At 52.6% G+C, this 68417-nt stretch overlaps 4 protein-coding genes across 4 annotated transcripts; 1 reads left to right on the plus strand and 3 right to left on the minus strand.

Annotated features, from left to right (window-relative positions):
• The first annotated feature begins 1418 nt into the window (after positions 1–1418).
• LOC148593531 (E3 ubiquitin-protein ligase RNF123-like) lies at positions 1419–46300 on the plus strand. The gene is given in 38 exon segments (XM_088530706.1): positions 1419–1611; positions 2332–2416; positions 4476–4555; positions 5372–5469; positions 6611–6665; positions 6979–7064; positions 7504–7590; positions 8057–8124; positions 8964–9115; positions 9625–9731; positions 9872–9976; positions 10113–10238; positions 11395–11487; positions 11686–11759; positions 12224–12341; positions 12819–12918; positions 13384–13445; positions 14257–14328; positions 14607–14727; positions 15590–15691; positions 16478–16584; positions 17064–17262; positions 17725–17870; positions 18067–18150; positions 18870–18977; positions 21370–21547; positions 22992–23066; positions 24944–25031; positions 25271–25358; positions 25496–25580; positions 31784–31923; positions 32117–32305; positions 34147–34222; positions 34427–34511; positions 45476–45618; positions 45717–45811; positions 45973–46058; positions 46190–46300. Coding segments are annotated over 38 exon segments (3945 nt in total). The 5' UTR covers positions 1419–1529; the 3' UTR covers positions 46290–46300.
• On the minus strand, positions 42767–44278 carry LOC148593532 (amphoterin-induced protein 3-like). Its single transcript, XM_088530709.1, has one exon. It carries the CDS (start codon positions 44276–44278, stop codon positions 42767–42769), a length of 1512 nt encoding a protein of 503 aa, XP_088386835.1.
• A 521-nt stretch (positions 46301–46821) lies between the features above and the next one.
• Positions 46822–48690, minus strand: LOC148593533 (mannose-1-phosphate guanylyltransferase catalytic subunit beta-like). Its single transcript, XM_088530707.1, has 7 exons — positions 48443–48690; positions 48318–48366; positions 47924–48225; positions 47769–47847; positions 47565–47692; positions 47148–47330; positions 46822–47004 (listed from the first exon to the last, which is right to left on the minus strand). Exons 1-7 carry the CDS (start codon positions 48650–48652, stop codon positions 46873–46875), a joined length of 1083 nt encoding a protein of 360 aa, XP_088386833.1. The 5' UTR covers positions 48653–48690; the 3' UTR covers positions 46822–46872.
• A 2656-nt stretch (positions 48691–51346) lies between these two features.
• On the minus strand, positions 51347–58645 carry LOC148593534 (inositol hexakisphosphate kinase 1-like). The gene is made up of 5 exons (XM_088530708.1): positions 58408–58645; positions 56265–56475; positions 55314–55498; positions 52732–52907; positions 51347–51859 (listed from the first exon to the last, which is right to left on the minus strand). The coding sequence occupies exons 1-5, from the start codon at positions 58628–58630 to the stop codon at positions 51350–51352; spliced, it is 1305 nt and encodes a 434-aa protein (XP_088386834.1). The 5' UTR covers positions 58631–58645; the 3' UTR covers positions 51347–51349.
• Positions 58646–68417: the final 9772 nt, after the last annotated feature.

Consider the following 68417-nt stretch of genomic DNA (forward strand, 5'->3'; position numbering starts at 1 on the left):
GTAGGCGTCTGCTCCGGTGGGAAAAATCCCCGGCCAGGACAGCGGATCTCGTGTCCAGCCGAGTGCTGGCCGTGTTTGTGCTGCGCTCCCAAGCTGGCCTTTGAGGCTGTTGTGGCATTGTGGATACAGGGAAAAGCAAGGAGCACCCAGAGGCGGCCCTGACCTGCCAGTTCTGATACAAAGTGGTGCCTTTTGGGGTAAAAGTGTTTTTTTCTAAAAGTGCTTTCAACTCAGGTTGTGTATGCGATGTATATGTGGGGATGGGATGCGTGTTTGCATTGTGCGCCTACAGTAGGTATTTTGCTGACTGCTCTGCTTTGGTAGTAAATGATGTGACTCTGTTTAGTTGTTTCTTTGCTGTTTTAAATACCCGACGCGAATCGTCCAGGGATGTTGGTCCGGGCTGCTTTTTGCAGCCGTTTGGCTTGGCAGGGCCATGCCAGGGCAGTAAGACACTGTTCATGGGTAGCTCTGGAGGAAAGAGGCTTTAAGAAATCCTGTCTGAAGTCTAGCCGAAGCTTAAGCAGCCTCTCAGAGGGCTGCCTGGGGCACTTGCAACCCTTGGCAAGTTCCCCGGCTTTTCGTGGGTTCACCTTGGTTTCTCTTCTCGTGCAAAGCCAACAGCAAGCGTTTAATTCCTGCAGTTGTTGCTTTTATTGCCTCTTTCTTTTTGGCCCCAAAGCAGTTTGTTGGACAGGTGTCTCCTGAAGGACACACTCCTAGTGCTGGCTGGCCAGCTGGATAACCAGGAAGCAGAGGGGTATAAGCTGGTATTCTGGAGCTGGACAGAACTGGCAACTTGCATTTATTCTGCATTTATTCATCTTTGCTTCGGTCCTGTTTTGCCCTGGCGTGTGGCAGATTGGCTCGGATACCCAATCTTGACTCTTTAGTGCTAGATTCTCACCTCTAAACGCTTCTTTGTACATCTGCCTACATGTCATCTTTCCCCAATAAAGCTGACATTTGATCTCAAGGTCTTTTGCTTTGTAGTCAGTTACGTTCTTTCTTTTTTAGCCTGGTTTAGCTCAGTTTCTTCCTTTCTTTGCTGAATAATAATCTGTTAAAACAAACCAGGTGCATATCCTTGTCTTGAAGAATACAACGTGGGAGAGAAAAGTGGAAGTGCCTCATGAGGCACATGTGAAAATGCAGCGTGGCTGCTGGTTTCAGCTGTCTTTGGCGCCGGTGATTGCCGTGCTAGCTCAGTGCCGCTAGCCCCAACTCACTGCAGAGGTTGCCTGGGTTGGTGCTGTCCCTGCTTTTGGTTTGATTTGTCTGCTGCGAGAAGGTTTGGAGCTGTTGGAGCGGTGGATTGAGAGCAGTCGCTTTGGTCAAGCTCTGGGGCTCTTGTGTGGTGTTCTCGTTAGCACACGGACTCTCATGCGTGTTTGCTCTATCCCTGTTGTTCAGTCCAGGTACATCCTGCTCCAAGAAGAGGGAAGCGTAAAGGCAGGATCGTCCCCAGGAAACGTTGCTCCAGGTGCCTGTCTGTCTTATGTCCACTCGGGAATTGGTGTCCGTGAAGAATGACGTCAAGAGGGGCTGGCACTGCCTTCTCAAGGAAGAACTACAGGCTGAGCACGGAGCCGGAGAAGTCCAAGGTCACAGGTACGTGGCTATGCAGGCCGTGTAGAAGCAGGACTGTTGTGGGTGAGGGGTAAACCCACCCCCTGCCTCATTTTGGGTCAACTGCCTTCTGGCTGTGGTGAGATTGGAGTTGGATGAACGCCTGAAGTGGGATTAGCTGCTGGGAGAGCATCCCTGTAGTGCTGAGGACTCCAGCAGAAGTCCGTGATGCTCTTTCCTCAGCACACAGCTCTGCCTCTGCAGGCCACAGAGGTCGTGCCCACTGTTTCTGCCCATCTGATGCAGGTAGATCTCCTTCCAGCAGGGACAGCTTCCCTAGTTCTCAGCTCAGTCCATACTTGGGAAATGGCAACATCTGCTAGGCAGTCCCTTTTCCCTTGCACTGAGCAGTCTGGCAGTAGTGTGCTTTAGAGACTGTGAATCTGGTGTTTGGGGGCTCTGTTGCATCCAGTAATTAAGCTGCATTAATACGAAACTAGGGGTTGTTTTGCACAACAAAAGCTAAAATGAGGCCTGCCTCATCAGAGTGAGCTGTGGGCTAGATTAGATAAGACCTTCATCTCAGTAGCTATACTACAGTTTATAGTACAGTATAGCTGCATCTTTTCACTACAGTGATCTGCAAACTTGAACATCATTTCTCCATTATCAGTTTCTTCCTTGTTCCTAAAATTAATGTTTCTGAGTTTACCTTCCAACTCCCAAAGCTTATTTTGTGTCTGTTGTTTATTTTTCTGCAAGGGATTGTGAACAGCAGGCTGCTGAATGATTATCTGCATCGTGTCTTCACCAGTGCTGATGGGGTCCAGCCTGCAGCTGCTTACAGGTAGTGGACTTCATTCATTAGATGGCAAGTGATGCTGTGTCAGTCGCCAGCTATGCAATACTGTGGTGAAAGGAGAGCTCTCTCAGTGCCACACAATGAGTTTGCTTCAAAGAACAGCAGTGCCCTGTTGCAGAAATGGCTCCTAGGTCCTACTGTTCAAAGGCTTTTTCAAATTGCAGGCGTTTCCAGGAAGGATTCTTCAAAAATTTATTTGTAAAAACTCACGTATTTAATCACTTGGCAGTGTTTTTGGAATAAGGAGGCAAGCAGCCATTGACGTTATTGGTCCTGTGTCCCCCTCTGCTTATAAAGGTAAATAGAAGTGCAAAACGCACAGGTTTCAGATGCAGTAGTGAAAAATAATCTGACAGTGCCCTGCAAGGCTGTTACTGATGCACTGCATATCATACATTTCTCAAGCCATGTACCTGTGGGTACTGTTTTTACTAGGAGTCACCAAAGGAAAAGCAATTCAAAGCTTCCGTTTAGTGTCTTCTTCTATTTGATTTCAATTCTCCTTCACCTCATAGCCCAGAAACTTACAGCTTTGCCTGAGAAAAACTTCCCTTGTGTTTAGCTGTTTCTCCAGAGACAAGTCGGACAGGTTGAGCACAAGTATGAGCGTTGTAGGAACAAGACCAGCGTGTAGCTCCTCCTGACCGAGCGCGCTGCAGCGCGCCTGGGTCACATTCCACCTAAGCTATACTTAGCTGCTGCCAGCTCGAATGTGCGCTTGGAGCTGCTAAAAATAGCTCTTGGTCCTTTGGAAAGCGAAGGGTTTTTTAGCGGGGGGAGAAGCAAAGTGGGTCATATTACTTTACCACAAGCTCTCCTGCCAGCGTGCCTTGTAATATTCCATTTGTCCAGTTTGAGTTTTCAATACTTCTATTTTTTTTTTTGGCCAGGATTAATGACTTGAAAGCACAGAGCTGGTATTTTGTTGGACTGGTCTCTCTCTCTCTCTCTCTCTCTTTTTTTTTTTTTTTTTCTTTTCCACCTTTCTGTCTTCCTTCTTGGACTCAGCTATTTGGTAGAAGGCCCAGTAGCAGCTGAGCAGGTCTTGCACATAAAATTTCCAATATAGGAGCAAGTTTTATGGCTTGGTGTCTTGTCTTTGGAGGCCGAAGTTCCATACAGGGGAGCTTGTTGCAGATGTGTTTAGCTGTTTTGGCTGTGTCTAGCTGTCTTATGCTACTTCGAAAACTTCTCCGTGCTGGTTAAGTTGAAGCCAGCACCTCTCTCACCAACCAAAATTGCTTGATTCCACCTCTGTGCATCTTCACACCCAGCAGGCTTTCCAAAGGTCTCTTGCCATAGTGTATTAGGGACACTGTAGGCCTGGAGAAGAGGGAAAGTTGCTCCACCGATGACTTCAGAAACAGGAAGCAGATACAGGCGTAAGTAATGACTCTCACAGTAAAGGGAAATCCTGCAGTATAGTCTGTGATGTGGCCTGGATGCTTAAGTGACTTGAAAAGTGGGTGAACATGAGGTGGCCGAGTTTGCTGCTATTATGAAATGCAAATGAATGAAAGAAGAGGCCTCTTCCGTGCAAAAAGCATGAAGAGAAAATGGTTTTGGCTGTAGTTGGAGAGGATGTTAAGTTAAATCAATCTTTGAATGACCTACTACAGCTTCTGGTATGATCTTCTCTCTTGTTTCATAATATGAGGAACTTTAGGAGAAGAAATAAACCTGACCTGCTGTGATTGTACAGCGCTGACTGTGCTGAACTCCTGCTCTGTAGTTGCTGATACGACAGGCTTGTTAGTTTTCTTACTGCCACAAAATATTCCTGATCAGCCTGAAAGCTTTAACATCCTTTGTTAACCAGTTTGCTTGCTCACAGTTTTCTTTTTTTTTTCTTTTTTTTTTGTCCTTGGTTCATCTGTTGCCTCAATGTGCTGAGATTAATGACAGGAAATGTGGAAAAACAGAACTTTCTGGTTCACATCCAGCAGTGCAGGACAGTGCTGACTCAAATGAACGATCTGAAATCCTTAAAAACTTGGTGAACAGAGAGTTTTCAGAAAAGCTCCTCTGTTTGTTTATTCCCTAGAAAGCATCTGACGTTCCAGAACCTGCAGGAACACCTTGACCGATTGCTAGCAGAGGAAAATGGCTTTGAAGACGGTCGAGGTAGGAGATACTGAGTGTTTGTCCAGGTTTGCTTCTTCCTGTAGCGCCCTGCGGGAAGAACAAGTTGTTTTGTGAAGGGCAACCTGACTGAGCACTGCCCTTCTGTGCTTTCATTATCATCTCTTTAAATCCTGCCTGCTCATCGGCCATCCCGGAAGTAGGTCTGCTTGTAGCTGGAAGAGGCATATTTCCAGGCAAGCTGTTGACTGGTTGCTTTCAAAACAGTTTGGGGCAAATACTGGAGATATTGTACTGATAATGATGGGCTAAACCATGCCTGTAACCAGTTGTGGAGTACTGTTCCCACTGGGAAAGGCAGAGGCTTGTTGAAGATTCCTGTGAGCTGCTTCCCCCATGGGTGTTTCTTTTGGTTCTCCTGCTGCTCACGTCTGTTCCTCTGAATTAGAATGTGGCAGGATACAATCTGGCTCTTCTAAAAAGAAGACTTTCTTTTTCTTGCTGCCTGTAATCAGAGTCTAGCTTGTTATATGATACATTGGCCAAATGTTTGGCTCAAAGATTAGTTTGGCCTTTGAAATTTTCAGCACGACAATTTTCAGGTGACGTGGAAAACTGAACATATGACCTGACTGCTGTGTAGCTAAGACCTCATGTGTTGTTGTGAAAACCTCCTTACGAATCTCTCTATTGTCTCCTTTCCTGAGGCTCCTGTGCTCTGTCAGCAATATTTAGTCATCTTCCACTGTAGCAGAATTCAGGTGATGATGCTGTAGTCCAGCTGGTGGCACTCATCAGGTGTACTGCTAAATCCCGCACAACTTTCCCTAACAGGTTTTCCTGCAACTCTCCTTTCAGATCAGGCAGCCGAGGGCCGGCTCGGTCCCTCTCCTGTGGTGCTGGACCACACAAGCGGTTTTGAGGGGCTCCTGCTGGTTGATGATGACTTACTTGGGGTGAGTGTGATGTTCATGCAGTAGGAAACAGTCATGTGGGACTAAAAGCACTTTGGGCTTCTCAGTTTGGTCTTCATACCGGATGAGGAGGACACGGGGACAAGCCTAGCAGTGCCCCTTAGTCTTAAACTCTGAGTGGAGTGTGAGAAAGGGGAAGTGTTCACCAGGCCTGCAGCTCGCTGAGGAGCCTGGCTGAGCCAGGGAAGGGAAAGCAGCCAGCTTCCCTGTGCCTCCCTCCAGCAGACTGCCGATTCCTGCCTGCCTTCCAGTTCTCTTTAAGAGTGGTGAAGGGCTGAGGATGAGGCCCCCCTGCTGCTGTTTCAACATGTTCCTTTCTCCTTCATTTCTGTTGAGTTCCCTGCTTGCTCCTTAGCTTTTGTTCCTCCTGCAGAGAATCAGGAGAGCACAGGCATCCTCTCCTACTTCAGCAGTTTCTGCATTCCTTTTGCCCTTCCGTGAGCACATGCTGTGCTTTAATCCATGTGTCCTCCTCTCCTCGGCAAAGGAGAGTGCTCTCATCCCCTCTTCCATTTGACCACACGCTCTTGCTTCTTGGCTGTACCTGGAACCTACTCCCATGTCAGGTCTGACTGGCTTGCTTGTGAATTCACTATTGCTACCTTCATCTCTTTCTCATGGTCTGTCCCAAGCTTGAGAGAGTCAGTAGTTAAAGGTATATCTGTGCAGCATATTAAATACCTGCTTATCCTGAGCTGTCATCTGGACATGCTGTATCTATAATTTTGTTTTAGCTTGTCTGGGGGATTCAGCTGTCTTTCCTAAATAGCAGTTACTTTCATACACTGTCACGATTCACGGGGAACCTGAGTGTTACCACGTGGCCCTTGTACTGCTGGTGTGCTGCAGTGCTTCGCTGGGATTCACCAAGCATGGATGAGCTGTTGGGAGCACCACGGATGGTTCCCCATCCCAGGCCAACAGGGCCTGTTGGCTCTGCCTGCAGCTGCTGGGTGGGGAAGGTGTCACACCTCTTCCCTGTGCTGTGCTCTGTGAATAGTTCTTCATTCTGTCATGTTTTTTGCGACCTAGGCTGGAGGGAACGGGTGGTAGGCCTGGGCAAAGATGCTTTTTTTTTTTTTTTTTTTGTCTGCTTTTAAAACCTGCTTATTTCTTGGTGCAGGTGATTGGCCACAGTAACTTCGGCTCCATCAGGGCCACAACGTGCGTATATAAAGGTAAGCGGATAAGCAGGTGATGCTTTGAGGAAGAGTGTGTGGTGAATTACACATCTAGAGAGCTCAGGAAATCCTAAATATGCTACAGTTCCAGATCTGGATCCCTTTTTCCCCCTAATTCATCCACTGCCTTTTCCAGGAAGTTGGAAAAGCAGACGATTTCCAAATGACAATTGCAAGGACAGAGGAATTCCCCAAACTCTTTTGTGTGTCACAGTCTTTTCTGGGGAGGTGGCACTGTTAGATGCTGCCTCTTTTAGCAGCAGGCCGTGTGGCATGGCTTCAGCGTGTGGCACCTCTCTTCCATTTGCAGGGAAATGGATCTACGAGGTGCTCATCTCCTCCCAGGGACTCATGCAGATTGGCTGGTGTACGCTCAGCTGCAGATTTAATCAGGAGGTACTGGCTGGCACCTTCTCGGAGAGCATGTGGGTCTGAGGTGCTGGCAGCTTGTCTAAGGGCAGCCCGCAGCAGCCAGCGCTCAGAGCTTTTCCTCTAGGAGAGGCTGGCCAAGCTCAGCTCTTCCCAGGCACCGAGTGGGATGTTTGATTTATTTATTCATAGTGATTAAGGCGTGGAAGTGCCAAGATTCTTCCGGCCCAGTAATAAATGGAAAATACTGTATTTCTCTGAAGCAAAAGTCATCGCCTGTTGGTTTCATTCCTAGAACAAGGGCTTTCTTTGCCCAGTCAGAGCACTAATATTGTTGGTTGCTCTCCCCTGTGTGATGGTCCCCCTGTGAAGCTGCTTTTTCTGTGGAGCTGCAGTGAGACAGATATTGTGTTTGTGGCTCTATGCTTGGTCAAGTCTGAGTCTCCTCTTTTGTCCTTCGATGCAGGAAGGAGTTGGAGATACACCAGATTCCTACGCTTACGATGGAAACAGGGTGCGCAAGTGGAACGTGACTACTACCAACTACGGCAAAGTGAGTAGACATCCAGGGAAGAGAAGGATGGCTATGTAGTGAAGAGAAGAAAGCAGGTAGCTCCTTTCACTGGCTGGATTCTGCTGGACACTGTGAAATGCCCTTGAGCTGTTGAGTCTGCTCCGATCAGGTGCTGGACAAGTTCTGTGGGTGCTTTGTTTGGCAGCCCCAGCAGACTGAATCCCAGCACAGAGCTGCTGGTCACCTCTGGAAGGCTTAGAGTCTTCGTAGCGCATCAGAGGCAACGCGGTGTTGAGGCAAATGCCAGTTTCGTTCTGGTGCTGAGGGAGAGAATATTCTGCTAGTGATTTATGTGCAGCTCTCAGAAGTGTTAGAAAATGCTACGTGAGCTACTGTGAGAAGGAACTGTCCCTTCTTCGACCCTAAATCACAAAAGGTTGGCTGTGTTGCAGCCATTGGGAATAATCTGGATAACATGTAACTCTTTTTTCTCTTTTTTCTGCAGTCTTGGGCAGCAGGTGATATTGTCAGCTGTCTGATAGACCTTGATGAGGGCACCATTGCCTTCTGCTTGTAAGTAACTTCACCTAGTTCCCTACTGTGCCGATGGCTGCATGTAATATAAAGATTTCCCCACTGCTCAGCAGGTTGCTGGGCCTTATTTCTGTCCTGCTCCTGCTCTGTTCAGGAGCAATGTAAAAGGGCTACTGAGTCTCCTAAGTTGAGGGAAGAGTAGTTGGTAGAAAGATACTCAAGCTGCTAAGTTTGTGTCGTTTCCTAGGATTTTGGAGGGGAGGGCTTCTCCCATAATTATAACACCACAGTTATCCAGGCTGCACAGATTGCTTCTGTGGCCAGTGTAAGCTTTGGCTGTCCTCGACCCACTGGGAGTTGTGGAAAGGCTGAAAAATCTCCAGCTTTACCTCCAGTGCACAGTGAGCAGTGGCCAGCCCAATAAGAATTGTTGCTGGCCCCTAAACCGCATCCTGAAATAAGTCATCCTGAATTAAAAACTGTCAGGTGCTTATAGCATCTTTCAGAGAAGAGTAGATTGAGAACAATATCCTATTTCCACTGACCCCAAACAAACAGACTAACCCAGAAATGTCACTCGTCTTTAATAAACACCCTACTGAGATATCTCAGATATCTCTTAAGGATCTGGGTTGCCCTTGGAACTGAATGGGGCTTTGCATATTGTGTAGCCTCCAGAGTCTTCCTGTGCCACCTTATGAAAATGTGCCCAGTGAAGCTGGGGTGTTTGCTTGTGGGCCAGGTCTAGGGTGAGGAGGGGCAGGACTGACTGAGATGTCTGTGCTGGTGGGAGGGGAATGGAAAAATACCTGGGTTACCCAAGTGAGCTCAAAACCCTCCCAGTGTGACTGAAATCTCATGGGCTTATCTTCTTTCAGGAACGGCATATCTCTGGGAACCGCTTTCGATAACATCACCAGGGGTGCTGGAATGGCTTATTTCCCTGCCATCAGCCTCTCGTTCAAAGAGTCTGTTGCTTTTAACTTCGGCAGCCGCCCGCTCCGATATCCTTTGGCTGCAGATTGAGGAGGTTTGAAGGGGAAAGAGATGGTCTTGAGACCATCCTGGGAAGTTGTAGAATATCCATACCTGAGGGAATCCACTCCTGCTCTTGGCCCTTTGGCTCAAAGTGGCATCAAGGAGAGAAGAATCAGGCATCTCAGCTGGAGCAGAACCACTGGGCACACAAGCAGCATTGACAGCTTCTGCCCTGAGATTTGCTTTCTGGTCTGAACCGACATCTAATACTGTAGAGGGGGGCTGCCTGTCAGAGCAGTCCTGAATGTGCCTGTTAATTAGCTGTAGTGGAAGCTTCTCCACTTTTTCTGATGAGAGCACAAGTGTGGTCTGAAATATTTGCTGCTTGCGATATTGAAGAAGTGGGGGAAAGAACTCGTGGCTTTTCAGCCGTTGGGAAATACATTGTGGTGTGAACTGTAACAGAGGCACACACAGAGATACGCTCTTTTTCTTGCGTGCTCAGAGGAAGGATGAAAGTATCAGATTGCATTTTACCTTAACGCTTGCCTACCTATCCAGTGGAAGGCTACCGCCCCTTGCAAGATCCTCCTGTTGCAGACCTCCTGAAGGCTCGCAAGCTCTTGGGCTACCTGAAGAATGTGATCCATATCGGGATAGATGTGACTGTAAGCTAGTGTTACTGCACAGCTCCGTTGTGCACTGTGCTAGGAAATGTGGTTCTGCAGTTCTTGGTCTGTTAGTTGTTGATTTTGGGGTCCAGCAGGCTGGATCTAAGTTGTGGGTTTCCCTGGGTCTGTCCTTGCAGGAGGGGAAGCTGGTGGAGAAGGACACGTCCGTGTGGCAGCTGCAGGGAGAACCCACGGTGCTGATTACGTTAGCCCACATCTTCAATTACTTTGCCCCTCTTATGGTGAGTTTTGTCTGCCCATTGCAAGCTCCTGAAGGTACCTGCTACTGTGCTTGTAAGGGGAGGCAAATTCAGCCCTAGTCTTCACTAGGAAATGATTGTGCCTTGGAGTACTGTTGATTTTGCTCTCTATTTGTAGTGCAAGGTGTACCTGGTCGAAGATGTGCTCATGACCTTCCTGTTGAGTATCCTGGAGCGAGGAGGAGCAGTGGAGGCCCATCCCCTTATCCAGCAATTGCTGGATCTCATGTGGCTTCTCATGGAGGTGAGTCATTAGGGTACTGGTTCCTCTCCAGGGATCACAAGGAGAGCATGAAAAGTGCTGAGAACAGGAACCTTCTCTGTTAAATGCTAGTAGCCATCAGCTTCTCTCCTGTCCTGGTGACAACCATCATCTCACCTGGGATATCTGGCTGCTGCTGCAGCCCCAAGGAATGAGGATTGAATACAGAGTAATCAATAATGGCGATACCAGGAATTATATTAGCAAGGCATTTCTAAGCTTCTCTTACTGCTAAAGGAACTAGTGCTATTGAGTAAGTTCCTGCTCTATGATGGTTAATGAGTTGTTCCCTTGATATGTGCTGCAAGAGATCGACCTGGTGTGGAAAAGGCATCACAATCCCCCACTTACAGTGCTGCTGGGAAGCAAAAAAGGCCTTCCTGCACCTTTTCCTGTCCAGCTTGAATGATGGCTCACTGCTTCCCTGAATGCCTGTTTGAGCTGGTGTTTGCTAGCCACTGGGGAGCTGCTGCTGCTCATATGCTGGGGCTTTTCCCCAGAGCCTGTCACTGCCAGGATCTTGGTGGCCGGGCTCTGTCCTTTGGGGCGCGAGTTCTTGCTAGATCTGCCTTTGGTAACAGTTAATAGAAGTGAGCATTGGCCTTTCCAGCCATGAAAGTTTCACTGAAAAATTTCACACCTACTCTCCTAGAAGCGAAGCCAAAAGGCCCTGGCAGAGGTGCCACATTACCTGGAGAGTCAACTCTTCTCTTGCTGGTTGGCTCTGAGTTGGAAGAGCTGCCTTTTGGGGTCTCTGACCATTGCCTCATTTACACAGGAGTAACTTGTCTTTTCTTTCTGGGTTAGCTCTGCCAATGCTATGTGCTGGGTAAATTTGGGGGATGTGGAGATGGGGCTGCTTCAACCCAGTTGAATTAAACGTGGGACTTTGACATATGGTGGAAGTCCACAGGGTTGGTTTTACTAGTGCAGAAGTTTGTTTCCCTGTAGGAGAGCAATAGCACAAACTTCTGCTCAGGCAAAAGTCTCTCCCATGGATTCCAGCGGACAAACACTGTTGGTTTGGAGCACTTGCCTTTTCAGTTCAGAAGTGGGTGCTGCATCCTTTCAATGCTGCAGGCAAGGCCTGTTCCTCACTCCTTGCTATTGCTGTTCGATGTGTTTCTTTTTTTCTCAGGAGTATGAAGTGCATGAGTGCCTCAAGCAGTTACTGATGTCCCTGCTACGGGCTTACAGGTTCTCCCCCATCATCCCAGACCTGGGATTACAAGTGAGTTGCATTTCCAAATCTCCAGGAATCTGTCACTAGCCAGAATTCTGTTTGTGCTGTCTCCTTGTCCAAAAGTAGCTTATGTTTTGAACCATCTACAGCCATTTCATCCAGCAATGTCAGTTCTGTCATGTTGTATTAGAGGGCTGAGTCCTCGTTTGTATACGGAATCAGTTTTGCTTCTCTTGTTTCCCTTAGATTCACTACCTCCGTCTCACTATTGCAGTCCTGAAGCATGAGAAATCCAGGAAATACCTACTCAGCAATGTTCTGTATCCTTTGCATCTCCTCTGCTCTCGATTCTCCCTGCCCACAGTAGTGCAGCCCAGGAGACTGAGGGATCTGCAGGGCCTGAGGGGCAGAAGCACCCTGTCTTTGAGAGGTCACCTCTCAGGTCTCCTCTGTTTGCCTGACACCGTTCTTTGCAAAATGCTGCTTTGAGGACAGAGAACTGGTACCTTATAGGTCACATCCTCCTAAGAGGAAGGACTTCATTTCTACCTGACTGACCACCTAATGACCTTAGAGCAAAACCACTTTCAGAGCAGTTCAGCCGTTACGGAATCATTCAGGCAGCTACATGGGGCTGTCAGTTGTGACAGCTACATGGGGCTTCTCCCAGGACTTTGCAGAGCTTTGAGTGGTTGTTTGGAAAGGGGTCTCGCATTACAGTTGTGAAAATGCACTGTGCACATTCTGCCATGTAGCTTCTGTGCTTACTTTAACTTTGCCACAGCTTTGATGTACTCCGTTCGGTTGTGTTCTTCTACATCAAGAGCCCTCTACGTGTGGAGGAGGCTGGTTTGCAGGAGCTCATTCCCACCACGTGGTGGCCAAATCGGTTCACCAAAGAGGTGAGTAAGAGCAAATCTCACAGTAGGGAGACTAAAGAAATTTCATGGCTTGCTATGGCCACAGAAGCATCTATCCAATTGCTTTCTTGCTGAAGAAATTGGATGCCCCATGTTTTTCCAACTATGGGAGCATTGGTTGACCCTGAAGAGTTCTTTTTGGGCTGCCTCTTCTTCCTTGTCCTGTTGTCTTTATTTTTCCCTTAGAGGGGAGGTTTAGAATTTGTTGCTCAGGATAGGGGAGGGAGGGACAGTTCTCTCTGGCAGCAGATTTGGAAGTGAACCTCACTGTCTCAGAAGCTACAGCTTGACTTTTTACATACTGAAAAGCTGCCTGTTCCTTGGTCATCCAATGGCCTGGGCAGCTGTTTAGATTTGCTGCCCACCTGCATGTAGTTTAATTGAATTTCTGTTCCCCCTGAAGTGAGGACATTCCCTATGCAGTGATCTCTTGCTAATCAGTGTCTGTCCCCCAACCAGGGCAAGGAGAGTAAGGAAGTGAAGGAGGAGAGCTCCGAAGAGAGGCTGAGGCGGCGGGCGTATGAAAGAGGCTGCCAGCGGCTCAAGAAACGCATCGAAGGTCTATGGGGAGGGAGGGAAATTTGCTAAGATTTGCCATTTGCTAAGATCCCATAGCTTTTGTGTGGCAAAAGGGAGCAGTCCAGGAGCTGTTTTAAAATCCCCTCCGTGACCTGAAGTCCAGACACATTCTTGTCACAACAGGCTGCGCTGCAGAAGCAGGAGCCCAGCCATGTCCCTGCAGTCCTGGGACTTGCTGCACCCATCTGTAGCATCCTGCTATGGTACACGAGCAAAATCAAAGCTCTCTTTTAGAGATGTTGCTTGTCAGCTATGGATGGATTTACTGCTAAGTGGAGGAATTCTCACAGTGATGGGACTAACATTTGGTTGGCCCCGCTTCTTCCTGGGCTGCCTGCTCTGAGGAAGCTGCGTTTCTCATGGGGACAGGATGCTCGGGGTCAATGTGGGTCGATGATCTCTGGTGCTTTTTGTCCGATGGCTGACTGGTGTGTCCCGATTTTAGTGGTGGAAGGTCTCCAGGTTCAGATTCTGAAGTTGCTGCTCAACAATAAAGACAGAGGAGGGGTAAGTGATCAGTAGATATTTTGGTACTGTATCTCCACATCACAGGGCTTGTAAAGGGTTTTGTGCTACCCATTAAAGCTTACATGAGCACCAGCTCTGGGAGCAGGAGCCATGCTGCCTGTTGTGTGTGACACATGTCACAGTCTCTGTACAGAAGTGCAGCTGCAGAGACCTTTGGTCCTCGGGATCAGTTCACAAATTGATCAATTCAGGCAGATTGCATTGCAGAGACTGGACTCTGTGTGAAGGGAGGTCAGAAGCTTTGCCAGGGCTTGCTGGTAATATGAATCTCATCTAGGCCAGTACTGGGTCTCTACTGAACTGAGCAATTGCAGTCTGACTACACCTCATCCTACCCTGACATTTAATACAAATCACAAAGAAATGTCCGTTCTGTAGGTGTGGGCCTCTACTGAGGCACTGGAGGACGCATCCAGCTGGGCACAACCAAAGATTTACTGACCATAACCAGTAGGTCCTAGCAGGGACTTCAGAAAACCCAGCATTTGATTGCATAACAAAAGCCACTGAGGCATTCTTGGGCTTCCCAGGAATGGTGGAGACTGGGATAGTTACCTTCTCCTGCTGAATACAGCTCCTTTCTCAGGAAGTTCAGGCTGTGTAAGAGCTTGTGCTTCACTGTAGACACAGGGATTGTTGGGAGGCCCACTGGGTTCCTCTGCCTTAAGTGCCTAAACCCCGAATGAATGCCCAGAGTGAACGTCTTACGAGGCAAACATGTTGCAGATCCTGGGCAGATGGGTAAATATCACATTCCTTGCGAGCTCATCTAATGGTTTTGTGTTCCCAGGGGGAAGCCTCCAGATACATCTTCCTAAACAAATTCCGCAAGTTTCTTCAGGAAAATGCTAGCAACAGAGGGGTAAGTCAGAGGGCCAGCCCCTCCCGCAAACCTCACCCTAAATCTTCTCTGCATCTTTGGGCTGGGAGCTCCTATGCACTTGGTTGGGCTGTTTCCGCTGGATCAGGTCTGGAGATGGCTGGAAGTGCAGAGGAGGGAGAAGATCTGAGGCTAGAATCCAGGAAACTTCTCCAAGACCTTTGCTGTGGTTTATGGGAAGGTCATTGGGAGCAGTTTTGTGACCCGCAGATTTAGAGGAAAGGAACGGAACATCCGTCTAAAATCTCTCTTTGCCCTAGAACTTGACCGTGCTGTGCCCTCCGGAGTACATGGTGTGCTTCCTGCACCGGCTCATCGCCGCCCTGCGCTTCTTCTGGGATGGACACAAGGCGAAGAGCCCTGCCGCCCTGAGCAGCGAAGGTGAGGCCTGGAAAAGGTTTGAGGATACTTCTGTGGGTGGCATGGGGGTTTGCCTCTTGGAAGACCTTTCTGGGGTGCTGGAATTCTTGGGTTCTGTATGGATCCTGTGGCCTTCTGTAACCCTGTGCCGTTGGTTGCCCTGCGGAATCCCAGTGTGCAGATGTATTCCAGATAAGGTCCAGATCTGTTCCACTTAGTTCCTCTGAGGCTTGCAAAGGAATGCATGTACTATTTGCCAGTTTCTTCTGAATGCTCCGAAGCAGAATTCAATATTATTGCTGTGTGTGAGAACAGCTCAGTGATCCCATAGTCAAAAGTTTAGGAGGAGATAATTTGTCTGTTTCTGTGGTTCCTGGCCTGTGGGATTAAGGGGAAGCCATGTCAGCACCAGCTGTTTTCCCATCCTCAATCCCAGCCTTGCCTGTCCTGCTACCATCTGCATGATATTCCCTTTTCTTACTTTAGGCTTAGCCTTTCCTCGATGCGCTGCCTATTCTGGGCCCCCAAAAGTGCCTTAAGATACCCATGGGAGTAAGTGGCTGAGCCTGGGACAGCTGGAACAGCGAGGTGGAGAGCTACCGAGTTTTCTAATGATCTGATTTTCCTCGGTGTCTGTGGCTGGGAAGGAGGAAGTGACCAGAGGGAGGCTGCTTTTGGCCATCAGTTGCTTCTGTTTCTGTGTGGCTCTAATGCTTGGCTTCGCTGCAGAAATCACTTCTGCATTTGATAGCTTGTGCTTTTCCAACAGCAAAAGCTGTTGTGCAGCATGGCTCCAGGCTGGACCCCAGGCTCTGTTGCTGGTGTGTGTATGTGGGTCTTGTGGCTGGGAGTCACAGAACAAACTCTTCCCTCTCTGCTTTAGAGGCATACGTCCCTCCTCAGCTCTTCTATAATGGGAAGGTGGATTATTTCGACCTGCAGCGACTTGGAGGTCTGCTGTCTCATCTCAAGAAGACTCTGAAAGGTGAGCACTCTCCAAGAGTCCAGTACGTGTACTCTAAATCCTGTTTGGGACATGCTGGGGAGGGAGTGGTGGGGAATTCTGCTAAATTGTACTAAAGAACCCCTTGTCTGACTTAGTTCTTCTATGGTTTCTGGCTAATGTGACACTTTCAGCTCAGATACCTCTTCTCCTTCCCCAGTGAGCTTCCAAGATTAGAACCATCTTCCCTCTCTCAAGTTGAGCTCTGACTGTCCAAAGTTGGCTGCTTAACTCAAGAACCAAGTAATATCCTCTTGTCTCTTGCCAAGTTCTTCCTGGCCAGCTTTGGAGATAGGCCTATGGAGTAGAGGACACCTTGGTCAGGCCAGTGGTTCCTGCTGAGAGTCTTTGAGGGGATCTGCAGTCCTAGTGGCTTGGAAACGTGGTGGAACATTGTTCAAAAACTGGAGTCCTAAAAAATGGCCTTAGCTACTGAGGTCCCTTCCCCATATACTAGTGTGGTTTGGTCTTGATAGTTGTCTCCTAGTTTGTGTGGTTATTCCTGCTTGTTGGTAGTAGGAGCAGGAACCAAAATGGGTCTGAGATGAGCAGCACCCACTGCTGCTTGGTCTCTACTGTGTGAACAAGGACATGCCTGCTCCGTGTAAAAAAGTTATGGGGAAAGGGAGCCCATTCTGGCACAGCATCTAACTTGGTTGGCTACTTCTCTACTGCAAAGAAGCAGGAAAGAGGACAAGCCTAGGGCTGCTTTTGGTGACACCAGAAGTGGCTCCTGCACTCATGACTGCTCTGATATGCTCTGTACAGATGACCTGGCTGCAAAGGCCAATGTCGTGATTGACCCTGCAGAGCTGCAGGCAGTTACTATGGATGATCTTGATGAAGACGAGGAATCAGCAATGTCAGCAGCCCAGGTGAGCTGTGTGATGTGATTCACGAGCAGGGTTAAACCCCTTGTGCCAGCAAGCTTGGCCTCCGGCAAGAAAATCTTTGCTCTATGAAGGTAGTGTCTGTCTGTCTCACGACTGTAACCAGTGCATGGGACCAAATCTGAGCAACAGTTTTGTTTGCTGTGCACCATCACAGCCCACTGATATGAATATGCTTCTTCCCCATGCAAGACGGTTCTTGGTGCTTGCATTTGTAGACGTGCAAGGCAACCGTAGGCACAACAACTTCCTGGTGTGCTGATCTGCTGCTTGTTCCTGATGTGCACTTAGAGGAAGGGGCCCAGATTTGTTAACCTTGCACTGCTGGCCCATCTGTGTTGGAGCAGAGTATCAGCTCCCTGTCCAGTGGTCACTGAGCGCCTGTGTTGAAATCCTTGTAGGGACAAGCGGGGAGTAGTGGGCAGCCCAGAACTGGAACTGTTTCTCCTCTAATTTCCTCCCAGTCTCAGCGTCCTTCTGCTGCGCTGGCCATCGGTGGGGCTCTGGCGAGACCCGGCTGGCTCAGCTCCCCCACACTGGGCCGTGCCAACCGTTTCCTCAGCACCGCAGCCGTCAGCCTGATGAACCCGCGGCGGCCGCTCGGCGCCCTCGAGAAGATCAAAGTGCGCACGCTGAGCGTGGAGCAGCGCACGGAGGAGGACAGTGAGTAACCCGCTGCGTGCTGGGCCGGGCCAGCTGAGAGAATGGTCTCTTCCCGTTTCCAGCGTGCTCAAGAGACTAGCAGATGATTCACTGCCTTCCCAGTGCAAGCTGGGACACACAAGTCCATTGCTGGTCACTCTGCTCTCCTGTATGTGATGCTGATGGTGCTGCAGCTCCCTGTGTGCTGGGAGATGTGGCCTTGGTTTCTGCAAGCAGTGCAGCCAAGTGGAGCTTTCATGGCCTGGGTTTATCCAGACAGATTTCGCAAATTGATGTGTGCCAGGAAGTGGTGGGAAGGGTGTGTTTGTGTGACTGATGGGTTGTGTGGGTTGGAAGGGAGCACTGTACTACAGGAAAGTACAGCAGGACTTTGGCCACAGGCTTCAGATAGGTGCAGGCAGAAGCTGAGGTGCCAAAATACCCTGCTGAGTACTTCTCTCCTGTCTTGGGGATGGATTGCAGTTGAAGGCAGCCATGGAAATGAGGGTCTCTTACTGGGCAGACCCCCAGAGGAGCCGGAGCAGCCCATCACAGAGAACTCCCTCCTGGAAGTCTTGGATGGGATAGTGATGATGTACAACCTCAGTGTCCACCAGCAGCTTGGGAAGGTAAGCAGCACACCCTGTGCTGGTATCCCTCTTCCCAGCCTTTGCTTCTGCGCTGAATCTCTGTTCTCTGCTCGCTGAGCTGGTGTGCAGGCCCTTTCCTTCTCCTCCCAGCCCCTTGGGGGAGCAGGCTGCTCACTTGCTTATCTAAGGGATGGGGGGAAAAGGCTTGTGTTGCTGGAGTCTGCCTGTTTTTCAGATGGTTGGTGTGTCAGATGATGTGAATGAATACGCTATGGCATTGAAAGACACAGAGGAAAAAATAAGCCGCTGCCCAAAGAGGGTGAGTATCTTTGGTCTCCCAGCTCCCTCTGGTAGCATCTCAGTACATGAACAAAGAGCATGAAGAAGAGTAGCTGACTTCTATCCCTGGGTAGAGTAATCCAGGTCCATAACTGTCAGCCGTGTTTCACGGTGTCCCAACCCATTGTACCTCTGCCTTGAGGAACTGAGGGAATGAAGGTGGCAACTGCTCTGGCTTGTCACAGACAGGCTGAGGCAGCTTCCAAATCTCTGCACACTCTCTGCAGGCATCTTCTTGGGGGTCCGAGGACACATCAAGAATGTGGTATAGGATTTAGAAAGGCTTCCTATGCAGAAGAGACCCTTTGAATCACAGCCATACCACTTCCAAGGTGTCTTCCTTGGATCTGCTATGCAGAATGAAAGACTCAGAAAAAAAACAAGTAGGAAATAGACTCCGAGGTTGTGTTCAGGACTCTTCCATCCAGTTCCAGCTCAATCTTTCTGATGAAACCTATAAAAAACAACTCTGACAGCAGTTGACCCTGAAATTGCTAGTCACATCTGACCCGCAGCAGGCCCTGTGGGCTGTGGTCATAGCACTGATTTCCACTCCTCTCTAGAGTAGCCACTCACCCTTTTGTCTCTTCCAGCATTCCCTAGGCAGCCCCAAAGTGGTGTTTGCTTCTGCATTATTTGTCCAGAATAATGTAGATGGGAGAATGGTGTCTACCCTCACCTCTCTGCACCTTTTTACAGAGGAGAGACATCCACGAAGAACTGCTGAAGAGCCAGAAGGTGTTCTCTGAGAAGCTCAATCACCTAAGTCGTCGCCTTGCCTGGATCAATGTCACCATCTATTCAAAGGTGGGCAGGAGCTTTGTGTGAGCACCTGGGGAGGGACCTGAGCAAACGCATCTCTGCATCCGTGCTGCTCAGCTCATGTGCCACGAGTGCCGTTGTCCCTGATGTTGGATTAAGGCTGATGCTCTCTGGGCTCGTGCGTGTTGCCAGGAGAGTTCTTCCCAGGCATGGGTCCCCTCTTGTCCCACGCTTGGTCTGTTGGTACTCATTACAGCTCAGCCCAGTGTGGTCTGTGCATGGTGCTGTAGGTTCTGCACTGGGAAATCAGGCCTCTGCCTCACAGACAGAAGGGTGAGGGTCAGAGATCTAGTTCCTGGGGAGTGAATAGAGGATAGAGGCTCCTGTGACCATTTCACCGAGCTCTGCTCTGCTTAAGAGAGCATTCTTACTACCACTGCCCTTCTGAAATCTGCAGGATCCTTGCCAACATGATGTCTCAAGTTTTTTTGTTGTTGCTCAGATGTTCTGCCCTTATTCACTTGGGTTCCCATGCACTTGGGAAAGCACATTCTTCATTTAGTAAGACTGCGACTGTTTGCACAGCTCATCCTTTCTTCCCTGCATGTGCCATCTCCTTCCAGGATAAACTCTCTGGTCTGTTTTTGCGAGCAGTTTGTGCTCTTATGCTGTGGAGATCTCAGCTTCCCCACCTCCCTCGTGTTGCTTGTCCTGTCTGCATTTGTAGGCTTTTTGTGCTGGGGGAGGGAACATGTTTCCCTTAACTTGCAGTGGAAGGAGGCTCTACATATGTCCCAGGACCTGAAGAGGCAGAGGAAGAGATGCAGGGTCAGATAACAGTGCTTGATACGACTCACAAGCTGTTTTCTCACCCCTTTCCACCTTCACTTGCAGAGCAGGATTGCGAGGCACAGCGCAGCTCCACAAAAGCTCTCCAGCTACATTAGCACAACCTGTGCTTGCCAGCAAATAGACCTTCTTCTTGGCCTGCTTTGCAAAGACTGAGGGGTGTTAATACGTGTGCATTGCAGTTAACACTGTGATGGCCCATGCAGAAACCCAGCTCATGTCTCTGGCTGATATATAATCAGTATATTATTAATATATATATAAAATACTGCCTAGGGAAGACCTGCAGACTCCGGCATCCTGGTGACTTGTGTGCAATGGAAGGATACATCTGGATGAGTGTAGCAGGCGTTCGTTGCTCATGAGGAGGAGAAGACAGGTTCTGCTCTGTCTGTAGGTGAAGCCAAGGGCTCTACCAAGGTGTCAGAACCTGGGAAAGGCTGCTCCTTCCTCTGGGGAATTAGTCACTAATTTATTATGAGCTGAGAGATTCAGCTCACAATAGGTTAGGCAAAAGGGTGAGATACAGCTTAGAAAAATCTTAGTTTTAACACAGCTTTAAAGCTGTGTTCAAAAACTCCGTGGGAAGATGATTTCTGCCCAGGGTTTTGGTGCCAAGGTAGAAGCTTACTTGGTTACGACACAGTATTGGTCTGTCATACTGTGGATGTAAGCATTACTTTGTGTTCTCTTGGTGTAGGCTTTAATCTAGCTTGGCAATAATTGGCGTGACTTTCTGAGGTTATCAAGTCTTAATAAAGCCAATTTCTGCTTTTTCTAACATTGCTTGCACATTGTTTTCTTTATCCTGGAAGGAGCTGTTGAGCAGAGATGTGCATCAGTGTTGAGATACATGTGTTTTAGTCCTGTAGCCGATTTACACATTTTGGTCTAACTTACAGGACAAACCCATGTAAACCTCCCAGAGAAGGCAGTGCCATGGTGCAGAAGCACCACCAAGCAAACACAACCAGGTATCTGCACCTCTGATTTTCCTTCAATTGGAATCTTCCTCCCATTTTTATGCACAGAATCACAGAATGCTTAGGGTTGGAAAGGACCTCTAGAGATCATCTAGTCCAACCCCCCTGCTCACACTGCTCATGCTACTTCTTGGCATTACAGGTTACAAAATAACTTTTTTCTCTTTCTTAGTACTCATTTTTACAGGATCAAAATTACATAAATGCCCTTAAATTTCCTGCATCTAAATTAGGAACTCCAAGCTTTTGCTATAGAAATGAAAGAGGTCACCTCAGGATGGTGAAACCAGTTGAGTGCTTGGTGCAGAATCCCAAAAGTTGTGGTCACCTAATGCAAAGATCTGAGTTTGTATGAGCTTTCGGTCTGTTCTGGTTTGTTCATTCTTACAAAGGGTTAGGGTTTTTTCCCCAACAGCTTTATCCTGGGTTTTCTCATGCCTGTCTCCCTTTGGCCAATATAACACAGGCGATCAGGCCTGCTGTGGTGAGCGTAGTCCTTAGAGCGTTTCAAGCGTCAAGATAGACAAAACCACAGCTGACTCTTGCATTTTTCCCAAGAGAAGCTGGACAAAACTGACTGGGGATCATGTGTTCTCCTTGGCCAGGAGAAGATGCAGGACATATACTGGCTGCTGCGTGTGTGCATCCGCACCATCGAGCACGGCGACAGGACGGGCTCGCTTTTTGCTTTTATGCCCGAGTTCTACCTCAGCGTGGCTATGAACAGCTACAGTGCACTCAAGAACTACTTCAGCCCGGTCAACAGCATGGAGGAACTTCCAGGTAAGGGGCTAGGGGGGCTGTTCTGATCCCGACTAACAAAGGCTCAGTAAAGCCACAGTGTGCAGGTGACGTAGGATTGTTGCACACTGTCCCTTCTGAGTGCTTTCCTGCTGTGTTGTGCTTGGGGTGTTGTCTGTGTGTGGTGGGGCAGGCACAGGGTGCTGTCCCTCGAGCATAGGTAGCCGCTTGGGCAGGGAGCCCCATGCCTTGCCCAGAGTTGTCACTGTGTTTACTGCAGGGAGTGTCACACTAGCGGCTGTGAATTTTGTTTCTAAGGAGGCATCAGAAATGGGTGGGATGTGGCAGGGTGTAGTTGCCCACTGGCACCGACTACCAACCTCTGACTGTGGGAGATGTGTTGTAAGCATGGGGAGTGGGACTGCTTTCACATCCCGCCCTGCAATTTGGGTTACTATGGAGGCAACCTATGGAACTGTCCTACAGAGACAACCACCTCCTTGATGCCATCAGCCTGCATTTAGCTGTGTTTCCTCAGTGCAGGTCCTGTGCTTTTGCTGGCAGGAGAAAGCTGAGCTTTTCTAGCAAGTTCCCATCTCTAGCTGTAGAACAGACAGGTGATTCTCAGCACGCTGTCTCAGTGTACATGAGCCTGTCCCCAGTCCCGTGATCCTGGCGTGGAGGGCTTCCTGCTCTGCTACTTTGTGCTCCCAAAATTGAAGGATCCAAGGTCTAGCTGAGCAGCCCTGGCTTGCTTGCCCATGCTGACCACTGTGAAGAGAAGTGTGGGCAGTTGGAGGGTAGGCTCGAAGGCTTGTTGCAAGTCATGCTGCCCTTATTGCAGCTAGCTGATAAAAAAGCTTTTCTGTCTTTCCTCATGGTGCCCGCTTCATGGTCTTGTTACCTGTGGTCTGCAGCTTGCAAGGCAGCTAAAATGTAGCTGTGAGAGCAGTCCTGTGAGACTTGATCCTCCTCACCCCAGGGTCTTGTTTGACTGAGCAGTCTCAGCAACCTCTTAGCAAATTGTTCTGTCTTCCAGAGCCTGCGAAAGTAAGACGGATTTTTGTTCCCACCAACTAGGCATAGCTGATGTTCTCACAGCCACTGAGTGAGGATGGTGCTTGCTGTTCAGGGAACAGCAAGAAGTAAGCTGTAGCAGATTTCCTCAGGGCCTGCAAACCTGACAGTGGCTCTTTGGGTAGGCCTAGGGTGGTGTGTGTGTTGCTCAGCCCTTTCTGTGCTAGGCCAACATTTCTCCCCTACTCTCTGACTCTTTTAGACTCCTCAGGCTGTGGCAGGAGGCTTGGTGGAAGATAAATATGTTTTCCCAGCTCTGTTGCGACTACTAGGCACTCAACTGACCTGCAAATTTACATGTAACACAGAGTAAATCTCACAGCCTTTCCTGAGTCTGGAAGACAACTGGGGACATGGGGCTGCCCGTCGGGCTGTGCTGTGACCCTCTGCTCCCTCCTTCTCTTTGCAGGCTACGAAGAGACCCTGATGCGCCTTGCTGCCATCCTGGCCAAGCACTTTGCCGACTCAAGGATCGTGGGCACGGGTGAAGCTGCTCTCCTCTGCTCTGGGGTGAAGTGCTGCAGATCTGGCTGATGCCACTGTTGGTGGCTCACCAGACGTCTGTTGGGATCTATGTGCCAAATCCATTGAGTGCTCTGTGCCTCCCTGTGCAGACAGAGGCTGGGCACTGCCCTTGCCTGGTGTGTCCTGCTTATTCCGGGATTAGATACATGACCTAGGCCCCCAGTTTGAGAACAGGACGTGTGTCCAGCTGCTTGGATGTCAAGACTAGCGCTACTCCTCCACTGCCTGGACATGGGCATGCTCTCCTTATTAGCTGGGAGGGAGAGCTCCTGCTTTGCCTGAGCTGGGACAGGAGCAGGCAAACAGACACAAGCACAGATGGGCTGTGCACAGAGATCCAAAGAGCGCCACAACCTTTTGGTAACAAAAGGAGAGCTCTACAAAAATGCCAGTCACTGATCTTGACCAAATTTGTGGGAAAACCACTGTTTCAGGAGACAAGTTTTAGTGTTTCCTTCCTTGATCTGCTTAGTATGTGTAACCAATTGTATGTGGGTAGATCCTCAAGGCTGAATGATCCAACATATTTAGTTCCAGCTGCCTGGGAACCTGTTTTGTTCATATAGCCCTAGGTTGTCTTATTGCTCTGACTTAGCCATTCATAAAGGCACATGTATCCTCCCTCCTCAGGAGGTCATAAAAATCCCTATCTCCAGTCAAGTCATCTAGATTTAGAAATAACCCTGCCCTTCTACCAGAATTGTCTTTCCCTTCATTCTTTAGCACACACAGTCTTTCTGAGGGGGTCAAGCTAAGACTCCAGGCATGCATTCCCACCACAAAACCCAGAGCTGCTTTCAGTCACCCTTGAGAAACCTGCTCCTTCAGACTCTCCCAGCTCATGACTGGGATTTCTTGCAGCACAAAAGGTGCAGGTAACTCAAAGCATAAGTCAGGCAGGAATCAAAGAACGATACAGGCTGGAAGGGACCTTAGGAGGTCTCTGCTCAAACCAGGGGAACTATGGGGACGGACTAGTTGCTTAGTGCTTTATCCAGTCTGTTCTTGAAAATCTCCAAGGATGGAGACTGCACAGCCTTCAAGGAAAACCTGTTTCAATGCTGGACTGATCTCATGAAGGAAAAGGTTTTCCATAAACCCAGTGTGAACCTCTCTTTGTTTCAATTTGTGCCTGTTGTGTCTTGTCCACTTGCCATGTACCACTGTAAAGAGTCTGACTGAAAGATTTCTGTTCCCCCAAAGATGTCTATTCTCCAGGCTAAACAAGCTCTGCTCCTTTTGCTTCTCCTTGCAGAGCAAGTGCTCCAGCCTCTGACCATCTAGGCAGCCCTCTGCTGAACTCGCTCTAGTTTCTGCCTTTCCTCACAAGGGAACACAGTGTGTGCATGTGGTCTAATGAGTGCTGAGTAGAGAGGAATAATTACTTCCCTAGATCTACGGCCACACTCCTCCTCATGCAGGCCAGGATGCCACTGGCCACCTTTGCTGCCAGGTGGCTCGTGATCAGCTTGCTGTCTACCTCAAGTCTCAGGTCATTTGCAGCAGAGCTGCTCCCCAGCCAATTGGGCCCAACTTTTATCACAGGGAGTTCCCACTTCCCAGACACAGGACCCAGCCTTTGCTCTGGTCTTTCATGAGGTTCCTGAGGGCCCGTTTCTCCAACCTGTATAGGTCCCTCTGGCCTGTCCCTCAAGTGCATCATCTAGTCCCAACAATTTGGTGTCTTCTGCAGAACAAGTCCAGAGAGGGTTGACTGTAAATAAGGGTCATCTTTCTCCCTGAGGCCAGTCTCTCCCAACCTCTGGTGCTGGGGTGCTCCTAGGCATGTAGCATCTCCTTGGTTGCCTAGCCTAGCCCCTTCTCCTTTCTCCATAGACATCCGAGACTCCCTGATGCAGGCGCTGGCCAGCTATGTGTGCTACCCCCACTCCCTGCGAGCTGTTGAGAGGATCCCAGAGGAGCAGTAAGTACTGCCCTGTCTCACCCTCGGGGGCTGCGGCAGGGCTGGGGTGGTGGGCAAGGCTGGCTGGGGGAGCAGGCAAGCTACCAAGAAGCCCAGGGGAGCTGCAGCAGGGTACTTGGGGAACCTCCGTTCATCCCCGTGCCAGCAGTTGTGCCGTGATTTGGCTCCATGGGTCCTTCTGTGCATGCTGTTTAATCCTCTGGCCTCTTTATGTCTGACCTGCATCTTCTGTCTGGCAGGCGAATCTCCATGATGAGGAACCTCCTGGCTCCCTACGAGCAGCGGCCTTGGGCGCAGACCAACTGGATCCTCGTGAGGCTGTGGCGGGTAAGGAACATACATCCCTGCTCCTCTCACTGCCACCCTATATGCAGGGTGGGACATGGAGTGTTTCACTTTCCAGTAGTAGCAAAGCCCTGTGCTGTTTTCCATCCTCTGAGGTCCCTCCTCATCTCTCTTTTCAGGGCTGTGGCTTCGGGTACAGATACACACGGCTCCCACACCTGCTGAAAACCAAGCCTGAGGATGCCAGCCTCCCTAGCCTGCAGAGTGAGTGGCCCACCTCAGGTTTGAAGGGTGGTGAGGGAGGACCGGTCTCTTCCCCTGTAGGCGTCTCTCGGGTTGTGAGGTGGCTGCTGAAGTAGGTGGGAACCCACCCCAAATTTCCAGGCCTGATTCTTCCTTTCCCGGACTTCTCCAATCCCACTATTTGGGCTGGTGAACTCTCTGGCAAGCAGGATTAGAGCTGGATTAGAGCTAATGCTAGGAGGGGTTCTGCCCTTCAGGGGAGAGGTGAAGCACCCAGGGCTGCATCTTTACCAAAGATTTACCCCAAAATCCCGACATGACTGAAGGCTTTCTGATTTCTACCATGACAAGCTGATACGGGGAGAGTTGGCAAGGGTGCCAAGATACCATGTGAGAGGGAGTGAGGCAGGGCACTGGCCAGGTTTGTGAGCAGGGCATGTTTAAGTTGTGCACTTGTCTCAGAGCCTGCAGAGCCTTTGGCATGGCAGTTCTGCTGTCAGCGCCGTTGCCAAATGAGGGCTTCCTCGGCTCTACTGCAGCCAAGAAAGAGGTAGCGAGAGGAAAGTCCATCTCTCAAACACAAGAGCAGGTCTCCAACTTCCCTCTTGCGATGCGTTGACCTGGTTGGAGACATTCCAGCGGAAGGGGGAAATGATTTTGGGTTAGACCTTATTTAGTGGGCACTGCTCCTGGAGATCAGTGTGAGGACCAGGGGTACAGGATGTTGCAATCTGGCATGGGCAGAGGACCTGTGGAGATGTTTCCTAAGCCCCTTCCTGCAGGGAAAGATGCCTTATCTCTGTTTTAATGGCACTCTTCTCTTTTTCTCTCCTCCCCCTGGGTGCCCAGGAGATCTCTCTCTTGCTAGTTTCCAGAGTAAGTTTGTTGTGTGACCCTCTCTTGTCTGGTGATGTAGCTTTAGAGAGCTCCCTCCCTCCCTTGTTGTGTCTTGAGAGACCCTTGTTTGGGTGGGGAGCAGGGGAGTCGCACGACGATCTCATTTCTTAGTTACATCCTTGGGAGATGCCAGGGAGCCTGTTGCCTATGTGGCACCATGCAAGGCTGAGTCACAAACCCGCTCTCACTCCTGTTTTATGAGTGTTACCTCCTGGGTCAGAGCTTTCCTGCAGGCTGTGCCAGCTGTTGGTTCCTCTCGTCTTTGTAGGACGATGCGGAAGCTCCGGTACGTGCGTGGCAAGGACCTCGTGGCTGTCGCTTCACACTCCTGCCGCCAGTCCCGTGGGGTGACCATAGAGGGCTCTGGGACACGAAGGAGGTTTCTCAGCTTTTGAGGTTCCTCTCCATCCCTCTCCGGGTGGCTCCATGCAGTCTGGGGCTGGTACCGCAACCTCGCTCCGTGGGCTGGAGAAAGTTTGGGAAAGGCCACGCAGGTGGGAAAGGTTGGGTGCTCCGCCTTGCAATGCCCGGGAGTCCTGCGGAGCGCAGACTCGCTGCTCTCCTGAGCTGTGCTTGGCCTGTTCTCACTGCTCCGGGAGATCCCTACAAAAGGATGGCTGCTTGGGCCAGCCCGGAGATAGAGATCAAGAGGGCTGTGTGTGTTACTGCCCCCCGAGCTGTTGCTTAGCCAAGGTCACCGATCAGCTCTTGTGAGGATAGGGTTCTGTGTCGAGTTTGGCTCTTGGGAGCTGACGGTGGCTCTGTTCAGAAGAGGAGAGAGTTCTGATCACACGAGGGACTCATTTTGCTTTAGTGTGGCTGCTGCTTTTTGTGGCTTGTAGGCAAGAACGGGTCCTGTTAAAATACACGCAGAGTGCAACAGCAGTGGCCCAGTGCCTTGACCATTTCTCTTACCAAGATGCAGGGTGGCTTCCATTTGCACCCCGGGGCTGTTCTACCTTAGACCTTCTCCCCACGCCTCCATCGAGCAGCAAGAGGTAGGCGGTAGGACTGTGAGATCCCTGAGTTGAGCTGCTGCACACTGTAGGCCTCACTACCCCACCCTGAGTCCAGTAAATTGTCCAGCTAGGGAGGTTTTTCAGGAAGAAATTCATTCTTTGTCCAACAACACCAAAAGAATCAACTTGTGGTGATTTGTTCTGGTGGTTCCTTACCTTCAGAAATAAATCTATGACTTCTTTCCTCAACTACTGCTGTTGTCATCCATTGCTGCTGCTTCTGCCTTTCCCTGCTAAATTACCCTTGGTACGAGCTAACATTTTTTGTCCCTGTCCTTACTCTTCTTGTTTTTTAACAGCCCCAGAGTTGGCAGTGTCATGCTGGGTAGATCACCTCCCTAATACACCAGTCACTGAGCCAAAACTTGCATTAGCCTGCAGTGATTTGCTTTGGAGCTGTGTGCAGGTCCCTTGTGCACTAGGGCAGCCTGCTGCCCTGTGCATCCCATTCCCTGGATGCAGCTTGTTTTCCTTCTCCTTCAACCTTCAAAGTTCCCTTTGGTTGTCTGCATGAGCTCTTCGAATGAGGTCAACTCTCCAGGTGACCTGAATCCCTCTGCTTACACTTACTTTTCTCCCTGATCAGTCTGATAGCTGCAGACACCGAGCAGCAGCTGTTCAAATCTACGTTGGGATCTGCTCAAATCAACACTGGGGTTGATTTTGGGTGGAACTGCTTTACTTCTGAAGCCAGTCCATTTTAGGCTTTTCTCCTCTGTACTCACAGCTCGACTGAACGTCCTGCTAAGTCAGGAGCCCCCATATGTATGTGCATTGGTCAGCAGCCCAAGTGTCTCACAAATGGCCTTGGTATAGATCCTTCATGGTCACTAGCAAGCTACAGAGTACAGAATTCTCTTCCCCTGCTGAAAGTACATAATCCTGCTTCTTTACAAGTATTAGCAAGAATAATTAATGAATGCTTCCGCTTTGCTTTGTTATTTTTTTACTACTACCTATCTGTTGCTGTTAGACTTTCTCCCATTACTGAGGTCTTTGATAATCCTGTTAGAATTTCTTCATGTAGTCAAAGAAACTTTGTATGTCACCAGGTTAGTTGTGGATGTTTCTCTTAAGTCTTCTCCTTCTACCTCCCTTCTCTTCCTACTCCTCCTCCTTTTCGTAGCCTGCTAACATGTTTGATTATGTTTGCATTGCCTTTCTCACTATGCTTCACTGTGGCATTGGGTGTCTCTGACTACCTAACACACTTTGTAAAGAGCTCTGTGCTTCTATTCAGCTTTTCCCCTACTGAGTATCTTCTCTTTTTTTTCCCCAACTCTTATTCTGCTCTTACTTCTGTGGGGAAATTAGTCCTGTGGAAACGTCGGATCTATCTGTAACTGCTTGGGGCCATGCTCTGTTGCCCACATTAAATGTATTGAGGTCATAATTTCTGGCCATGGAAAACCGCTGATTTCTGTTCCATTGCCTGATCTTTATCTGCCATAATGAAGGCTAAAGCAAGATTGAGTGGCTTTTGTATTAAGGAGTTGCACGTTTTAGAAACGCTAATGATGTTTTATTGGCAAGATGAAGAAAATAACCACATCAACAAGTATCCACAGGCTCCTGATCAAAACATTCCTGCCTAAATTGGCACGCAGAAGGGTTGTGTCATTACCCAGGGGGGTAATGGCAACTGGGATGTGCAGCACAGAGCTCTGGGAGGGAGGTGAAAGGAAGCGTCTCAGTAAAGATGGACTTCTTGCAGGTGGAGATAATCAGAGTACCAGGCTCTAATGCCCGGGCTGGGTTTCTAGCTACCACCAATGATTTGCCCCGTGGAGAACCTGATGTGAGAACTTGCACAAGTGAAGACCCTCCCTTGCTCGGGCCTTGGGCAATGCCCAGGGCTGATTCCTAATGTTGCTTTCAAAGAGTAGCAGTGATTGCAGCATCTTTGGAATCGGTATTGTCCTGGGAGCAACAAAAGCCAAGGGAGCCCCCTTTTTATTGCTGTTAGCTTGAAAACAAAAAGAAGACTGCTTAGCCATAGAGGAGTGTGATAAAAGGCACCACTTTTTAATGCTTTTCTAACCTGGCACAGTCTTTGCTGGCAGCAGGGAAAGCGGTTAATGACCTGGCATTGGGGGCTTGGAGCAAATTCATGACACTTATTGGAACCATGAGGAAACAGCCTTTGGCTAAACAGCTAAAGCAGGTTATTACAAGCAAAACAGCAGCCCTTGGAAAGCCAGAGCTGCCTTCAGAGGGGTGAGACTGGCTGCGTGATTCATTTTAAGATGTGTCTCAGCTTGAAATGTTCTTAACAGAGGCTTTAGCAAGAAACCAGCAGAACAACCCACGGAGCTCAACGGTGATATCACCTAGAGCTGTTTTAGTTCCAAAAGGCTGGAAGGGAGCTAAGATGTTAGCCGTTCTAATAAAAAAAAATTACAAGTTGAGGAGAGACTATAAACAACAACAACACAAGAAAGTTGCCAAAGGACTGAATGACTGGGAGAGAAAATGTGGATCCTCAAGTTTCACATGGCCCTCCTAGAGTACAGTTCTAGTCTAGCGCTTCAGACACCTCTTCCTTTTGTGTCATCCACCAATTTGCTGTTTGGGTGCTCTGCATCGTCATCCATTGCTGGCATGGAAGGCAATACTCCATTACTGGCTTTTGGGCTTTTCCACTTTCAACCCAAAGCCAGAAAGCTCTGTAGGATCTTGAACTATATTTCTTACCAAAGAGTACCCTTGAGCTTTACTCCTATTGCAATCTTTTTGAAAAGATCAACCTAATGCATAGTCAAAGGAACAACTTAAGTGGCAGGAATTATCAGGGAAGGGAGAGAGAAGAGAATTAATGAAAGCAGATTTTGTCTTTGTGCAAATCTGCTGTGTGAGGGGTCTGATGGCTGTGCGTGCTTCTGTTAGGAGACCTGGCAAGGCTCGGAGGGGTGGGGAGGGTGACCAAGATGCAGCGGTGACAAACGGTGTAGTCTGGAGCTGTTCCTTTTCAGAGTGAGTGCCCCAGGACTATCAGAAGGGTCGGTGAAATCTCAGCTGGCTTAGAGGAAGCCATCAGAGAATAGCAGCTCTCTGTCTCTCGCTGAGCAGGAGGAGGGAGCTGCAAAGAATAATATCAAATAAAATGAGTAGGAGCCAAGCTGAGATCAGAGCAAGGGCAGGATTTTTCCTGCTGTGCCCAGCTAAGCTGTGAAACTTTACTCCAGCATGCTCTCAGTGCTAAAAGCCTGCAGTTTCAAGGGGATACTGGGCAAGCAATCCACTGAGGATCAGTAAATACATAAAAACTACATCTGGCTGGCACAGGCCCTGAACTGCGTGCAACCAAGAGCTGGGAAAGTACTTGGGGGTGGGAGTGGGACCTCCGAGATTCCCTCCCTGGGATGTGTTTTTGCCCAGGATCAAAGCCAGGGTGCTGGCTGCGTGGGGTGATAATGCACAGCTTGTTCTTCCAGGCGCTGCAGTGCCAGAGCTCTCCGAGTTTCCCCCTGCTCTCACTTACTCCTTGCTCCTAGGAGAAAGAAAAACAGTTGGTTTTTTTCCCCTCTATATTCTGAGAGTCCTGAGTTTTAGCCCACAGTCCGCACTCTGCTACCTTGCCCATGTCGTGTCAAATGCCTTTGTGAACTTCTAGCTGATGGAGGGAGATGCATCCGTCACATTCGCGCAGTCCTGGCCCGTTTCCGACTGCCCGTGTCCCACACGGCCCTGGCTGTGCCGCTCCCCAGCTGCCCTGCTCCAGCTCTGGCTCCTGAGAACAGACCCCCTCAATAGGGACACAGAGGGTCCCCACAGAGCAGGGACTTGTCCTCGCGTGGGCAGAGCCTGGCCAGGGAGCGTGGGCAGCTCTGCTTGTCCAATCCAGCCGGGAGCAAAGCTCAGCCCCAGCTCCAGGCGGAAGCATCTCAGGAATGGGATGTGCTGGGCGCTTTCCTCCTTGGACACGGGCAGGCCTGGCGTGGCTACGTGAGGCCCAGGGCTGGACGTGTTGGCTGTGGGCAGCTGCTGCTGCACTGCAATCGGAAGCGATTGCTGCTGAGCGGAGCCGCAGGGTGGCTGCCCACGCGTGAGGAGAGCGTGGCCGGCGCCGGGCACTGCCCGCACAAGTCCAGGCCAGTGTGGCAAAAGAGCCCTCGGGGACACGGCAGGCAAGAGCCTGCCCAGAATAGCCCTCCTCCTCGTGCCCTGCCATCTCCGCTTACTGTAACGCAGCAAGTTACACTGAGACAGAAGCCAACGTTTAGCCAGCTCAGGACCAACCCCTGGCCTGTCCCGCACCCCCTGGCCACGCTGGGCCAGGCTTCTGAAGCTGCCGCTGTCTGGTTTCAGAGCCGTGTCCCTCCACCTTGCTGCAGAGGCACATGGCCGACCTGCTCCGCGGCGACCGCGACTTGGCTCCCAGCTTCCTCAACAGCGTCCTCAACCAGCTGAACTGGGCTTTCTCCGAGTTCATCGGCATGATTCAGGAGGTGAGCGTGCCGCCTGTGGCAACGCGGCTGCCTCTCGTGGGTGTCCGCGCGCTGCCCAGAGCGACACCCAGCCCACGTGCCTTGGGGTTGGGACTACTGTGGGTCCCTCGCGCAGGTGGGAGCCCAGCTGAGCTGGGGGTCACCCCATTGGGAAGCGGCGCCGCGTTGAGCCACGCACTCTCTTGCTTGGTAGATCCAGCAGGCAGCGGAGCGCTTGGAAAGGAACTTTGTGGACAGCCGCCAGCTGAAGGTGTGCGCCACGTGCTTCGACCTGTCGGTGAGCTTGCTTAGGGTGCTGGAAATGACCGTCACGCTGGCACCCGAGATCTTTCTCGACTGGAATCGCCCATCATCAGAACTGCTGCTCCGGAGGCTTGCCCAGGTATTGTGCTCTGTTGAGGAGTATTGTGGGCAAAGCGGTGGGAAAAAGTATCCTCTGACAGAGCGTAGGTGGTCCTTCTGTCCAGATACACTCGCTGGTTTAAGTTTGTAAACAGGGGGCTTCTGCTGTAAATGCTTTCAGTGACAAAAGCTGTTTGGGCAAATCCAACCACTGCAGAACACATGGTGCTCCCTAAAATCACCATGTGTTAGTGTCTCCTCTTTTGCAAATAATCTGGCCACAGCTGATTTGATCCTCACCCAAGAAGGAGGAAGATGGGCCCCATAAATCTGCCTACAGACTAGCTCTGGCCAGTTATTTCTGCCCTGGAAATGCTAAATGCTTCTGTGACAAGCAGTGGCCTGAAATCTGGAGAGAAGGTTTGTTGTCTCTGCAAAGAGCTACAGAAGATACAGCTGGCTTCACATGGCATTTGCCCCAGTGTTTGGGCTGGAGTCTTGGTCCTTCAGTGCTGCAGTGCAGTACCAAAGTTCTCCACTGTGCTGCCAGAGTGATCAGTACAACCCCATCACAACCTTTCGGATGCAGTGAATTAAATTTCCCATCTCAAAATGCACCCTAGAAAGTCCTGGGGTCGTGTTGCCCTCATGTGAGCCAGTCTAGTGGGGACATGGCATACATACTTCACTGAAAGGTTTGGATTGATCCATATTTCAGGCCATAGCCTGGATGCAGAGAGCAGGACTGCTCTGAGCATCTTTAGCCCGTGGTCTGAGGAGGCTGAGGGAGAGCCAGCAGGGTGCCACAGCATCCTCCACACCTCCTGGTGTCCCTGCAAAGCTGTGCCCCAGTGCTGCACATGCCCGTGAAGAGTGGGCTGTGTAGAGTTTGCTATCAATGCACAAGGGTGACAAGAGAAGGCTGCTGTGTCTGAGAGACTGCACACAGCTCACAGTGCTGGTGTCAAGCACGGAATGGCCCTACGTGCCCCACTGGGGGTTTAGACAGGAGCTACTGCTGGCTTATTAATACTGCTGATTCCTCCAGTGCTGCTCATGGGCAGAAATCTGTGTCTGTGGTGATGCTCCGTCGAGCAGAGCAGCTCTCTGTGCACTTGTCCCACACTTCAGGACTGGCAGGTCTGTCCTGCTGCCAGCTCCAGGTGAGGCAGGACCCTTGCCTGCCCCTCTCCCCACTGGCGCTGCTTCTGCCCAGCTCGTGTTCACGTCCCGAACTGTGGCACGTCCTAGGGGCTGTAACTTCTGCTTGCCAAGAACTTCATCCTCCAAAGGTAGATGTAGGTGGGATTCCTAAGTGAAAGATGCTTGGATTCAGTCTGAGATCATCTTGATCTCAACTTGACCCTCGCTCAGGAGATTTGGCTCCAGTAAAACCACTGTGGCACAGCGCCACTTGCCTCTGGACTTCGGCCAAGCTGGGAGCGTGCTGCAAGCCCGTGCGGACACGCGGAGGTGAGCCCTGCCCAGCGCCTTGCTTCAGCCTTTCCCCTTCCTCGTGGCAGCACATGCCCTTGCCAGGGTCCTGCCTGGCGCGTGGCAGCTTCTCCGGGGTCTGCGACAGGCCATGACCACCAGCGTTAGCTGATGCTTCAGCTGTTGTAGTTCTGAAAGGAGCGTGTTGCAGAGCTGTTCATTTCAGGGTAGAGATTTAGGAGGTGTAAAAAGGGGCAAATGTGTTAATTACTAATGTCCTCTATTAATTCTCTTGCTAACGTGCTTTTTCCACCAATGGAGGGGGAACCCACTTAGCAGCACGCAGGCTCTCAGCCTGACAAGCTGCTCCAAAGCATGTTTTTTGGGTGCCACACACAAGAAGGCCTGTCCAGAAAATGCAAACTCCATCTGCTTTTTCCCACACAGCTCTTGAACCAGGTGTTGAACCGTGTGACAGCAGAAAGGAACTTGTTTGACAGAGTGGTCAACCTCCGTCTGCCCGGTGAGTCCACGCACACAGTCTCTGTCCCTCTCTTCCCATTGAAAATGTCCTGGAGGAATGCTCTTGGGAAGCATTGCTTGTCTCCAAATTCATCAGAGAGATGAATGTGAGCAGCCCTCAGGCTTGCCATTAACCTGGCAAGATCCCTGATCAGGAAACCTCTGCTTGTAGGAGTGACTCTCTCTCTCTCTTTTGCCTCCATAGGGCTGGAGAGCGTGGATCATTACCCGATCCTTGTGGCTGTGACAGGGATACTGGTCCGGCTGCTTGTGGACACTGATGCTCAAGGGTGAGTGACTTTTGTCTGCCAAAACACCATTGCTTTGGGTGGCTGCAGCAGGCAGTGCCACGGGAGACGCTGTGGGAGCAGCGTGAGTTTGTGAAGAGTGAAGTGAGAAGAGGCAATGTGGTGCAGTGAGCAGGCAGAAGCCAAAGAGCTGCGTTTCCTTGCAGCACTTGCATCCCAGTATTCCTGTTCATGGTGCAAGAAAGCTCTTGTACTCAGGAGAGGTTGCTCTGAGGGGCTGAACTGACAGCAAATATGCAGCTTCGTCCCTAGAATGGGGTCTGGCACTGTATGTAAGGGCAAGCTACTGCTGAAGGCTATGAATGCTGCATGTGAAGGAGTTGTGCTGACACAGAGATGGAAGTGAAATGCTACGGGACACGGGACTTGTTGTGGGAGTTCATTATAAGCTCTTCCAGTGTAGATGCTTCTTGAGGAAGCATCAAAATGTGAGTGGAGCTCTCCAGCTTCCAAACCAGTGACAGAGGAATGAGATGAATCCTCTCTGGACACTGATGTGATGTTGATTTTTCAGTGGACCAAGTCGTCCTGTCTTTATGGCTACCAGTTACTCCCTGGCACACTCCTGGGGGAGTGATTTGGCACAAAGCCAAAGCTGAACTAATTTATCATTTAGGTCTTGATCTAGTGGGTTATCTCACTCTGAATGGGAGGTTGGACTGGAGACCTCCAGGGTTCCCGTCCGCCCAAAGTGCAGTGTTTTCTGACAGATAAAGTGGTGTTCTCTGGACAACTTCTTCACGAACACTGAGTGCCCCAGGGAAAAGCATAATTGTGTGGCTCCTCTCCCCCTTCAGCTCCCCTTTCAGGGGGCTGACCTTTCCGCCTTCAATGGTTGGGTACCTCCAAGGAGGCTAGGGAGCATGAGGCACATCAGTCCCCTGGAGATCCCAAGGCAGATGAGAGCAAAGGAGCGTGATCTCAGATGATGGCCACACATTTGGAAGCCGCAGGCACAAATCTAGTTGTCCAGCCTGTCACCTGCCCGTGGTTATTGTGGATGCCGAGGTTCACATCATGGGGAACAGGTCAGTCTACAAGGGTCTTTGCTGAAAATGGCAATAGTGGAGCCCTGGCTCAGACTGGAGGTCTGTTGATGCTTTATGTGTGTCTGCCGCCTTGGCCTGAGTCCTGAAATTAGGCTTGGGCTTTGGTACCCTCTACCACCCTGCCCTTGCTGTCTCCCAGTGTCCTGCCACTGTGCCCCAAGGGTGCTGTAGGAGATGGGGTTCTTCTGTGTGCGCTGCACGTCCTGCTTGTTTTTGCATCTGGAGAACATGATAGTCTCTGGGTTTGCAGAGAACAGAGCCCCATCTGGCCGAGCGGCTTAGCCCTGCAGCCAGTGTTTCAGCCTCTTCTCTCAAGGACTCAAAAGATGTACACAAATAAATCTAATTATATCCTGCCTCCCGTGGCTGCTGCACCAGTCACACAGCCCCAAGTGTGACAGTGCCAAGTGCTTAGCACAAGGTCACTGCTCAGTGGCCTTTCTGGGTTGCAAACATGGGGGGATTTTGCTCTCCCCCAGAACTCTGCTGTGTAGAAAGGGCAAAAGTTACTTCAGCAAACTCCAAAAAGCCCCGGGAAGCTGGTGGTGTGATGAAGATCTCATCACTCCCAGCCTGCTGGGACTTCTGGAAAGACAAGGCCTCCAGGTTGCGTCTCTCTTGCCTGAAAAGCCAACTGGGCTTTGGGTGAGCAAAACCTGGGCAGTGTCAAAGGGGCTGTAAGTAGCCAAGTAGTCCTGTGCCCCTTGAGCTAACGTCATCTTCTGCAGGTCAGGCATCATCTGGCTGTAGATTGCAAACCTGAGGTGGTCACAGCATGTAGCTGGGTAGTGGCAAGTCTCTGCCTAGGAGTCAGGGGCTCTGTAGCCACCTCCTTGGGTGCTGGAAAGGGGCACTAAATTAGAAGTGGGAAATTGATGTGAGAAAAGCATCATCTCCTTACAGAGGACAGAGCTGAGTGGGAGAAACACAAGGTGAAACAGGAGAAAGCACAGGGAAAAGTCTCTATAAAAGAAAGTACTTCTACGTGATTTTGCAAAGCTTTGCACTAAATCTGAGGTTTGATACGTTGCTGTTTTGAGAGAGGCAGGCAAACATTGCCGCGGCGTTATTTAGCTCAATCAAGATGTAAAAATACTGAGGCTGAGTGGCTTGGAGATCCTCCATCCCTACCGGAGCGGAGGGGATGGGCAGCGAGAGAGCAGCTTAACCACAGACCGAGTAACTCACATTGAGGGGAAAACTGAATCACTGTCTGCCCTTACAGGACTCTCAATGCGGGTGCGTTGGCTCGGGAGCTGAGTGTGAGCGTCGTACTCTGCCTATGGGGTGGTTCTTAGTGCCACTGCAGTCCAAAAGAGCAAGTAAGAACAGGATGGGGGCAAGCAAAGCACACAGATACAAAGCAGAGACTTTTCTACTGCCTTTGTGTCCTTCAAGGATTTGGACCTGTTTTGAGCCTGTGTGTATGCCCAGTTGCACCAGTCTCCGTCGGATGCTGTAGGGCTGGAAGCTATTTGGGGAAGAGCAGCTAAGATAAGCAGAAACCCGTAGAAACATTGCTGCAGTCTCTACCCCACAGTCGCCCTGAAACTGGGGAGATGGTGTAAGTCAATAAAAGCTGGACAGCAGCATCAGGAATGTACATCTCCAAACACACAAATAAGAGGATGGTCCATGGAATGGAAAAGGAGGACTAGAAGCCTCCTCCGGTCAGTAGCCTCTCACCGGAGATGGTTGCCATAGGTCTTGTAGCTGAGGGAAATAACTGAACAGATGTAAAGGATCTGACACATAACCAGCCTCTCCAGATGAGACTCATTTTGTATAAACCCCATTTACATTAACCATTCCTTCTTGGTGCTCCTTCTTTTCTCTCGGTGTAGCAGGCAGGATAACAGGATGGGCAAATGATTCTGAGGCTTTTTTCCTTCCTCGGAAGCACCTGAGCAGTGTTGGAAGCAAGTAGAAATTTCTTCTGAGTCTCATTTAGTAACTGGTGGATTTCCAGGTATTTAGTGAGTGTTAGGAGGTGATTATACAACTCAGACCTGAGCTTATGGACACTTCTTTGTGGAGATTACCTAAGATGATAGCTGTTAACCAGGCTGGTTCACTGCAGGGAGGCTCTGCCTTAGAAGATGAGGACCTGGGACAGGACTTCATGTCATGGTTTGGGGATGTCTTCTCTGGGCCTTGCATAGGATTCTCTCTGAAGGTTTAATATCTATAACAAGCCACAGAAGCAACCTTCGCCCTGTGCCATGCTCAGCTGAAAGGTGCTGCAGACTTTGCCTTGGGCAGAGATCTGGTGTTCATCCAGGAGTGGAAGAAAAAGGTCCCCAAAATGCCCCAGTGGGGAAGGTTGCGGATAATGAGTCCCGAGACCGTGCACGGCGCCAGCCTGGAGCTCCCCAAGCGCAGGCTCATCCAGGAGTGCTGGCGGATGCAGTCAGATGCCTCTGCTGTTCCTTGCCCAGCACAGGACACTCAGCCAAGCAGCAAGTCCTCTTGTTACGGACTCCTGGCACAAAAGAGAGCCATTAAGCACAAATAGAGGGAACACTGCCCGCGCTGGGATGTGAGGAGACAGACGATACATCGGTCGCGTTAGTCCGTGGGTAGAGAGGACTGTGCTTTTGGGAAAGAAGAAGCGCATTTGCTTGTCAGGTCTGGCAGGAAAGTTGATGCTGGTCATGATGGACTAGAGTTTTGGTGCCATCCTTGTCCAAGCTTCCAGATTTTTATAAAGCCTTCCGGGGTTAACACAACTCCCAAATGCTTGCTGGGAGCTATGGGAGTGGGAAGGAAAACCTTGTGTTGATGCTGGTTGCATGGAGTGTCCTTAGAGAGCAGGTAGCCCGAACAAGAGGGGAGCCAGGGACTATCATGTCTTGGGACACACTCATGGGACAGTTCTGGCTTCCATAGCATTCCCTGACATGCTGCCCCTGCCCAGGTCTGACAGCTGATGGGCAGCATCTTCCTTGAGGTTTCTGAGTGCCACTTGCAGGCTGGGATGCCCTCGTGCTCCGTGTTTTGCCAGGCTCTGATGACTGAGCCTTGTTTTCCTGGGGAGGAGAGGGAGAGCCGAAGCTGGCAACCTGAGCCAGAAGTTGGTCTGAATCGCTGGGTCCATGCCAGAGACCCTGGCTGCCTTCAGCTGGTATCATCCCCCCGTTTGTCTGCTAAATAATTGAGCACATTTTCTATTAAGCCTCCTTTGGAGTGAGCTAATGGAGCAGGGTTGGCCAGGATGAGAGCCTGTGTAATGATCCTGCTGAGAGCGGCGATGGGGAAAGGGGCAAGGCCTGAAGCTGGGGCTCATGGACCCCTACGTGCACGTGGTAACTATGGACTCACGAGCTGCAGAACGTAAAGTAGAGCAGAGTGGAGGTGTCAGGCCTAGCTTTTGTGGTTAGTCTGGTCTTACTGATCTTGCTGCTGCCAGCTCTGAAGGCGAAGCCCTGGACAAGAGGATCAGCAAAGGCTGGGATCTCCCACATCCCCTTGGAGCGCACTGGGTGGCAGGAGCAGGCATCATGCGGGCTTTTCCATTTTGGTCATTTTGTAAAATGATGGGTGGCCTGAGGGAAGACCCCCCAGTCCCGTGCGTCGCGCATCCATCCCCAGCAGCAGGAGGAAAGGCAGATCCGACAGCTGTGGACCAGGTTGCCCTAACTGAGCTCCACAGTGTTGGGAAGAGAGCAATCAGCACTGGAGACGGTGCCAGAGCGGCAGCCGGTCCCCAGTGCCGGTCCCTTGCCACCAACGTGGGCTGTTGCGTGCCTGGGGTGCCTTGTGCTGACCCATCACTTCACCCTGCGGAGCCAAGGAGCAGGGAGCGGCGTTGGCAGCCGGCCGGGCCATAATGCAGATGGCTGCCCAGAGAGGACAGCAGGTTCCTAGGGGACCATTCGTTACATTTCCAAGCTCCGGCCTGTCGGGGAGGCTCTGCTGGTGGCTGCGAGCTTTGCCTTGCTGAGATGTTTGCCATAAAGCCTTTCAAGCTGCTTAATGAACTGCTTTGACAGGTCTCTGCCTTGCTGACAGGAGCAGCAAAGTGGTTCCGGGTCCTTTCTGAGGCTCAGAAAGGTGTGAGATGTGGGAGCAGGATTTTCCCGGGTAAACACGAGCTGGAAGCCCCTGGGAGAGGTGCTTAACACAGATGTTGGATATACCATCCTCAGCGTAGCCGAGGTCCTTGCTGCTGGGCTAGCAATCTTGCAGGCAGCCTAGAAGAGCTCTCCTTGTCCAGGCTGGTGGGTCCTGGGGCAGAACCTCGTGGGCTTCGCTTACACCACGGTCAGCATGGGCTTTCGCAGAGCTTTCATCCAGATGGAGGTGCAAGTTTGCAGGTGCCCTAAGGCTTGGGGAGCTAATCTGAGCATAGGACAGCGGGAGGAGTTGCGAGGAGGCCTACAAGGATGGTAGTAGAGAAACAGCCACATGATCTCCCATCATAAGTCCTTCAAGAAGCTTGAGGCTGGAGCAGCATCTTGTCCCACCAGCAGGAGCTGGCAGCATTGGGCCAGACCACACATCCCTTGGCCTCCACCAGGGTCTCTCCTTTTGGAGAGGGACATGGCACTAGGAACTGGTACCTGCTTCAAGCCAGACGGAGCTTTGCTGTGTCCCATGGGGCCTGGCACCATCTCCACAAGCACCGGGGATGTTTGGGAACATGGGGTGGTTGGGCCCTGGGCTCTCATCTCTTTCTCTGTGGCGGTTTCTGGAGGCTCTGGCAGCCGTGCTGGGCTGAAGGGTTGCATACCCCCTATCCTAGCACATCTCTGGGATGGTTTTTCAGGCATGGCAGGACTCTGGGGTGATTAATGCAGCTGGAACGTCAGCAGGGTGCTGGATTGCAGGGGTTAAAGGTGATTTCCTCAGCAGATGATGGAGGAGTGATTTTGATGAGCAAAGCACGAACTTTGAGAAGATTCCTGTCCAAAAGGCCGCATTTTAGAAACTGAGGCTGGAGGAAATTCAAGTTGTCCTTCCAGTGGGATCCCTGCCTAGATGCAAAGCCAGGGGATTGTGCTGCCTCAGCTCTGTCCTCGAAGGAGGACGCTCAGGCACCCGATGGTGCCTCCCTGCTCATGAGGCACCTTGCCATCTCCTCCCAGCCACTCCAAGCAGCTCTTGTCACTCCGCGTCCTGCTGCAGCGGCTCAGGGGGGGCATGGGGCAGCCGAGCGGATCGCGTGGGGCTGCGGGAGGCGCGTTGAGAGGCTGTGGATCCCTGGGCATCGCCGCCCTCCCGCGCGCTCTGCTCTCCTTGGATGGATGGGCAGAGTGACTTTGAGCGTGGCTGACTTCTTCTGCTGGACAAAAGCCACTCGTTTGAGTGCGGAAGGAGTTGAAGGACGGTCGCTAGCCCTGGCGGCAGGGCTCAAGCGCGGCAGAGGCAGACAAGGAAGAGCAAAACGACCGTCCGGTCCTCGGGACCTGCGGTGGGACATTGCTGCCCACAGCTGCTGGAGCCAGGGCTGTGGGGAAGGTGCTGCTGCCCGTTTGCACCGTGCAGGCTGTGTCTGGGCTGCTCTGTGCCTTGCAGCCGTGGGTGACACAGAGGGAGACTCTGGCTGGTGTTGGGGGAAAATGGAGCAGCCCTGTGCTCGGTGCTTGCAGAGGTGGAGGGTCTCTCTCTCCCTCCTCGGAAGGGAGAGGCCAAAGGCTGGATGGAGCCAGTGCTGGCCCCTGCCCTGCTCCACACGGAGGGCACATAAGAGGATTCGACCCGCGTGTGCCAGCAAGTCACTGGGGCAGCAGCCACTGCGTGTGACACCCCAGCACTGCTCCCCGGTGGGCAGGCCCAGGAACGTGGCTCTGCCAGAGCCACCAGCACAAGGTAAGCAGGGCCCCCGCCACGGGAGACACTGCAGTGTCTCCCAAGGTGTCTTTTCTGCAGGTCTAAACCTGGCTCCTCGCTCCTGGGCTCTGGAGGTGGGTGCTGTTCCCTCCCCGGTGCCCAAGCTGTCGATCGGGCGACCTGCCCTCCTGGGGACAAGCGACCTGACACGTCCCCCCACTGGAGCCCTGGGCCACCAGCTCTCTCTCCGCTCATCTCCACCCCCTCACCGAGGCGAAGTTAATGCAGTTTGACAGTAAGAGCGGCTGCGGGCCCGTGCGCATCGTGGGCACCGCTACCCGCCTCGAGCCGGGTCAGCAAGATTCCCAGCTCCCTCCGGATCGAGCCGGCTGCCGGCACAAGGGGTGGTGGGAAGCAGCCTCCTCCCCCGGGAAGCCAGGGCAGCTCTGCACCAGTTCCCTGCGAGGACAAGGAGACACTCGGACCAGCGTGAGCTTAAAAAAATAGGCATTTTTTTTTCTTTTTATTCAAATGTAACTAGAGAATTATGACCCAAGAGAGGAGAGATTACTCACATTTATCGATACACTTATTAGATTACTGCCTAAATAGCTGTGCTTGAGCAGCGCGTTTGTCCGTCTCAAGGAGAAACAGAGAAGGGAGGATGCTGCATCCGAGACCTCATCGTCCTTGGTGGCATGGGGAGCTCTGAGCAATGCGGGTTGGGGCGCTGTATCACGTCACCTAATCATTCCTGTCTTCACTATTTACAGCTTCTGGAGAGCACTGGGAGGCGAACGCTGGTAACGCTGCCCTGGCTGCATGGCTCTGCTCGCGCTGAGGTGCCCCTTGCCTGCACGGCGCTGCCCGGAGAGGGACGCGCTGGCCATGCAGGCTGCGCCGGGGGTGGAACCCGGCTCCCCTTGCAAGGGGCTTGAGGGGAGGGCTCCACGAGTGGCACTTCTGTCCCCCAGGGGCACAAGGGCGCCCACCTCGTCCCCGGCTACTGCCAGGGCTGCGACAGGGGAGCCGTGGTGGGAGCGCCCGGCTCACGCGTAGCCGGGGACGTGCCATGCAGCCAGGCTTGGCGTCCCCGTTAATGTTCAGCTGCCTGAATGAAGCCGGAGTGGAGGGGGGCCGTGCAGGAGAGCCGGGTTAATTAGCGGTGCCGTTCGCCCTAATGAGGCCATTGCCAGTGACTTACGCAAGGAGCTCTCGCTGGGCACCGATGTGCCCGCTGGGCCCAAAGCGCGCGTGGATGAAGCAGTAGCGGGTGATGCAGGTTTGCCCTCACAGGCAGCAGTCAAGGGAGGATTTAGGGGGTGCCTAACAACCCTCCGTTCAGCAGCCATGGAGGACACGTCTCCCCCGGGCAGACGTGGCTCTCGGGAAGCTCCGGCTCTCATGGCAGCTCCACTAGGCCACTATGGGGGTGTCAGAGAAGACAGAGCTGATGGACTCCGAGTCGGACTTGAGCTGCAGCACCTTGGGGTGCTTGGTGTCGGGGAAGTCTTCGCCGAGGGCCAGGCGGATCTTGCCGTTCTGCGTCTCCCTGATGGGCTCCAGGAAGACCACGTGCTTGTTGGCGCTGGCCTTGCGGCTGGGCCCCTCGGTGGCTGGCGGCGTGGCGCTGAGGATGGAGGACTGGGCGCTGCACTCCTGCGGAGGGCTCCGCGGGGCCGCCTTCCTGCCGCATTTCAGGCAGCGGCACGGCGTGAGGTACAGGTAAATGAGCACCAGCAGCAGGCTGGCGATGCAGCCCAGCAGCGTCGTGAGGCCGGTGCTGAAGGTCTCCCCGTCGGGCTTGGGGTAGTGGACGCTCACGTTGACCTCGCACACCCTGCTGAAGTTCTGGGGGCTGGTGATGGCCAGGCACACGTAAACCCCCGAGTGCCAGGGCTTGGCCGCCGTGATCTTCAGGCTGCCGTTGTTGTAGACCTCCAAGGAGCGGTTGCTGTTGCCAGGGTGTTTGACGGGCTCGTGGTATGGGGTGATCCACATGTAGGTGGGGGCCGCCACCGGCACGCTGCCATTGCAACTGATGAGGAGGGTCTGGCTCACGAGCGCGGGGAAGGGCCGGGCGTGCGAGGCGTCCTCGGGGCCGGCGGAGCAGTTCTCAAACATCTGGCTGTATTTGAGGAACCTGATCAGGGAGCGGGGCACGTTGTCGGAGACCTTGCAGGTGTGCTCCTCGGAGAAGTCCTGCACAGAGCTGAAGCCTTGCTGCTTCCAGCGCCGCAGCATGAGGTACAGGGCACAGCTGCATGTCACGGGGTTGTTGTGCAGGTAGAGGCCGTTGCGGATGTTCTCCGGCAGTGCTGCAAGCTCCTCCACGGGGATGCTGCTCAGGTTGTTGTTGGAGAGGTCCAGCGTGCGCAGGCTGTAGTTGCCAAGGCCGTGCACGGAGCGGAAGGGGAAATGCGTGAGGTTATTCCAGCTCAGGTACACTTTCCGCAAGCCGCTCAGCTTGGCAAAGGCGTTTTCATCAACCCGGGCGATCCAGTTGTTGTAGAGCAGCAGCTCCTCCAGGCTCAGCAGCGCAGCGAAGTAGTGGCTCTTGATGGCGCGCAGGCGGTTGGAGGATAGGTCGAGGTGCCGCAGGTGGGAGGCATTGCGGAAGGCCTGCGCGGAGAGGTCCCTGATGTGGTTGTGGCTCATGTGGAGGACCTCGAGGTGCGGCAGGGCGGCCAGCCAGCCGTCGGGGAGCTGCGTGAGCACGTTGTGGCTGAGGTCCAGCGTGCTCACGGTGCGGGGCAGCGCGCGCGGGACCTGCTGCAGCGCCCGCTGGCTGCAGCTCAGCAGGTCGGAGGTGCAGATGCAAACAGCCGGGCAGGTGCGGGGGACCTGGCCACGCACCCACAGCGCCAGCAGGAGCAGCAGCTTCGCCAGCCACTGCCAGCGGCGCTCGGCCGGCGCCCACGCGGCCATGGTGCAGGGCAGGGACTCGCTGGAGACGAGAGGTCGTGTAAAGGCGCTCCACTCGCCCCAGGGCCCCCCGCGCTGCCAGGCAAGGGGCCGTCGAGCAGCCGAGAAGGCTCCTGCGCGCAGCAGGAGCTGCCCCGCGTCACAGGGCAGCAGGGCCCGGCCCAGCCCGCGCGCGACTCACGCGGCGCTGCCGGGTACCTGCGCTGTGGGCAGCTCCCTGCCGCCCGGCGCCGCTGCCCCCGGGCGCGTCGAGGGGTCTCCGGAAGCCACCCTGTCGCCGCCGGGAGCCCTGTGAGGGGCCCTGTCGCCGCGGGGCTCGGAGCTGCTTTGGCCCCATGCGGTGGCCGGTGCCTCCTGGCCCGGTGGCTGCAGCGAGCTGGGCTCTGAGCCCCGCTCCTGCCTCTATTTACGAGCGGGCTGGGAGCAGCGCGGGGGCCGGGCGGGATCCCATTGGTCCTGGCGCGGGGAGTGGTGGCCGCGGTGGCCGGGCGGCCGCACGCAGCCCTCCCTCCCGCCCTGCGAGCCGGCAGAGTCGCACGGTGCTGGCGGAGGGCCCTGCACTCCGGGGCGACGCGGGGATGTTCTTCTGAGCCCTGCACGCAGCCTCCGTCCTGTGCGGGCAGCAGCACCTCCAGAGCCCCGCAGGTCGTGTCACGGGCACAGGCGGATGCCCCAAGGTGGCTCAAATCGCAGGATCAGCCTCTGGCATCGTCCTCCTCGTCGCCTCCGACGCTCTCCGGGCTACGATCTCTTCCCTTCCCCGTCTCAGAGCAGGGACGGTGCAGGACCTGCTGCCTCTTCCCCCTCCTGCCTGCCAGCTTCTCGCATCGCCATCACCCCCGCTCCGTCCAGCCGGGATCCCCTCGGCAGTCGCGGCTCGAGCCCGGAGTCCCCGGCCAAGGCCACGGGGACTGGAGGCGGCTGAGCCCGGCGGGTGTCTGCGGAGAAGGAGGTGCCTGCAGCCTGCGGGGCTGGGGCAGTGAAGGACGCAGAGGAATGTCATCGCCCGGAGCCCGGGCTCTCTTAGCGGGAAGCGGAAAGCCAGGCTGGGGAATTGGTTTCCATTAGGGCAGCAAATGGCTCATTTGGCCGCTGCGGCTGCTGTGGAGCGAGAGGCTGCTGTTAACCTGCTGCTCCCCGGTGCGGGCTGCAGCCGTGGCTCCCCGGGGCGCCGCTATGTGACGGTGTGTGTGTCCGCAGGGCCGAGCGCGCGACGGCCGTGCTGCTGGCCGACCCCTGCTTCCAGCTGCGCTCCATCCAGTACCTGTTGGGCCACGCAGAGCCCTCGGCCCTGGCAGCTGCCCCGCCGGCCGCCGAGAAGCGTCACTTCTCCCTGCACACCTGTAAGTGCCCAGGCGCAGCGTCCCCGCAGAGGGTCCCAGGGGTGCCGGTCTGGCCAGGCGTCCCACAACCCCCCCCCCGCCCCGCTTCATCTCCGCAGACACCGAGTACATCAGCACAGAGGAGCTGGCCAAGGTGGACAGGATGTTGAGCCACCTGAGCGAGGAGTCCCAGCAGGCAGCCGCCACCACCCTTGTGAGTCCCGCAGCGGGTCCCGCTGCGCCCGACCTGCCCCCTCGCAGCCTCCCTTTCACGCAGCCCCCGCGTCCCACCCCGGCTGGGACGAGCGCGGGGGCAGCTCCAGGGCGCCCAGCCTGGCCTGGCCCCTTGCTGACCACCTGGCGCTTCCTCCGCAGCCCACGAGCGAGGAAGACCTGTGCCCCATCTGCTACGCACACCCCATCTCGGCCATCTTCCGGCCCTGCTCCCACAAGTCCTGCAAGTAAGTAGAGCCCCCGCGCGCGAGGACCTGGGCGCCGCACACCCTGCTGCGGGGCAGCTGCTGGCGCGCAGCCCACCCTGCGCATCGGGCCGGGGGGCTCACGCTGGTTTTTTTTCACCCTCTTGACCCAGAGCCTGTATCAACCAGCACCTGATGAACAACAAGGACTGCTTCTTCTGCAAGGCCACCATCACGGGGGTGGACGATTTCACCAAGCCCCCCAGCTCGTAGCCCCCAGCCCCACTCCCCGGGCCCGCCTGGCTCAGCGGGGCGACCCGCCAGGCTCTGCACCAGCTGCTCCTGCCACCGGTCCTGCTGCCCTCATACCTCATCATGCCCTCCTCCTCCTCCTCCCGAGGCTGAAGGCCAGGAGCAAACGGAGAGCCTGGGCAGGGGGATGGGAGGAAGGGAGAGGCTGGCTCAGGGGAGGCCTGAAGCCAGGCTGGGGGGGCAGCATCCCTCCCCGCTCCCCCAAAGCAGAGGGAGCCGCGAGGGCATCGTCCCCCCCGCAGCAGGGACAACACCATGGACCACACGGGCGAGCAAGGGGCCTGGGCTGGCGCAGCCGTGGGCCGAGCCCGGGGCAGGACGGGCTGTACGTTTGTGTGGTGTTCAACGCGCCCCGGGACAGGGCCCGACTTCATGAGACAGAGCATTAAATTATTCTTCCTTACACAGTGCCCTGAGTCATGGGAGGGAGAAGCTGGGCCCCAGCAGCTGAACGGCCCTGGCCCTCAAGCCCTGCTCAGACGATGGTCAGAGGTAGAAGGAAATATAAATATTTAATCCCATCAGAACCAGCAGCCGGCGGCTGCTACATGATGATGCGCGGCTCCGGCACAGACTCGGCGATGGACTTGTGCGGCAGCACGTTCGCCCCGTTGAGGTAGAGCTCGTCATTCACGATGACGTCCTCACCCAAGACCGTCACGTTCTCCATGCGAACCTGCTCAGGAAAGGCCCCGTCACACTCACACTGCGGACAGGGGACAGGCACCACAGGCCCAGTCCCGTTGGCAGGGGCAGTGAGAGGTGAAGGAGCTGAGCGCTGCCCCCTTCTCACGGTGCAGCCCCTGCCCCGTCGCTTACCCACTGCCCCACAGAACAGCTCCAGCCCACGATGCAGGATTCCAGCCAGGAGTGGGAGCGGATCCGGGCCCCCTTTAGCACCGTGCAGCGCTTGATGCGCACGCCATCCTCCACCACCACTCCAGCCCCAATCGTCACGTTGGGGCCGATGATGCAGTTGGCGCCAATCTTGGCGCTGGGGTCCTGGGAGGAAGAAGAGGTGCCTGACTGGGGCCGGGCTCATGGCCAGGGAGCTCTGCACTGACCCAGCACCACTCAGCAAGCGCTGCCCACGAAAGCAGCGTGTGCCAAAGCCCTGGGGACAGGCGCAGGGACAGGAGAGCACAGTGCAAGGGTGAGAATGGTAGCAGCTACCTGGCCCTACTGGAAGGGACCCCCCCAAACACGCTGTGGGACCAGCAGCAGGACAGCACTTACCACCAGCACGTTCCCTACGATACCAGGCCCTGAATGCAGCCGCTCAGGGTGCTGGATGCGCAGTGAATGCAGGTACATGCACATGCCCGTGAGGAAATCCTTGGGCTGCCCAATGTCCATCCAGAAGCCTGCAGGGACAGAGGCACCATGACGGCTAGAGCAGAGGCAGCAGTGCAGGCCGGGCCCCGTCGTGCAGGATCCTACCCTGCAGCTCCATGGCGTAGAGCTGCCCCTCCTGCGCCATGGCCGGGAAGATCTCCTTCTCGATGGAGGTGGGTCGCAGCTGGGGGGACACGGCGCAGGGCTGAGCGGCAACACAGCTCTGGGCCCGCAGCCCAGCCTGGCCCCCCGGCCCCTACCTGGATGCGGCGCAGGATGGCGGGGCTGAACATGTAGAGGCCGGCGTTGATCTTGTTGGAGACGAAGACGCGCGGCTTCTCCACGAAGCGGCAGATGCGGCCGCTGTCGGGCTCACTCACCACCACGCCGTACTTGGCGGGCTCCTCCACGCGGGTCACGATGATGGAGCCCTCTCCACCATGGTGCCGGTGGAAGCTGGCGAGCGCCGCGAAGGGGAACTCGCAGATCACATCGCTGTTGAGGACGAAGAAGGGCTCCCCGTCCTCGGCCAGCAGGTCACGCGCCAGCGCCAGCGGCCCCGCTGCCAGCGTCCCGTGAGCGACGCTGCGGGGCCCGGTGCCCGTCACCCAGGCTCTGCGCGTGCCCACGGCCCCCCTGCGCCCCCCGCGCTACCTGTGCCCAGCGGCTCCTTCTCGTGCGACAGGGAGATGCGGATGCCGAGCTGCGGGCGCAGAGCGGCTGGGTCAGGGCGGGGGCTCCGCCGCGGGGGTCGGGGCCGGGCGCGGGGCCGCCCTTACCCGCTGCTCCTGCTCGCGCATGGCGGCCTCCAGCGCCTCCGACATGTAGCTCACGGCCAGCACCACATGGCTGACACCGGCCTGCCGCAGCGCCTCGAGCTGGTGCAGCAGCAGCGCCTTGTTGCAGAACTCCACGAGCGGCTTCGGGGTGCTCAGCGTGAGCGGCCGCAACCGCGTCCCGTAGCCGCCCACCAGGATGAGCGCCCGCATCGCCCCGCCGCGGCCGCCACCGCCACGTCAGGGCGGCGCGCGCCACCTCCGCGTCACCGCGCGCCGCCGCCGCGTCACGGCCCGCCCCGCGGCCCCGCCCCCGGGGGGATGGCCCCGCCCACGCCTCTCAGCTCCGCCCCTCGGGCGGATGGCCCCGCCCCCCGAGGCTTACAGCTTCGTCCCCGTCCTGAAGCCCCGCCCCCTAGGGCGTATAGCACCACCCCTTAATGAGGATAGCCCCCGCCCCGGACGTATCACCCCGCCCACTAGGACCTACAGTCCCGCCCCCTGAACCAAATAGCCCCGCCCGGCAGCCCCGCCCCTCCGGGAAGCCCCGCCCCCGGGGATGCCCCTCGGGCTGGGGGCCGCTGCGGGGGAAGGCCGGGGTCACCCCCCGCCCCGGCCAGGCCACCTGCCCCGGCCCGCGCTGCAGAGCCCCGCGCTGCGTTTGGGGCGCCCGCGGTCTTATTTTGGGAGAGAAATAATAGAGCCGAGAAGGGCAAAAACGCTCCAGAGCAGCAGCACCCGGAGCAGGATGCGGCCATCCTGGAGGGTCTGCTCCCAGCACCAGATCGCGGCTTGTGGGTTCTCGTCCCCTCGGCCACCTCCGGTTCCTGGCTCTCCCCTGGCTCTTGCAGCTCCTCCCGCCCTGCACCCTGAACCCAGGGCTGAGCAGCCCCATGGAGCAAGGCCCAGGCACTCGGAGGACTCGGTGCTGGGGAAGGAACGCGGCCGCCTGGCTCCCTCCCCGCGGAAACACAGTAACGCCACAGCACAGACAAAACCAGGTTCTTTAATTGATTTTTTTTCTTTTTTTTCTTTTCTTTTTGGTTCTCAGTGAAACACAAACAGGGTGAGTATTCCGTGTAAAAAGAAACTGCTGTGGAGGCTATTTACAAGCGGTGGAACTGCCATCTCGGTGGTCCGGGGGGGCGGAAAGGGGGCTCCGAGGAGCCCCCTCCCCTCCCGCCGGAGCCCCCGTGTTGCCCCGGCAGGCAGGTCTGGCGCGAGCGCGGAGAACATGCTGGGGAAAGGGACGGGACAACGAGCTAGACCCGAACGGGACGCTCCCGGGAGCCAAAGGAAGGGGCACAGGGAGGGGCTCGGTGCTGGGACTAGCGTGATGCAGGAGGGGGCCCTGCCAGCCGGAGAGGGCCCTGCCAGCCAGAGAGAAGGGCCCTGGGACAAGCAGCATCGCCCCATGGAGATGCTCCATGAGATGGGGGGGTCGTGTCCCCCTCCTTCCCCGGAGCGACACCCGTGGCAGTGCAGGGCCCTGGTGCTGCTGAGGCTCAGGCAGAGCCCAGGGCGGTAACATGGCTTTTTCAGGGGCACTTCCAGCCCCGCTGCACACCCTCGCTGCCTCCTTTTCCCCCCTGAAAAGGCAGAGGGGCCTGGCCACAGGGCTGAAGACAGGGCCAGGCAAAAGCAGGGCAGCAGGAGCGAGGGGAGGATGCCCTCCCTGGGGACAGGCCCTGCCCTTGCACACACGCAGCCCCCAAGGGCGGCTGAGGCAGCCGCTGCAGCGTCACACGGAAGGAGCAAGGAGACCCGCTCCCTTTGGTCCAGCCAGGGTGTCAACAGTGCCACCCTCCTGGAGGGAAGCCCCCGCCTAACGCAGGGCTGTGGGCACAAGGCCACATCCCCCAGGGGGGTTCTCTCCTGCTGCCCCAGGGAATGAGCTGGGACATGGACTGCCTCCAGCAAGGCTCAAGCAGGCAGGAGATGACAGTGCCCCACAGCCTATGAGCCCCCGGCCAGGAGCAGGAAGGGGCTCAGCCCCAGCCCTCAGGCTTCTCTTTCACCACCTCCCAGAAAGGGCTTGGCCCAAGCACAGGGTCACAGAGCCCAGCTCCCCGCAAGGACAGGCTCAGCTGCAGGGCCAACATGACACTAAGGGAAAAAACTGAAATGGTCCAAAGGGGCCCCAGGGTCACGGTAACGTGCTACAGGTACTATTGCTAGCCCAGGAGCTGAGCTCTTGCGTGGTCAGCGGTCCAAGGCAGTTACTCTAAGGAGGCCCCGCTGCTGCCAGGGCTCCCCGTCTCCCACAGTGGCCCAGAGGGCAGGGGAGGAGGGCAGGCCGGGGCGGGAGCGCCGCGGTGCCTCCTCCTGCCTCCGCTCAGCCCCAGGGGCATTTGGTCACTTGACTTCCACACCTGGGCCAGGGATTCACAGTGCCCAAGCGTGAGGAAAAGGCAGCAGCAGAAGCACAGGCCGGGGTGGGCGACAGCCCGGGCGCTGCTCATGTGCTGGCAGCGCTGCCGCTGCTTTGCACTCGAGACCCCTTTCTTTCCACATCATCCAGAAGAGCTTGGAGCTAAGGGCACTCCGGGGGCTCCCGAGACAGGATGCGCTCCCAGACAGAGCTCCAGCCCCGAGAGCCCTGCTCTCTCCTGCTTTCTCTTCCCGCGTCCAGTCCTCCCTGCAGAACACAAGAGCGGAGCCCCGGGCTGCCCCATGCCCAGCGGGCAGCTATGGAGTCTCCTCCCAAAGGCAGAGCTAGTGTGGTCAAAGCCATGGGACAGGCGCCAGGAGCTCTTCCATCCTGCCTCCCCTTAGCTCTTCTATCCAAGTACATTTAAAAACAACAGAGCGATACAAGTGTTTAAAACCAAAAGGTGTCTGCTTTTCCTGGGGTAGTAGGTGGTCTTATTTGCTCCTGCCACCAGGACAAGGAGAGGCCGTAGCTCGAGGCTACTGGTTTTCCTCACGCATCTGTTCCATGATGTTGATGAGGCTTTCCAGCCCGAACACGTAACCCACGTCAGGTCCGTCGTGCACAGTGGGGTCATCGCGAAAGCCCTTGAAGGTGCTATGTGCAAAGTCAATCATGCGCACGTCCACCTTGGGCTGCCCCGCGGGGCCGGGCTCCGCGCCGCTGCCCGCCTGCGGGCTCTCGCCGAGCGCGCTGTCCACCCGCTTGGGGCGCATCTCCGCCCGCCGCTCCACCAACATCCCGGCCCGGCTGTCTTTCCCATCGTAAATGATGAGGAGGGAGCTGGAGTAGAAGCGGTAGGAGGCCTGTCTCTCCAAAACCGCCTTCAGATTTCGGAGTTTGGCGAGGACAGGCTCAAAGAGGTCCTTGCGCAGCTCTAGGCCGTTGTGGAGATACTGGTAGAGGGCATTGCGGAAGCCCTCGATGGAAAGGCCGCGTCCATAGTATTTATTCCTGCATAGGTAGTGCCCTGTGTCCAGCTGATAGACCTGGAAGGCCAAAGGAAATACGTATCAAGAAGGAAGGACAGGTTAAGGCAATAAACAGGTAACCTAGAGCTGTCTGGCACTGCCAACACAGATGGACCTTCCCACGTCACCGCCACCACTCCAGGAGTGAGCAGGGAACAGCTGGGCCTGTTCCACAAATCCCAAAACATCTTAAGGGCGCATCCCACAGGCACCTTGATCGTCACCACTAAGAATTTCTTCCCTCCTGGGAGGCCCAAAGAGCAGCTCAGCAGTTTGAGGGTCCCCAAGAAGCAGGACACGACAGGCCCAGTCTTGAAGAGCTGAGTTCTGGGGCAGTCCAGATACTTCTCAAGCAGCAAGGGCTGCCTTTAGGTACTACTGTCACGTGGCATAATATTAACGAGGGACCTCGACTGCTTCCGAGCCTGTGGAAAGGGATCTGCAGCACAAAATACTCGTGTGGATGGGAAAGGAATGACTGTATTCTACATCCGCACTACAGACGGATCCTTCTGCTCAAGGACTAACCACAAGGAAAGAGGAGGTTGCAACTCCCCGTGCAGAAGCAAATGTCAGATGCTGCTGAAACCGAGACGCTCCCCACCTTGCTGGGGATTGTTCTTCTGGCTAAACACTAAGAAACACAGGCCTGCTAGATTTTATTTGCAACCCCCACATTTTCAGTGTTGAAAACAGCTGTGGGAAAAAGCAGGAGCTGCATTTATTGTAGGCTTAAAAGCAAATGCAAAACACGGGTACCATAAGCACCATCGTACTTACCTGAAGCGGGAAGACTCAGGAATTCAAGCTCAGCAGAAAGCGCTTTAGTAGAAGCTCTAACGGGGCCGGGAAAAGTAAAGTGCAGCCCATGGGCCCTGGGGGATCCCTACCTGCATCCCACACACGCGCACCCCCAGGGTGGCAGAAGTGCTCTGTTCACACTTCTTCATCTGCCGAGCGGCCTTCTCCTCCGAGGCATCATCTCCGTGCTGCCTGGTCCCCATCTTCAGATCAAGTACACAAGGAAACTTGAAATGATGCACCACGTTCTCCAGCAAAAGGAACTCTGTGAGAGCGTCAAGGAGAGCTCGTGTGGCAAAGATGCTGCTCCGTGGGGCTACCGCCGCCTCGACGGGATCGTAGGAGAGTGGGGCAACAAAAAAGTAGGGAGTGAAGAGCGCACAGAAGAACTGCCTGGGAGGGCAAAGCCAAAGGCAACCCCCAAACAGCAGGACACAGGCTTTGACACACTTGGAAGCTAAGAAATTACACTGCAAAGTGGAATGCCTAACGTGGAAGAGATCCCACTGAACACTCGGCAGGAAGAAGGCAAGGAACCAGAGCACTGTCAGGAAAGGCACGGTACAGCCAGGAGGTGACAAATGAAGAAAGAGCCTAAAAACCAAGTCAACAATTTAACAGTATAGATAAAGAACAGCGAATCCCCATCAACTCAAACTCAAGGCTCAATAGCACCAATGTTACTGGTCTGACCTGAACAGCAATGTTGATGGGCGCGCAGGGGGAGACTGGAGAAGCTACAGAGGCCAGAAACCCAATGGCCGCGGCAGGCTTCAGTCACCACCACGCTCACCAGGCAACCGTCATGGTAGGTACAACATGGAGAACAGCCCCGAGACCGCCGGTGCCCGCACACGGAGCGGCTCATCCCAAAGGGCAAAGACCCACCGTTAACTGTGCCCTGGGGAGCGCCGCAGGCCATGGATCAAACATTGCTCTGAAATAGCAAGCGCAGCACAACTAGGTGAGCCTTGCTGGGAAGTTCATAGTCTGCACAAAAGCCAAGGAAATTCAGCAAAAAATGTGTTGGTTTTGAAAGAGGAACTACAGAGAACAAGGAAGTGTGCCGAAAGGAAGCCCAGCGGAGAGCTAAAGAGATCTACATCTCCGCAAGTGCTGTGGACACTCTTCAAAACTAAAACCTGGAGGCTTAAGGCATTCGTGAAGAATGGGAAAATTAAAGTCTACACATTTAAATTGAGGCAGAAGAAAAGAGCTATTAAAAGTACGGTTGTCTCTGTACAAGCAAAAGAATCAAGCCCTGGGAGATGAAGAAAAAAAATGCAAGTTGGAAAGTCACACACAAGTGTATGAGGAGTGATTCAGTAAGTCCTTCTTAACCACATGAGGAAGCCATTCGGAGCGTCTGAAGGGTTTAAAGACAACAAAAGAATACAAAAAGTTATCAAGATAATAAAATAAATGAATAAAAACTAGAAAGAGAGACCCTGGGAAGAAAAGCAGGATGGCAGCTTTGCTTCTGCATCTACTGCAAAAGAGTTTAGGGGGTCTCCAAGCCAGAACTGTCTCAGACTGAAGGGCCTGCACAAAAGGGCAGACGTCCAACAAATAGAGTAACAAATCCCCGGATCCGGATGGTCTCACCCAAGAATCCTAAAGGACTTGAGGCAAAAACTCTTGAATTAAATGGAACGTGTAACACATTTAAAACTGCTTTAGCACTACGCGATAAAGGGGGCAACCGCAACACTGATTCTGAGACATCTGGGAGAACTATGGACTGATAGAAACGTACCAGAAAGCTCAGCAGGAAACTGTAATAGAGAGCAGAGTTAGCAGACAGAGATAATCATGAGCTATCAAGGAAGGATCCGTACAGACCTTATAGAAAAAGAAGGTCGCACTTGACAAATATCCTAGGGTCCTTTGACAAATGTGGGCATGAGGCATTAGACTGAATAAAGCAGCAGGGATTAATCCCGCGACGTTTGACACAACGCTTCCTTGGAGAGGCTGAGCAGCAGGCCGAGGACTCGGAAGATGAAGTCTGCGGATGCCCGACTGATCCCACCGCCAAAGTCATCAGTAAGGTCTTTGTGTGGAGACCCAACGCTCCTCAACAAACGATCCAGAAAGGGGAATGAACACTGAGATGACAACGTTTGTTGACTCCACCCAGTTACTCAAGATTGCAAGAATGAGGAATGGCGGTGAAAGACCCCAGACAGCCTTTATGAGGCTGACCTGGCCATTAAATGGGCAGATGAAGTTCTGCAGAGTGGGGAGAAAAAAGTATCCTGGCTTACTGTATAAAGCAGTGGGTTTTAAGACAACTAAAACCTGGGAAGAATTGTATCTTGTTTACAACAAGAAGTTTTCATCAGCACTTCGTTACTGAATAGCAGCTAAAACAAAAGCGAATGATAGGAGTTAGGAGGAAGAGGAGAAAACATCCTTACTCTCCTGGGAAGCCTCTGGTTACCAGCACCTTCAGCAGTGTGCAGTTCTGAATCACCATCAAGAAAGACACTATGGAACTGGGAGAGACCCCAGGAAGGCAACAAGGACAACGACAGCAGAGCAGCTCCTCCCAAGCAATGAGCCAACAAGCTACCCCTGCCGCTGCTGCTCTGCAAAACCTGGCCCAAAACTGAACCCAAAACCCAGCGGCAGCGACCCGAGGCGCTTGGTTCTGCTCTGCAAAGGATACTGTAGAGCTTTCGCTCCTTGGACTCCGATCGCATGCGGCTCAGCTGCTGCTTGTGACAGCGCAGGCTCCAGGGGTTGTAGCTGATCTTTTCAGAGCTCAGCCCGCTGTTCCCATCCAACATCTGAAACGGAACATCTGAATGGATGTGCAAGTCCACCCTGGGACTCTTCATCTCCTGGATGCTGCTGGTATAAAGAACAGAACAAGCTTGCCTGTTAGTGTCTACATATTCTGCAGAGAGTTACAGCCATTGACACAAACCTGCCTCCCGCACCGGGTCATCTCCTGTCCCTTCTGCTGCACGCTCCCCACAGTATAAACCTGCCCAACAGCAGCTTCCTAGCAGCAAATCCTCACTTTCACACTCGGAACCATGTTCAAGGGCACTGGCTATTTAACATCTGTGCTGGGCTGTACTTAACAAAATAGAGGAATATCTCCTCTTTCTCTGTGAGCTCGTGCTGCAGTGATGAGCCAAAGACCTATATTCTAGGTAGCCCTGGAAGAAAACGCTGGATTGGTGACCAGATGGAGCGGAGAACATCGGAATCATGTTCATATGAGAAGGGAGAAGTCTGGGTTGGTTTTACATTGGTTCAGTTTTCCATGAGTGGGAAATCCTTGCTCCTGTCTCGTGAAAACCAGCACTCATGAAACAATTCATATCTTGTCCAACACAGTTCTGACTGTGAAAGGTGCATTTACTTTAGATTACCAATGCAACGAGCAGAAAAGAGCTGCAATATTTACAGCTAGTCCTTTGGTTACAAATCCAATCAAACATGTTTGTCCTGAATGGGACACAACTCCTGACAAGGTTTGCAGTGCCAGTCTGCACAAGTGCCCTGGGCTAGCAAGTACGAGACAGCCAAGCTTTTGTGTGCAAGCACCAAATGCCCTCAGCGAAGAGGGCCGCAAGCAGACGTGCTCACTCCATTTCCAAAGCTTTACCTTTCGGTGCTGTCACTGGCCAGGCCAGGTTTCTCCTCCTTGTGCTCGGTGCCACTGCTCGATCTGTGGAGGCTGCGACGGGAGTGTTTGCGTCGCGGCTGGTCCCTCTCCGGCGCGTCGTCCTGCTCCAGAGCCTCGTTCTCCACGTAAGGATAAGCCACCAGGTTAATGTAGCCATCGCTGTCTCCCTCGAAACAGACGGACACAACGCCTGCCAGAAAGACGGGGGATCAGCCATTGCAACCGTTATCCCCCAGGGAATACACAGCCAGCAGCATGCAAACGTACAGTGGGATAGAGGGGAGAAATAAAGGCAGCAAAAAAAAAAAAAAAAAAGGCAGCAAAGCAAATCCAGACGGATGAAGAGATGCTAAAAAGCACAAGGGAGAAACTAAAATGCTGTTAAGGGCACAAAGGAGAAGTCCCTCAAGCAGCACCCTGCCACTGAGGGTTGCTCACTACGTGAGCCAACAGCCAGCAGGGCAGGGAAGGCTGTGCCATCTGCAGGAAATTCGGTGCATTTCAATACACCGGGCTTGCTTTTAGCCACTGCCCTAACAACTTCCTGAGCTGTGTTAGGCAAAGCACAGCTGGTATCTGAGGGAAGTCATTATCCATCCAGTACCCAGTCCTCAGAGCAAAGGAGGGGTCAAACTGGAGAAATTCAAGGGCAGGCTGCCTGGATGATGATGAAGAAGGGGGCTGAAGCATATGGAATATGTACGTGAGTCATTCGGGTAAGCATCCATGTCCCGCAGAACTGTTCCTGCTGTCTACAAGGACATCCCTTGCCACGGAGGAGTGGGCTTTTTCCACTAAAAAAGAAAAATAAAGTTCTCCTGCACCTGAGTTATGAAATAGAGAGTTTTAAGGCTTAGGTGACAACTGCAGCTTTGTACCTTAAGTGACTGAGTCTTGTACATAGGGGGTCTGCAATGTCCCCGGGGATCCCAGTGACAGGAGATCACGGAAGCAGGACTACCTTGGTCTGGTGCAAGCGAGCAGGACTATTTCTGTCCTACCTGCCCATGTCCCTCAACCCACCCTGATGGAACAGGGGGTGGGTTGTTAGAATAACATCCAAATGCTCAAACAGGGAATGCCAGCCCCAGTATTTGCCACTCCAGGAAGGTCAGGGAAGGTTGCTGGCACCAGCAGGGATCTGTAGGTAGGATACAGATTCCCAGGGGTGTGAGGGAACGTGACATACCTTCAGGCTGCCAGGAGGGCCCTCACTAGGAGGCAACAGGCCTCCATCTGGCTTATCAGCTCTGTTAGTTTTAAGCATTTCTCCCAAGCGAGGCCTGACGTCACCTCAATCCCAGGGTCACCAAAGCGCCATCTGGCCCAAGAGCGGCTTGAGGACACGAAGGACCCGTCCGAGATGGCATCGTTCATCCGTGATCGGCCTAAGGACATGAGTAAGCTGACACTGCCTGGAGACCCCAGGGCTGCGCGCAGAGCGAGGGACAGGACCCCGGGCAGATGGTGGCCCCAGCTGTCCCCGAGGGCCGGTCCTGCCGGGGCCAAGCGGTGACAAAGCAGCAGAGGGAACCCCAAGAGCAGGAGTCCTCCGGGAGGCCACCGCGGCCATCCCCACTCCGAACAGGTACATTGAGCTTTCTCAAGGCAAAGATAAGCTGCCCTCCCTCCTGCAGCGATAGGGAGGCTGGAATTTTCCACTCCTTGGATGCGGCTGGTGCCAAGTGCTGCACCTCAGCGCTGGGGAGGAAACACTTCCTCCTGCAGCAGCTTTCTGATACAGGGCACTAAAAACGACAGGATGAAGCAGCAATAAATTACCAGGCTGGAATGGGCAAGTGCTCGGTGTATTTATGACCCGACTTCAGGTGCTCAAGGTCGACTGCTGTAGCAATAAGCGATAACACATCTATAACTTGAAGCTGCAGACTACAGCCATCACTTTGGGGTTAGCAAGAACAGCATTAAACCCTGGACGCCTGCAGAAAATTAACATCCTCCTTTCCAAAAGCCCCTGCTAATTTGCTAGCTTGCAGAAAAAGAAAAATTAAAAGATTAAAAGCAGACAGAGAGACAGAAACATATCGGTAGGTCCAGGAAAAGGAGAGAGCAGGTCCACGAGAGGGGTTTATCTCCATCCTGAAGCAGCAACAGGCCTCACCTTTGTACTCGGGTGTGAACTCCTTCATTTCAGGGGGCAGGGATTCGTAGAAGCGCTGCTCTCTGGTGATGAGGGGCTTGCAGACGGTATGGTCGTCGTAGCGCATCATGCTGCTGTGGCCACCCACCTGGTGGATGAAAGGCTCCAGCAGGACCCCCCGGTCTCCGGACTGAGTGGCGTTCTTGCCATACTTGCCCACTTCCATGGTTTGACAAACACACATCGCGTTGGGCACTGGTTGCACTCCTGGAGCATGGGGAGAGCCACATGGGCTGGGAGGGGGAGCTCGGCAAGCGACGGGCAGCCAACGGCTAAGAAATGCTGGCAAATTGCTGCCTTCGGAGGATCTGAAAAAGAAAAGCAGAGCCCCGTGAGTGGAAAACCACTTGCATCCGCTCCCTATTTCCTAAGAAAAGTTTCGAGGTTATTTCTTGGTATTTATTTATAGCCGTAACTGCTCCTCTTCCATTCTCAACTTACATCCTTCTTGTTCCAGCATGTTCTCTTTCACCTTGCAGGGAACACGCACTAATTTGGAGGCTGTTTCATCCCCATCTAGAGTGTCTCCAGTAGGATCACCAAGAGACAGTGCAAGAAGGAACTGCCCCTATTCCTATCTTTAAGGAATATTAGCGCCTTCCTTCAGTTTATCTTATCAATACAGCAAAGCCATAACAGAGCACCAACTGTGTCCTACACCACAGTTAAAAACCAAGTCAACATCTGCCTTTCAGGAAGAGTGACAGAGCACAAGCAGAACAAGCGTAAGAATTCCCATTCAATTCCCACCATAAAACCATTTCTGCCCTTTCTCACTATTCCTTTTCCAAAGCACTAAGAGATTCCTGCAATAAGATGCCAATATTCCCTCTGCTGTTGTGCATATGCTAGATCCAAATGGATTCCCCTTGGATTTATTACTGCAAGTCCTTCGGGGCAACAGCTATTTCCTGCTGCTTTTACAGCACCTCCTTGCACAGCCCCATGATTTCTAGAGGCATCCAGGACAGATTGCTACATCTGAACAAGATTTAAAGTGCTCTGCAGAAGATACTTACTTTTTTAATATTTGTAAAGGGTCTCACATAGCTATAGGCTTACATAAAACTAAAGAAATTAATCTCTTCTGCATATGATTTGTTCCTTCTAGCTTAGTTCATAGTTGTTCCTGAGGCTGCTGGGGAAACAGAGGACTTGTTCACAGCAATAAGCAATTTGGTACACAAACCATATGGCAATTAGCTTCTGAATTCATCAAACCTGTTTTCTTGGCACAGCCACACCTGAGGGCAATATAATTAAAGCCTGAGGGATCTCAGAGGCCTGACCAAGGGACACGGTCTGGGGACATTCCTCCTGTGGCCACAGGATGTCTCTGGAACTACACGACCCTGCAGACGGGTGGGAAAGCCCAGAGAGAAGACAGGCTCCTCTTCCTGCCTCCAATCCGAGTGGGTAAAAGATGGGATTCTTCAAAAACATTGTGAAACTAGAGGTGAGACTTGCTCAAAGGTTTAAGCCAGCAAGGTGATCATGCTCCTGCCCTTGTCTGAGGCTTCCTGCTCTCCCTGGGGTGCAGGATTTCGGGATCGTATGGCTCACGCTCCACACGGAATCCCTTGCTCACCCAGAGGAAGGCTCCTTCCACGGTTAGGCGGAAGAATACGGGTATTAAGGGAACCTTTAGGATAGGGACAGAGGAGGGGAAAAACAGACAGAATCAAGAACATGTAACAAGACACACTTAGATCAGTCAGTGTTATCAGGCATCCTGCAAGGTCTCCCTAACTCAGGGCCAAAGTCATAGCATGAGGACAACACACCCCAGGTACCTCTCCCCTCTCTCTTCACTGGTATAATCAACACAAAGATTTCAGCTGCTGAGACTTCCCTAGGAACTATTTTTAAGCTTTAATATCCGTGAACAAGCAAGGTGTTGCTTGTTCACACAAACAGATGGGCGCTTTACAAGCGCTGGAGCAACGTTTGCAGAGCTGCATCTCCACAAGCTCCCACAGCTTGCTCTTAGATTCGTTTTCCCCATGATTAAAGCAGAGTTTTCAGTTATTCCAAACGGGGTAGGGACAAGCTGAATTTCACACCTTCCTTTAGTTTAAACATTACAGGGTAAGAGAGAAAACAGATCCAGCTGTGGGATAATTAGCACTTACTCAGGAGATGTTTATTGGAGTCTGGGGTCTGCCACTAGCCTAAAAAAATCAAACACAAATTGCTCGGGGTCTCAGTTTCACCAGCGAGGAAAGGAAATACTATTATCACTAATGAATATAATTAATCTCCCTTCTGCAAAAGGGGCTCAGACATCCACAAGATGGAGATCACAAAGGCCTGTTGGCAACCAAGGCCCCTGCAGACTGTTCCTGCAGTCTCGAGTGCTTCACCTATGGTGTACAGGCAGCTTTTGGGGACCAAAATGACAGACTTGAGTCCTGGGCCTGCTCTGAGCCACTTTTTTTCCTAAAAAATGAACAATAAGCCATAATAATTCAACTGAATTATGCCACACATTCACCCTGCCTCTCCAAAGAAAACAGCAACATAAATAATATTTTCTGTGTACAAGCCTATGGGTGCAAATTCTTTCTGGAAAGTGTTTTTTTTTTTTTTTTTTTTTTTAAATGAGGAAGTTCTCTACAGGGCTTTCGGAAGGGACATGTCATGTCTCACACACACACAGCTTTAAGTCAGTCTGTTGGAAAAACATTCAGCAAAGACCAAGCAAAAAAACAGGGACACTGTTGATGAGTAAGGACAGAAGAATCCCAGCAGCTTCAAGCAATTATAAAGCAGAAAACTATTAGAAGGCCTAAACATTACTCACCTCTCCTCTGCTAAACCAAGGCATTTAACTATTTCAGTTGGCCTCTCATAAAACTTAGGGCTCTTACAATTATATGGTAAAATGTAACACGATTCTCGCACAAAACTGCTCGAAAAGGAGCAGTTCATCTAGGGGAGCCCTCTCATACTGGCCGATGTTTCCATTATGTAACCAAACACCACAAAAACGTTGAGGCTGATTTAGCATCCTCTCCCCCTTCCCATGCCCTGATCTAACGTACTCTACCTGATATTCCTTTTTCCTCCCCAGGAAAAAAAAAGACCTTGCCCAAAAGGCAACTGACTCAGTTATATGGACAGGAAAATGGGCAAAACTTCCATAAATCCGCACTAAAGCTATTTTCCACCAAAAAAAAAAAGAGAGAGAGAGAGAGAGAAATAGTTGTGCCAGACTGTAACATAGTATGCAGGGAGAAGGTCGACTGCATCCTGACTAGCCCTCAGGATCTGCAGTGCTGGAGAAGGGGACAGGCAGCCACTGAGGATTCTGGAGCAGGGATAAATAGTGACCTCCAGCCACACTGATAGGAGTTGGACCTTCTCTCAATTACCCCAAAGGAAGACCAAACATGACACAAACCATCAGTACACGGGACAAGAGGACCAAAGCAGCTGGCCAAGTGGTGCCTGGTTCCTGCTCACAATAAACTGGAGCTCTTTGGCAATGTGCAGAAGCATCTGACGTCCCTGCTGCAGAGTCCCGTGGCTTCCCGTCACGCTGGACAGAGTGACCCAGCTCCCGTGGAAGCAAATGCAGAGATGTAACCATCTTGCACTGTCCTGTGGGATAAGCTGGTAATGCGACTACTTTGGAGTAGGCTGCAGTTCTTTCTCCTAGAGATCTGAGAGAAAACAATTTGTTTTGCCCTATTTATATCGTATTAATCCCAGAACATCAACACATCTGTCGATATCTCATGAAACCAAGAGTTATTTTCTCCTCCTCCGTTTCCTGAAGAAAGCACAAGCAGCCAAGCATTTTCGGCTGCTTCTTTATCAAGAGACCCTGCTCCATGCAGTTTTAACTATGGCCAGGATGCCCAAATCACTCAGTAAAACCAGTATTAAGGGAGTTAAAGAAGGCTTTTCCCTAGATGCCAGATTAGCAAGGCCCATACGGGCCCCTCTGCTGTCACCGACATGTAAAGTATAGTGTGTTTGCAGGGCGAGATGAGATACTTAAATCCCTTCCTGGATATCTCAACCCAAGGCCCAGATAAGACCTCTTTTCTCACCCTGCAGTGACAGCTTCTTGGTTTTCCTACACTAGGGTGCTAGGAAAAGGTTGTGCTGTTTGGCACCCTGTGGAGCAGCTGCTGCAAAACACTGTGAACATCCATCAGGCAGCTGCCTGCAGCAGAGGGCAACCAAAGCCAGCGGCGCAGGCGGCCTCGTCCTGCTCATGTCCCCGCTCTGGAAAGATGGTAACACTGGGGCTGATGTCGGGCCAGGGTGATTTAACCCCCTCGTTCCTCTTCTCTCCGGGTCTCCCCTTCTTTGCACGGCACAGAGAACTTCCCAGTTCCTGTCACTGGTGTCACCGTGCGGAGGAGGCTGAAGGCAGCTCGCGTCCTCGTTACGGACACACTTTCCTCTCCAGCGGGCAGCGAGAGCCGGGCAAGAGCAACCGGAGCTGTCGCGTCTCCCTGCACAGCTCCTCCGAGCAAAGGGCACCGACTCCGTTTAGGAAGGCCGGCCTCCGTCCAAGCACGCACTCAGCACGTACCTTAGCATGCGACTGCTTTATCAGCACAAACCAGAAGATTTTCTTCCAGGCTCATGCCCAGGAGAGCAGAGTCCTCCAGTGAAAGCTTTGCATTTTATAGGCAGGATGAAAATATGACACAAACTCCCTAGAGAAGGGCTGCGGGAGGAACGGTGCTCATGGGGCTGCGCCACGAGGCTTTTGGAGTTAATTTTTGGCTTCTCCATCTCATTTGCAAAGAGAGGTGAGGGAGAACAGCTTACGTTGGAAGCAAGCACTTTAAAACAACTCCAGTGCGAGCACGGGCTTTCAGCACCAGTGTCAGATCCAACATGGTCACAGAATTCCTACTCAGCAATCACAGGCTATGGAAGGAACCAACCTGGCCCATCAAAGGATATTTCCTGAACTCCCACTAGCAAAGAGAAGCGCGGCAAACCTAGCAGCAGGCAACCCAGAAAAGTGAGAAAAAACAAGGCAGATTCCAAGGGATCTCTCAGCCAGTCTTCTCGGTGCTCCAACAGCCTCACAAGTGCTCAGAGGTGCCAAGGGCAGAACCAAGAAAGTCAGTTTGGCCTCGGAGGTTACTGCTGACTCCGAGCTGGCAGGGTGCTGTCATCACCCACTTGTGCAAGAAGCTCCCAAACTTGAGCTCCCACTCACGCCTCCGTGCAGAGCTGACGGGTAGGGACGGCCCTGCCACTTGGTCAGGTGGCCCTGAGGCTCCCAGACACCTGCAGCGTGGGCGGGAGGACGGGCCGAGACCCTCCCGGCTTGTGCAAGAACCGGGGAAGTCTTCGGCGAACGCATCAAAACCCAGGCAAGGAAAACAGGCCCTAATGAAATCGGTTCTCGGATTCAGATTCAGCACAGGAACCAAAGTGTGGATTTAGCAAGGGGAAAACACACCCCCTTACCTGACTTGGGAGCAAGGACACTTATACCCTTTATTTTCAGGCCACATGCAAGCTGCCAGAGAAGAGGTGAAAGACAAATAGCTTCTTCTCCTGGCCCTCCATCACGTTTTAAGAAACGCATCAGAAGGAAGAGGTGAGGAGGCAGGGGAAAACTACCCAACAAAGCAAAACATAAAATCTATTTGCAATTAGCAGTTGAGCAGAAAGCTTCCTATACCCCTACTTTGGAAAATCACTTTTGCTGTTTTCAGAATGTGCAAATGCACTGACTTCAGGAAGGAGAAACGGCAAAATGGATGGAGATTCTCCAGCTCTCGCACAGTGAAATGACAGAGTCAAGAAAATGGCTTTGTCTGCACAAGGAAAACATCAGTTTTGATACTTTACTCATCTTCTGCACACATTTAGCAAAACTATGGATTTTGGGGAGAAGTCAGTCATCTTGGTTCCTACTTCAAATAACTTCCCTTCCCCTGCCCAGTAAAACTATCGCAAACCAAATTATCTTTAAAAAAATAAAAATAAATCCACTGATATTATGTTCAGCTTTTTGCACCGATCGAACTAGCTCAGTTTCCAGTTACTCCTTGAGTTATTTCTTCAGACCACAGTTACACAGGGGACCCTTGGACAGCCGTGCTTCCCTCCGCTGCGCTGGCACCACCACCTGCAGCCTCCTGGTGAAGCAAATTAAGGAAATGATCACAGTTAAAAATAACCTAGCACATTGTTTTATTTGTTGCTTTTTTTTTAGGGATTGCTTTTCAGCTCAGGTCAGATGCCCAATCTATTGCACAGCTGAACAAACAGTTGTTTCAGCACGAGGTGCCCAAGGTGCTTAGGGCCATCCTGCTGAAAGCTCATGTATTCTCTGTTCATCTCTTATTCCAGGGCTGCTGTAGAAGAGGATTAATTACTACGCTGAATGCATGGGGTATTTCATTGCTACGGCTCGCGACCTGTGCAGAGAGTCTCTTTAATGAGACATAATGAGGTCATGCTGATGAGCACCCCACGAGGAAAGCAGGGCTACCCAGCTCCCTTGAGCTGCTTGTCCTCAATTTTGTGTCACTCTGCAGCCTGCGCATTGAAATAAATATAAAATCATGACTAACAAAGTCACTGAGGCGAGCGAACAGCTTTGGGCCAAGATCTGAAGTAAAATGTCTTCTAGAAATTGCGTAACTACCTTGGTGATCTTCCATTCAAGAACTCAAGCTAACGTGAAGCGCGGATGCTCATTGCTTTGAAGGTTGTGGCATTTGGAGAGGAGGAGTCTACCTACACTTCCGCCACGTCTTTGAATGCTGCTGAGAGTCAATTTTAAGGAGAAAGTCCAAAAAGAAAGAGGAAAAGCCAAAATAAACACTGGACAACGATAAAACCTGAGAGAGAAAGGGGCAAAAGAACCAGACTGAAGATTCTTTCCCCAAATTCCCCATTCAAAGGCTGCTCAAAACAAGAACAACTGAAAGCCCTTCCGATGTGACGGCTGCTTAGCAACCTGCTGGCGAGGACAGGGTCGTGGGTCTCTGCTTTCCGTGACAGGTATCCACACCAGAACGGGGCGCCGTTATGTAAGGCATTGAAAATAAGGCTCAAAAGGCTGAATAACCATGAAGACTTGACTTCCAGCACAGGGTGGGAGGCATTTTAATGAAAGAGCTTCTGGGAAAGTTGGGCTTCTACTGTTTCTGTGCCGTCAGCTCTAGACGGAAGAATCTCCAGTCTCCAGAGCTGTCCAGCAGCATTATAAACGTCAAATCAATTCAGTAAGACTCAGAAGACCAACAAAATTGCTATTTGGCAGATTCCACCTTTCCTTCCTTAGTATGCATCTCAGGCTACGGCTCCACAACAAGTTTAATAAATCTAAGTCAGCACTGCTCGCCACAACTCTGCCTCCTGAGTCAGCGTTGGCACTCACCTGCTCCTGCTCAGAAGCAAAGTTGGCACAGAAAAGAGGAGGCTTTTGCCAGCGTGCCTTCCTGAACAGCTTCAGTGCCAGCATCTACCAAAAGGAAAGGGCTGGGGTAGGAAAGACGGGCACAAGAGTAACAGTGTCTGGTTCATTCAGCTTCAGCTGAGCTGCAACCGCTCGTTCCAAGTTTTGCCTTGAGTTTAAAGGAACCTTAAGCTGCTGTTCCCAACAGGAAGCTGATCCAACTCTCCTGCCCCCACGCTCCAGCTGCCTGCTTCATGCTGGCATCAGCGCTCCTGCGACAGCAAGATTAAGGATCTGGTAGGAAATTAAAACAGCAAGGCTTAAAAGAAAAGAAAAAAAAACTTAGTTTTCAGCTAGATCAGGTCCCCAGCAGACCCAGGCACGTGGTTAAACAAGCACTAGGACTCAATGAGAGTCCTAATGGGAGAAGGAAGCAACACACAACTAAAGGCAAGACTTGCGCTCAACTTCAAGCGACCATCCAGCCACGCTCCTGTTCAACAGAGTGAATTTCACGATGGGACTACAAACAAGAATTTCTGTACAAAAGATGTAAATTGTGCATTAAAAAACACCATCAGTAGTTCTAATTCTTCATGTTTTAAGTTTCCGTAACATATCAATATCTCACATACCCCATTCTGCCAAACCTAAACCCATCATTTGCTTAGGCTTAGTGTTATTTTCAAAGCATGAGAGCTACTAAAAATATAAGAAGAGGGAGAAGCAGCCCCTTGTGATTAACTAGGGCATGGCAAACAGGAGCAGCGTGTGCGAGCCGAACGGACAACAACATTATGCAAACGGCGGCGATTCATGAATGACAAAGATTTCTTAGAAACTGCTCCCTGGGTTATGGCCAAGGCTCTTTACCTTAGTTAAACTACTAAGAAAGTCACATCGGGAAGCTGAGTGCTTCCGCGCAACCCATTTTTCCTGGAAGCAACAGCTGAGGCATCAAAGAGGCTTTATGCTAGAAAGCCCTGCCCCGGTCACTGCAAAGCCACCCGTAATCAAAGTGGCTTTAGCAGCAATGCACACAATTTAAGTGTTATCCAGAATAGCTGTCGGGTCAAGATATCAGAGCTCCCCGCGTGCTGTCACATCCAGAGAGGTGAAACGCGCCCCAGCCATCGCAGCTCTCAAAATTGCACGTAGCTCATGGCTGCTGCAGGGCCAGCACGTCACTAGGCTGCGATACCTTAAGACTCATGATATTATAGAATCTTTTGGGAAGAACTGCACTTATCTGTAAGGTGTTTTCCATTACTTCAGCCCGGTATCACTTCCACGGGATCCCCACAGAGCTTTGCTTCAGCGCTCTTGCCACAGCCTGTGATACATCACTCTGGGCATAGCATAAATCAAATAAGGGGTTCTTGGTAGGTCTACTTCTGCCTCAAAAATGTAGTAAATTCATTTCTGAATGTAATCTTCCTGTCACTTGGAGGAAAGACAGGCTGGGCTACTCCCATATGTCACTCACTCCTCCAAAACTCGGAGTGGGGGCTGTTTCTTGAAGATGCAGCAAGTTTCCAGCACTAACAGATACAGATGATCTTGCCCAAGAAGCAGATCCTTTCAAAAAATAAAAAAACAGTATGTTGATGAGCAAGTACTACGGCATCTCTGCTCTAACACGTCACTAGAGTGGCATAACTCAGAAGCAAGAAGTTTATCTTAATAAATCGCTGACGCTTCGCCCCCGACCGCAGGAAGCATTTCTCTTTACGTACGAAACACGGCTATTAAAGCATCTTAAAACATGAGGAACAAATCCAGTGAAGTTGTCACTCAGGACTCCATTTAGCCACCTGAATTTCTCACGACTCCCCAATACAGGCAGAAGGGGTACAACAAAATAAGGCACAGGCCAAACTATGCTGAAGCTGCAGCATTAAGCCGAAACACGCAGTGTATTTAGATCAGAGCAAGTATCTCGTAGAGGCCGACATCTGATTAGAGGAGGGCTTGGGAGCACTGTCAGACTCCTGTACCCAATACCCAGAGCTGTCTGCTGGTTTCTAATCTCTGCCTGTGCAAACCGTAGACAGTAGCAATGTAATCAGAGTAGAAATTTCCTCTCCTGCAAGATGACATATATTTTAAAACGAGGGAAGAGAAACTGCAAAGAGGCAGAGTTGAGCACAGGGATGTTTCTCACCCTGCGAAAGGTGACCTCCCAAAGCCTCTTTGATTCTCCTCTCCTGTAAGAGGATTAAGGATCCTACCCTTGGGAGGCCTCTGCTCAGTTACTGGCCCGCTGCTATTACACATTAATACCATGTCTCATCTCTTCATTCCCAGCAACAAGCGAGTAGGAGACTCTGAGAGGTCAATGCCCATTCACATTATGATTTCTGCAGCTAAAAATCTGTTAAGAGTTTCTCTTGATGCCAAGTCTTTGCAATCAGGAACATGTTGCCTGCAACGGTGCCGAAGCAGCATGAACAGACGTTTTCGAGATGAGGATAGACAAAAAACAACCACACACACTCTGCTAATATGACAGCTCTTCTCCGATGCATCTGTAAGAACACCCTATGGTTTTGGTCTGCATAACAGCCCAAAGCTGTTTGAC

Source organism: Tinamus guttatus, unplaced genomic scaffold (genome assembly GCF_059628265.1).
Source record: "Tinamus guttatus ecotype Peru unplaced genomic scaffold, ASM5962826v1 Tinamus_guttatus_pri_ptg000385l, whole genome shotgun sequence".
Taxonomy (NCBI): Eukaryota; Metazoa; Chordata; class Aves; order Tinamiformes; family Tinamidae; genus Tinamus; species Tinamus guttatus.

Bases quoted from the DNA above. Each gene is read 5' to 3' on its own strand.
- LOC148593532 (XM_088530709.1), bottom strand. From the start codon at position 44,278: ATGGCCGCGTGGGCGCCGGCCGAGCGCCGCTGGCAGTGGCTGGCGAAG.
- LOC148593533 (XM_088530707.1), bottom strand. From the start codon at position 48,652: ATGCGGGCGCTCATCCTGGTGGGCGGCTACGGGACGCGGTTGCGGCCG. The intron at 47,693-47,768 runs GTAGGATCCTGC...CTGTCCCTGCAG, and splicing joins CTACGCCATGGAGCTGCAGG to GCTTCTGGATGGACATTGGG. The intron at 47,331-47,564 runs GTAAGTGCTGTC...TCTTCCTCCCAG, and splicing joins TCGTAGGGAACGTGCTGGTG to GACCCCAGCGCCAAGATTGG.
- LOC148593534 (XM_088530708.1), bottom strand. From the start codon at position 58,630: ATGTGTGTTTGTCAAACCATGGAAGTGGGCAAGTATGGCAAGAACGCC. The intron at 56,476-58,407 runs GTGAGGCCTGTT...TCTTTCTGGCAG, and splicing joins GTTCACACCCGAGTACAAAG to GCGTTGTGTCCGTCTGTTTC. The intron at 52,908-55,313 runs GTATCCTTTGCA...ACGCTCTCACAG, and splicing joins CAAGGAGCGAAAGCTCTACA to AGTTCCTTTTGCTGGAGAAC.